Source organism: Vitis riparia, chromosome 18, assembly GCF_004353265.1.
Source record: "Vitis riparia cultivar Riparia Gloire de Montpellier isolate 1030 chromosome 18, EGFV_Vit.rip_1.0, whole genome shotgun sequence".
Classification (NCBI taxonomy): domain Eukaryota; kingdom Viridiplantae; phylum Streptophyta; class Magnoliopsida; order Vitales; family Vitaceae; genus Vitis; species Vitis riparia.
In genome coordinates, this window is record NC_048448.1 from 29,528,460 (window position 1) to 29,599,195 (window position 70,736).

The window sequence follows — 70,736 nt, forward strand, 5'->3', positions numbered from 1 at the left end:
CATATGCTAAAATGTAGTTAAATCCAGGAAAATCAAACCACTTCTTCAAGGAAAAGCAGGTCAACTAACATGCAGTAAAAATCAACAATTTCAATTCATTGCAATCGCCCATACCAATAACAATCACCTAAGCCCCAGGCCCTGCCTGTAGATGGCTCATGTGGCCACCTTGCAACACTTGAAGTCACTGTGCATACCTCATTTGGAGTTGGCAAAGTGATGTAGCTCTCTTGCTAATTTGTACCAGAAGAAGCTTTGGCATTAGCTCACCCTTAAGCCCGAATGGTTCATCACCTTGGGAATCTTTCTGTTTCTGGGCATGTTACGAAGCAAGAGGTTGCATTTGACCCACTTCTCAGCCACGTTGCTAGTTCCACCTATCCACCACCATACTACCCATGTGCATGTGGCACGTGCATGCATAGCCACCCAAAACTTTTCCAAAACTTTCCATCAAAATCTCATCCATCAAACTCATATCCCCATCCTTCATACTCACTACTTTTAGTTCCTTTCCTTCCACCTTCCACATGCATGAATTCCTATGTGTATGATAATCATTTTATCCATCTAGTCTATCCCAAAGGAGACCCAGTTATCAAATTTCGGTCCAAACCCATCCCCAATAGCCATCTTCTTGGAGAAATAATGACCATTTCTCCTATCCATCACAAGATGTTAAACAAGATCACCTGTAATTGATTTCTCTTGTATGAATTTTAATTTGGTTGAGAGTCTCCAATTTCCTTACTGGGAAAATCAATATTAAGCATTTTGGATTTCCCAAGCGTGAAAATATAGTTCATCCCATCTTAATCTACTTTTCAGCAGACATTTCTCTCAATATGAGAACAAGTAATTTATCCGGAGCGGGGCAACCGTGTGGCTCATTATTATTTGAAGAATACCTCGGGGATTTCAGTTCTTGTAGTTGTAGGAACTGAGAGGAATATAAGGCATATGTTCTATGTTGATGCATGATTACTACTCAAAAAGTGCTATTTCATAGCTTGTAATTAATCCTTTTAAACACTTTTGAGTAGTAGTTAGTGCCTTTTAACCCAATTAGCATGTTAAGGCCCCTTTCAATCAATTCTAATCAAAATGTGTAAGTTTTGGTGTTTTTGTTAGTATTTTGATCACCAAAGCATTAGGAGATTGAGGAGAGTTATATGGAATCCTTGGCAAGCAATGTGAAGCTTAGAGGAATGAAGAATCAAAGCCTTGAAGCACTTTTGCCATAAACGAGTCTGGAATGCAAAGGGGAAGCAAAGAGAATCCAGCCATGAAGCATTCTTGATGACAGTCACTGTAGCTACTTTTGGAGCACTTACTGATGTCCAAATTATGCATGCTATATGTCATTTGAAAGCTTAGGAAGTCAACAATCCAATGCTTTAAACCGTGTGCAATTTGGAGCTGAAATGAGGAAGTTACAACCTTTGGAAGATAACTGCTCCAAGCTGAAGGAAGGCTTCAGAAAAGTGCTGCGAAATCACCATTTTGTTGCGAAGTGATTTCGCAGCCCTTTTTCACAGTGCTATGGATTTCCCCTGAAGCTTCACGCCGCGATGGAAGCCAAGCACCACAAGATGGAAGTCAACTTTGTGAAGGTGTTGAATCAGCTGGTTGCTATGAAGAAATTTCGCAGCTCTTCTTGTTCACCTGCGAAGTGGTCCTTAGTGCTTCCCGATATTTGTAACCGACACTTTGAGATATTTTTCATTAGATTTTTGTTGCCTAAATGCCTAAATTCTCCTTGTAAGTCACCAATGATAGGATTTCTTAGTTTTTAAGCTAGGAATTTGGCAAAAATATCTAGGGAATAGCTGAAGTTGTAATTGTGGTATAAAGGGAGCCCGAGGAGCCTGTTCTGAGAGAGTTAGAGAGTGTTGAACTTTTTGTAAGTTTGAAAGAAAGTAAAATACAGAGCACTTGCTCTGTTTTTCATATATATATTTTTTTTTTCTCTTTCATTTTCATTTTCTTGATAGCCAAACATTCTCTGAGATGTTTTCTCAGAGAATGAGAGGCTAGGCTCTTCGTCTCTTGGAGTGAAGAAAGCCGGGTGAGTTTCCTCAAGCATAAATTGGAAGTTTTGTTGTTTTAGTTTTTAATGAAGAGAAAGTGTGACTCGTTGATGGTTTTTATCTTTTTAGTTAACTTAAAACACCTTTAAATCACCTGGGCCAACACTTGGTAAGGCAAGTGATCTCCGTCCATGGAGATTCACTAGTTTACCCCTTGCGAGCCTTTGGGAGGTGGCTTGAAGGTAGGATTTTCTAGAATTGCCAACACTTGGTAAGCTTTTGGACTCCAAGGAGACATCCATTAGTTATCTCTTGCGAGCTTTTGACGGGTAATCCAAGGTTAAAGATCACCTTGAATGGCAAGTGCTAGGTGAGAGGTATGAGCCATTGCAAGTTGCATCAGTGAGAGGGATTTAGTGTTTGAACCCATTAATGGGAAGCATCTATACAACACCGGTTGGAGAAGGAACTATATGTTAATTCTCTAATGCGAGGAAAAGAAACAAGTGACCGGAACTCCCTTTTTGTATGAAGAATCTGAGCCTAGTGATCTAAACTCCAAGAAACACTTTTCTTTGTAAAATCAGTTACTATTTTTGGTTAGTTTAAAACCAATCTTTGTTCAAACATCTTTTTGTTTTCTTTTAAAGCTAACCTTGAAATGAAAAGACACCAATTCAGCTTTGAATTAATATCATTTGTGAAGTGAAAACCCATCCCAATGAACGATCCTAGAGCCACTATGCTATAGTAGCTTTGTCTTTGCTACCCTAATATATGGTGTAATAGGTTATAAATTTTGTTGATTACTCCCTCAATTAAGGAGCACCAGCTGGACACGAATCAGCTGAGACACCAATTAGGCATGAATCAATGCACACATTGAATTGGTTAATGTGTACATCAAATGGCGAATCAAAAGAGAGGTTGCAGACTGATTTATATTAGTGATCTCTCGTCCACTAGATATTACAAATTTAGAGAAACATTTCAAAACAAGCTTTTGAATATCTTGAATTCTCAGTGGCTGGCTCTAGTGCTCGTCAAACCTTTCTTCCATATCAAATGATCAATGTTCCAAGGAAGTTGAAAGCTCAAAATTCAGATATTGTGCAGTCAAGTGATGTGTGGATTTGTACCAAATAGCTCCAACATTACCCAACCTTTTGACATGACGAAATTACCATTTTTGTACATTCATTTGTATTCATTATGGTTGGAGGTGAGAGCAACTATCTTGGTTACTTGGAAGACTTGTACAAAAATAGGAAGGGACAGAAAAAGATAAGGGTTTGTTGGTTTCATCACAAGCAGGAAGTCATGTGTAATTCTAGGGTCGGATCCACAACCAAGAGAAGTGGTCATCATGTCCCATGTTCAGGTGATTAGTGCGGAGTCTATTGATGGTCCTGCAATGGTTTTGACTCCTAAGCATTACGAGAAATGCTTAGTTGTTGTTACACATACACTATTATCTGAAATTCATTTGTGTTGTAGGCAATTTAAGAACAATAAGGTCAAACCCTTCATTCTAACTAAGTTGCATGGGTACCCAAAATTGAAGTCATTGCTTTACAATGGTGGAGTTGATATGCAGTCTTAGTTGGAAGTCTAAAGGATGTTTAGGAAGTTCGAGACCAACTCATCTTCTAATCAGATTCCACAAAGAGCATCGATTGGCAGTAAGTTGGTGCAACTCATTGGGAACCACCTCCTGAACTTGCACACGGGTGGAAAAACATGCGTCCAAATGTGCTGAAATCTTTGTACATATGCGAATATCATGCTGGAATTAGTGGATCAGAGTAAAAGACATTCTCTCTCAATGAATCTATTAATAAGAATACCAGTGCCGAGAAACAGTCGGGAAAAGAAAACTAGGTGAGATTTCCAAGGCAACTATGGAGTCCAGTGGGTACAAATTTCCATTCAACCAATCAAACACCGTTCTGTGTGGTTGTCAATTGAAGAAAATAGAATGAGTAATTGGCATAGTAACGCACGCCACCTACTTCTCCATCAAGGCCCCACTCATGCATGGCCACCCTCCAATGTACCACCCCGAAGTACACGTGCATGTTATCCTCTTAATTCTTCAGCTTTTAATGTCAAAATTTAATTTTCAAAACTTCAATTTTCAAAACTCTAATTTTTAAATTTAATTCTCAAAACTTCAATTTTCAAATAATTTTTAAAACTCCAATTTTCAAAACTTCAATTTTCAAAACTCCAATTCTCAAATTTAATTTTCAAAACTTCTATTTTCAAATAATTTTCAAAACTCCAATATTCAAATAATTTTCAAAACTCCAATTTTCAAATAATTTTCAAAACTCTAATTTTTAAATTTAGTTCTCAAAACTTCAATTTTCAAATAATTTTTTAAACTCCAATTTTCAAAACTTCAATTTTCAAAACTCAAGTTTTTCAAATAATTTTAATATCACTATGGTTTTCAAATAATTTTAAGTCTTTTTTTTTCCCTTCATTTCTTAGGGTTTACGGTCACTAAAAATCCTGTTTTTTTTTTTTTTCGATTTTCTTGATTTTTAATAAGCGTGAATGAATTTTTCATAATTTCAAAATAATGGGATTTGTGAGATTAATTAATGCAAAATAAATTGGGCTTTGGTTGAGGCCCAACATCCATGATATTTTCTTTAAAAATGATTTGAATGAAGTGCATAATTGTCATTAAGGATTTCTTACTCTGTTTTGTGACACATGCGATATATTTTGTATTCATTATTGTGCACTAATCTCGTTTCATGATAGCGCACTATGACTTGCTGCTAAGGTACGATCTCATTCCCACTTTGCTTATTCTCATGTACAATTTGTTTTATTATTTGATCATTTCATTGGTATCTATTGATTTCCTTATCAATTGTCACACTTATCTCACTTTATTTAGTAGAGACCGTATGTATATGAGCTTAGAGGGGTGTTACGGTCTTTTTCCGTATCTTCCCAATAGGTAACTTGACGCTCGGACCCGATTTTGATTTTTCACAGACCTGTTTTTCCTTCAGAAGTCATACTTAAGGTTTTTCTTTCTTATTTTGTTTTTCCCTTTAAAAAATAAAACAAAAATAAATGGCGACTCCAAGTCATTTCTAAAAATCATATTTTTCAATAAATAAAAAGCGAATCGCATCATCGAGTGGGAACACATAAAGCAAAACGCGAGTCCACAATAAGCAATTCAATGCAAATATTCTCTTTGTCAATAAATGCATAAGAACTCTCAATATATAGAAAACCAATCTCGAGCACTCCTTTTTATAGATGTTAGCCTCAATTAGTCGAGCATTAGTTTAACTAATTGAGTAGCCATTGGGTATTTAATGCACTGTAGGTGACTGTCGATCATTTCCAAGCTTCAACCGACCCTTGATTGAGAAAAGTTGAACCTCTACCAACAATATTGAGATTTTAAAAGAGAGAAAAAAACTTTTAGAGCCTTAACCATACCTCAATTGGGAGCACCTAATTGATTGAACTAGTTTTGGGAGGGGTTTGAGCGATTGAGCTAAAATTAGCCCAAAAGCTTCTCTTTTTCAATCTAAAGCTTCCCAAAACTTAGGCAACTCAATTAGAAACCTATGTAAGTCAATTTTGAGAGAATTTAGCCTAAGGTTTCAAATATTAACTCATATTCATTCAATTTATAAACGTTTAAGCTCATTTTTATGAAAACTAAGTAAGAATGAATGCATGAAAAACACTTTCATCCTAAGTGCACCTAAAGGATTCATCTTCCAAATATATCCTACACTTAACAAGTCTTTAGGCATCCAAGTTTTCATGTTCTTTGAACATTTTTTTTTCACAAACTCGAGCTTTTTATGTATTTTCTCAATAAAACCTGAAACTTTTACTCAATTAAACATGTTAATTCACTTAACGATGTTTTGTTATTATTAAAACATATTTAAGAGAACTTTTGGGCTAACATACCCAATGGGCACATTGTCTCAATCCCATGAGATATCATGGTTCCTCTATCAGAATACTTGTTGTCTCCAATGTCCATCAACAATAACTCAATCTATAAGGATATATGACCACATTAAGATCTCGTTCATAGGTCAAAGCCTCTTGTTGACTCCAAGACATGCTTAATATTTTCTCAAGATTTATTTTCCATGCAATATAGTGGCTTGGTGAATTATAATAATTAATATTCTTACATCATGACTTACCATAAGTAATATCCAATTTGTAACCCTACACACTAGTGCACTCACCATGGGAACCCCATACTCACAGCCAAGACAAGTCATTCCTCCAATTAGGATGTAAAACACTACAATCTTTATTGGATTGCCCAAATTCATGAACTGATTGTGAACGACTTTTCATCTTGTAAGGAAACCATGACTTAAATCTTCTGTACCACTTCTAATGCACCCAAGTTATATACAATGCAAGTGATATTGATATGAATGCTCAAATAATCAACTAATGCATAATGAATAATAAAAGGAACTAAAAACATAAGTAATAAATTTATCAATGAATTTAAAATCCATTACATCATGTCATGCTTTTTAGGACTCTATCCCAACAACACCACTATGCAAAAGGATTACCCAGGAGCCATCATAGTTGTAACCTAAAAAATGTTTGATCAAATAAGGCCCACATCCTTGTTGGGTAAGGCAAACTCACATAATGAACATGACACAACCAAATAAATCTCTTCTTCAATGTCTACTCCAACTTCTAGCTTGATGAAAATAGTTTTCCCTCTTTGAGACCTCTTATAAGTTTTATCAATAGAGTCAATAGGATTAAAGGTTTTTTAGAGTGCTTCTTTATTTTATTTAGTCATAGTGGCAGGCTTCTAATACTTGGCAGGTCCCTTAACCCAAAACTTCACCTAGTCCTCAATAGTAACTTGAACTTTGTCATCTATCTTGCGACTTTGTAAATGAAAGGCAAGGAGTATTCACAAGTATGAGGAAGGATGAATTTATTAGTCTTGTCTACAACAATTAACTCCTTATTAGAAGGGATGACTTCATCATAAAATAAGCCTTGAATATAAAGAACTCCTATTTAACATAGGTCCCATATAGAGATGGACAATTCTCCTATTAAGGAATCGTATAAACTAGAGTATGAATTATTTATTCAAGAAGATGGAAAAACTCCATTTTTACTTGTTTATAGACTTTGGTAATGGTTTATTCCCTTCCATTTATGGTGGTCGGTGAATTTTCATTCTCCAAAGTTTTATTTTATTTACCTTCTTATTTAGAATAAATACTAAAAAATTTAGTAAAAATAATATGTCTCTAATTTGCCAATTTTCCTTTTCATATAAATTGCCACTTATAATACCTAAAATATGCCACATCACCTTAAACAAGATGTAAAAATTTGAGAACGAAATAAATATGAGATTTTTATATTCAAATTTGGTTGAAGTTAAAAGGTTTGAAATTCTTATGAACTTTTATTTTAAAAGGTGTTTATTTATTTATTTTTTTTTAGTTTTTTGCTGAAATAATTTACTTTTAGATTTTAAGTTGTTTATTTTTCTATTTTAGTATGATTTATTATAAATTTTTAGTTAAATGAAAAAAGTCAAAATATTTGAATTTTTCTAAATAAAAAAAGTAATATGTTGATTTTTTTTAATGTTTAATAGAAATAAAATATTACAAAAACCAACAACTATTTACAATTAAGTAAAAAAAAACATACATAGTCTTAATCTTAAAACAAGTAATAGTTATAATTAAAAAAATTTAAAACAAATCATTTAAAATTTAATACTCTTATTTTAGTTAACATAATGTTTTAATAAAAAAAATGCTAGGAAAGATTTTTTTTTTTTTTTAATATTTTTTTATGGAAGGATTAGAAAGGGTAGGAATTGATAATGGTAAAATTTTTAAAATTAAAACAAATAGGAAAATAATAAGAAAGAAAATAAGGAATAAGAAAATGAGTGTCCTTGTATACATTGCATTTTACAAAAATAAAAAATAAATAAATTTACCTTAATTTTTAAAATTACTTTTAGAAATTTTGATACCTAAATTTTTTGAAACCATTTTTAAAATTATTAATTTTTAAAAATAAATCTCTATGAGTTTTTAAATCTTATATAAAAATTAATAATATTTTTAATATTGAAGACAACAAACCAAAAAATTGTATGTAAATATTAAGTCATTGAATAGAAAAAGATTCTTTTCATAAACAGCCAACATGAACCAAGAAATTACACGACTGAACCACCAATGCTTGATTTGTCAAGCCTGATGACAACACCATAAGATAAAAAAAGCCACGAAAACTACCAGCAAAATCATATGTCAAAATATCCATTTTGGAGATATTTTAATGAATTAAAATCACTTTTGAAATCCATGATCTGATTTAAAGCATCTCCAAGAACTGTTTTCAAAAATAATTTTCTGTTCTTCAAAATAAAAAAATAAAAAAATATGTTTAAAAATAAAAAAATTGTTTAAATTTTTTATGCTACATTTAAAGAATATTTTTTGAATTATTTTTATTTATTTTTTAAAAATAATTATATAAATATTAAGAATGTTTAAAAATAAAATATTAGATATAAAAATTATTTCTAAAATGGTTTTATGTTCTTTACAAAAAAAAGAAAAAAAGAAAGGAAAACATGTTTGAAAATAAATAATTGCTTTCTATTTTGTTTTGTTAAAATAAAAAATAGAGATATAAAATTAAAAACATTTTAAGTTTTCAAACAGACTTTTATTTTATAAAACGTTTTACAATAATTTTAAAAAATTACTTTTAAAAATTGTATTTTAAATATGTTTTCGAAAATAATTATCAAATATACCTTAAGTTTTTGAAACAAATTTTTGTTTTATAAAAGACCGTACAACAATTTCAAAAAATATTTTTGAAAATAGTTATCAAACATATCATATTATTATGTTTTTTTTTTAAACATTTTTTTAAAAAAGTTGTCATTTCTAAAAAAAAATTTTGATATCAATATTCCTACTTACATCTTAATTGCTATTATTGATGATCCTGATTTTGCTATACATAGATTGGATAACCATAAATTTTTATTATTTGAATATAATTTAAATTAATGCAACCAAATGTCAAAATCAAAGTATTAATCAATACATAAAGAGGAATTATAAACACCCGCATATTAAAATAATGGAAACGGATGAATGCTATTAAAGTATTAATCATTTCACCGACATATCATCTCCAATCATTGCGACGTTCAGAATTCTGTCATTAGGAATGGCTTAAACCCCCAGCTTTTAACTCAGCTTACAACGTTATTGCTTCAATTTGATTGCCTTCAAATTAGAAGAGCTTATTTTTAGTGAGCCATAAGCTTAAAAAGGGCCCTTTTGGGTGGGGGGCGGCACGGTGTCCGTGACTGAAGGGGAACGAGATCCGGTGTGTCCTCCCGTTTGGAGACCGCACTTCCTTAACCGTTTGCGGGGCCTGTGTTTCTTTACTTTGTGGGGGAGAGTCTGTCTGAGCGAGTGTTTTGCTTTCCACACTCTTCTTTTCACTGCATTAACTGCTTCCAACTCGGTTCCACAGTCTCATCTGAGTGGTACAAAATGCACCCCATTCTGGCTGTGGGTCTCCATCTCCGATCTCGCCGCTGCTTCTAGCGTTTCGCTCCTGTTTTTTCTCAGCCCTAATACAGTATGCACGGTTACAGCCGGCTTGGCATCAGCCGCTCCAATGGCGGAGTGTCGTCTCCGCCGTCATCGCCTCGGTTCCGCCATGGCCGGACCAAGACCGGCGGCGGTGGTGGGTTCGGTGCCGCCGGAGGAGGAGGAGGAGGCGGCGGCCGTGGTCAGAAGCTGCATAGTTTTGTGGAGCGGGTGATGTTTGTTTTTGTGTCGGCGGTTTTCCGGCGACGAGGCTTGCTGTTGTTTGCGCCGGTGTTGTACATTTCGGGAATGTTGTTGTATATGGGATCTTTGAGCTTCGATGGTGGCGGCGGGGGCGGCGGCGGTGGTGGAGCTGAGACTCAGCCGCCGGGATCGGTGTATAGGAGTCCTGAGGTTTTCGAGAAGTTATGGGCTTTTATGGAGGGTGAGAGCAATAGAAGCCACAATGCGGTACTGATTCTTCTCTTAACTAGATTCTATTCAGAGTGATAGAAAGCTCAGAAATTGAGGCTGTTTGGTTACCTGCAAAATTGCCCAGAGTTTAGATCATAAAGCAATTAAAGTAAATTAGCTGAACACTGTTAGCATTTTTAGAAACACTTTTCTTGCTTTAAAGGAGAAAGGGAAATAATTTCTATTGTTAACCAGACAGCATCTTTGAATTTTCAATGTCTTTATTATTATTATTATTTTTTTTTTGGTTTAATTTTAGCTTTTGGAAGCAAGCAAAACTTTCAAAATGCTACTTGAACAATGCTCTAGTTTTTGATTACTGGGTTTATATATTATATGAGATTTGGTTCAAAGATGATTAGTATTTTTGAAGTTAGAGTGATAGACAAGCTTCAATTAGGATGACAACAGAAAAGGGTTTAAGATTAATATGTGCGAGGCATTGATCTGAAAGTTACTACACCAGGATTTTTTTAAGAATTCGAGAGTGACAATTTCTGTATTCATGAATGTTTTTAAGATTGTACTAGGAATTGTGGAGAAAGCTTTTGATCACATTGAAGGATCAAGGGCTCTTCCAAAGATGTTGGGATGGAGGATAATTTCTTTTTTTCAATAATTTTTAACCAACAACTACCATAGCAATCAATGAAGAACTGATGGTTTTTCATCTCAAGCCCCTCTGCCATAACCATTTTCACATCAGATCCAGCATAGTAGACATGCCCATCTTCATTTAATGTAAAAAACCCCCTGCTAGTTGCCTCCACCCTACAAAATAACAATATCACCATGGCAGAAGACCATTTCCTCCATTTTGTAAGCTCACCCGGCAACTCTCCATTTTAGAGAATTAACATTAAAAGCATGAGGAAAACACTCCTTAAAAAATCTCCTTCTTGTTGTGTTTGAGTGGGAAGAGAGTGATTGTGGAGGAGGAGGATAGGGTGAGGTAGGTGGAATCAAAGGATGGCATTTTTTCGGTCAAGCCTCTTTACGAAGCCTTAGAGCCAGTCCCAACAGGGTGTTTCCCAATGAAGATAATATGGAACTCTAGCGTGCAACCAAAAGTAAGCTTCTTTGCTTGGGAAGCATCATGGGGAAAAGTTCTAACTTTGGACCAAGTTCAAAAGAGGGGTTGGGCTTTAGCAAATAGATGTTATTTGTGCCAAGCGCATGAAGAGTCCATTAACCATCTTCTTCTCCATTGTGAAAAGAAAAGGGAAGTGTGGAAGCTATTCTTTACTTTGTTTGGAGTGTATTGGGTGTTTCCTTCCTCGGTTAGGGAAACCCTCTTGGGGTGGAAATGGTCTTTTGTGGGTAAGAAATGGAGGGCAACTTGGAATGCGGGCTCTTTATGCTTGTTTTGGTCAGTTTGAAAGGCAATGAACAAAATTGCCTTTGAAGGAGGTGTGCCGTCCATGCAGAAACTGAAAGCCTTTTTTGTATATTTACTTTGGTTGGAGTCTAAATTGTTTATAAAAGATGGTCCTTCAACGCTAATTGATTTCATTGATTGGGTGGGTTCTCGTTGAGGGAAAGGTTGTTTTTTTGTATATCTTGTTGGGCAGTTTTTTGTTTCAGTTGTAAGGGGGTGAGTGTTTCTTTCTTGTACATCTTAAGCCCCTATTTTAACACCTTTTCATAATACAATTCTCTTACTTATCAAAAAAACATTAAAAACTCTCCATTTTGCAAAAAGAGAGATAGAGAGAGGGATTAACTCTGTCTCCTCCAGGTTCTTTTATTTTAACCGTCCCTTGTTTGAGTGTCAATTACACAAATGTCATTAAAACTTAAATTATGTGAAATTGAAAATGAGGATGCTGCTACCATCCTCAAATGATGGGTCCTTTGCATGATATATGTGTGTGCATGTATGCAGATATAGAGCTAACATCATATAATTATTCATTTTGCAAAGGGGAAGGAGAGACAGGGAGTGATTCATTTTAAAGGAAGGAATGTAGGGGGCAGGGGATTCATTTTGCAAAGGGAGGGAGAGATATATGAACTATGATTTATACTTAATATTTTGACCTTGTAACCCGATTCCAAATGGAGGGGACAAGGGGGAGGGAGTTTCTGTTAACTATTCTCCAAAATTTTTCTCTTTTCTTGTCCCTTGGTTGAGTCTCAAATTCACAAGTATCCTTAAGACTGACTTAAAATTGGTGCACTTGAGGAAATGAAAATGGGGATGCTGATTATGTAGGTCGAATGTTGGATTCTCTAGAGGATACATGTATTTTATATATCATTTTCCTATAGAACTTTTTGGTAGTCTACTTGAAATATGAGAATATTGGCATGCTAGAGGTCATTAAAATTTTAGTAATTTCTGATTAATGTTATATCTAGGATTTTAGTAACTACGGATATGAAAAGATTCTTTCTAGCAACTGGAGGTGGAATTCAAGTGTTTTCCTTTTTCTTTGCTTTTATTTTTTATTGTCAGCCTAAGCCTTAACTTTATAAATAGGTACCACTATTAAAGGCCCAGATTGTTATATATATGTGTGTGTGTGTGTGTGTACAGTTGTATATTTTATTAGTTCATTGATAATCTGTTCAGTCAAGAAACACAATTACTTTCTGTTGTAATGTTTCATTTGTAGCTTTGACATTGTTGTCACTCTTATAAGGAATCAGTCTAAAATAGCTATACATGCTTCTTTGTTAAGATTTTGCATTTTACGGGTTTCCTTTTTATGTTTATTACTGATGTTGTTGGGACTGATTTATGCAATGCTTGGATGGACTATGCAGCTGATGACTGTGTGGCATCCAAAACCACATCAAAGTTGGAAGCCTTGTGTCAACCAGAGAATTTCTGCAGCAGGTTTGATTTGCATTCTTACCATGATATTTTAATCTAACAAAGTTTTATTTAATGCAATGGCTATAAAAGTTTCAAACTTGCATACTTTATATGATTGTATTGTTGTTTTGAATTTTTTTTTTCCTTTGAACTCTAGTTTCTGAGACCATGCATTATTCTGTGTTCAGCTGTTGCTTCATCCATAATCAACCATGTAAATTTCAATTGCACTTCACACTTGTATTACCTTTCCAATGCCACCAGGTATAGGTCCAAAGGTGTCAGATTATCCTTCAGCTTCAAAATCATTATTTGTGCTCCTTCAAAGATACCTGTGCTATGCTCCTACCAAAGCCATGAAAACAAGCATAAGGGGCTCTCATTACTTTTTTTGCTTGTTATTTTTCATAAACTTTCCATTCCAAACTGGCAGTGACTTTCTTGACTGAATTAGGAAGCACCTATTGCACAATGAGTAGAGAAAAGAGTAGGGTCCAGAGATCCCTAGCTGGCCCAACAACGACTGGGAATGTGGTTGCCTTATTCATTTTGCACAAACAACAGCAGTTGGGCTAGAGGAAGCCCTATTGCTTCAACTGGTCAATGATGAGGATTTTCCACTAAAGTTGCATCCCATGCGAAAACCCCTCTTTGGAAGAGACATTGATTCCATATCCCAGGAACTGGGAATTTTTTGCTCTCCTTACCATACATCACCCAAAACAATGACTTAATACTGAACCTTTTGTACATGTTGACCTTCCATTTGATAGTGTCTTCTTTGATCCTGCCCACCACATCTCATAAAGTAATAACCTTCACCACTGCCTGTGATTCTGAATGCTGAAAGTTCTGAATAAAATCAGGAAGCTAAAGGATACCACTCACAGTCCTTGTCATCGAATCTCACTACCAGGCACCTTATCACTTATTACACTGAGAAGTTTGGGAAATGGTCCTTCAAGGGGCTATCCCTGCACAAAATGACAGAAATGGAGGTTTTCACACAACAATATTATGGAAGAAGAAAGAATCCATGGCAGTTAAAGTAGCTTCTACATTCTACTATAGCATTAGATATAGTAGGAAGATCTAGGGCAGCATTAGAAATATAACAGCGTTGCCAGCTCCTTCTCTAAGGAACCCATTACTTTTTGATGGACAATAAAAAATAATATTAATAGCACCTAGGGAAAAGGCATACCAAAATACATAAGGCATATATAAAGCATGCCAAAGTGCAATGATAAGAAGAGAGGAACAAAAAACCAACATCCTCCCCTTTACTGTTTATTTAGTATATGATAGACATTGGCATCTCATCCAGTGGTGGAGCAACCTTAGGTCTAGGGTGAGCAAATGTCCCATCTGAAAGTTTCAAAACTGACAAAACTTATTTCTTAAGAAGATATTTGAACTTGTTCCCACTCAATTTCAAAAGTTTTTCATAGTTACCACTAAGCTACACTAGGGAGATTTGTGGTTCTTTGCCCTACTTGAAATAAATTTTAAAATCTTGTTCCCAAACCCCCCCACCCCACACATACACATACACATACACAAGCAAAAAAAAAATTCTGGCTTCGCCACTGATCCATCTATGAATCTCTTACGTTAAAAAGTGCAGAGTGCAAAGTATCAAATATTTGAGTGTTCGATCCATTAGTTCCATGTTTGTCAAAAGCTCTCGGGTTTCTCTCTTTCTAAATAGTCCAAAAAACACAAAATGCTTTAGCTTTCCAAGCTTTCTCATGTTTTCCCTTATAAAAGACCCCTTCCAACCAAGGAGGGCCTCATGAATTGTAGAAGGCAGCACCCATGTAATGCCAAAGGATAAAACAAGGTGCCCTAAAACACTAGCCTTTGTGCAGTGAAAAAGAGTTGATTCCATTGCATCTTTGTATAAATAGCACCTATTCATCAAATTCCATTATCTCCTTTGCAGCTAGTTAGGAATCTAACTCCTTCTCCAAGTGGCCTCCCAAATAGAGAAGCCTACCCTCGTCGGTACCCAGGAATTCCAAACTACATCCATAGGAAAAGGCTCTTTCCCCTATGGCATCAAAGAAGAATAGAAGGCTTTGACTGTGAACTGTCCACTCTTTGGTCTCAACCTACCCTTTGCACCGCTGACCACTTTTTCAGCCTGCAACCTTGAAAGAAATGTCTTAACCCTTTACAACTTCAATAATCGGGCTTACCACGATCATCTTTCTGCTATTGCGATGAGAGAGAGTGAGCGAGAGGGCGATTGTGAAGAGAGAGAAAATAGAGCGGAGAACCGGAGTGGAATCAAAGGTGTTCGAGATTGAAGTAGAGGAGAGAAAGGGAAAACCTCAAGCCATTATTGTGGAAAGAAAGAGAGGGATCTCTTCCTGGGTACGGTTGGGACCGGTGAGCTTAGGGATTTTTCTGGAAAGTTTGAACCAGTACATCAAAGAAGAGAAAGCTGGAAAATAGGAAAGAGGATGGAAGGAAAATGGGAGATCTTACTCCCTGGTGCGAGATGTGAATAGAGCAGGGTGCTTTCTCCGGTTAAGGGTTGTGGATTTGGAGATGAAGAGGTACAGTATATTCATCCTGAAAGCCAGAGGAGAAAGGGGGGGTTGGTTCTCTATGGCGGAGATGCTATGAAATATGGGAGTAGCCACTGGTAGGAAGGAAAACAAGCAGGAAGAGATGGCCCCGGTGAAACCTACTCTGGAAAGGTCTTATGTGGAAGTGGTGAAAATGCCGAGGAGCAAAGGCAGAAATATAGTCAGGGTGGAGGTAAGAGGGGAGGAAATTAGCATAAACTTGAATAAATTGGAACATTGCCTTGTTGGATCTTGAAACCTTAGTTCAGCAAGAGGAGAGGACTTGGAGAAATTGGGGTTTTTAATGGAAAACTCTTGGGGGCTGAAAGGTAAACTAGGGTTGGCAAGGATGGAAAAGGGCAGGATACTGTTGGAATTTGAATCTTTGGGCGAAGCTAAACGAGTTCTCACTTCTGGGAAGAGATCGTTTGGAGGGATTCAGTTGCGGTTGGAGCAATGGAGCCCTAGGACTGGATGTTTGGTTGAAAGTGAGAAAAGAAGCGAGGCTTGGGTGAAAATTGTAGGGTTACCAATCTCGCTATGGGACTTGATCATTTTGAGAAGGGTGGGGGAGGAGTGTGGTGGCTTCTTAGCAATCGACCCCCAAACGGAGAAATTGGAGGAGCTTTAGTGGGCTCGAATTTTGGTGAAGACGAACGGCGAAGAATTACCTAATGTGCTGGAGATCGGGATCGAGGAGGTTTGTTACTTCCTTTCTCTCTGGTGGGAGATTAGGCCGTATTTGAGAAAGGTCTTGGGTGACAGTCGAGGGACGACTGGTCGACCAAGAGGAGAGGTTGGGGGTGAGGCTATTGCACGCGTTGGCCCGCGCGTGGTGGAACAGAAGAAAGACGCGAGGCTCGAGGTTCTGCATTAGTCAGCAGACGGGACGGGTGGGCAGGTGAGTGGGTCGGGGCATAAAAAGAACCCAAGTCGGAACCAAGTTGGGTCGGTGGCCCGGCATTCTATTGATCCTTTGGCGAACGGGCGTTCTCCTTTAGGCCCATCTGTGGGCTCAAAAGGCTCTAAGTTGGCTGGTGGGCTCTTTTTGCTAGGCCCATTAGCGGACTTAAAATTAAAAGGGGCTGCAGCAGACAAGGCTGGGCCATCGTCCTCCAAGGCTGCGTGGTGGGTTGATGAAGTGGAGAGTATTTCGACACTTGGGCTAGTTGGCTTGGAAGGGGACTCAAGCCCAGGCCCTTCCCAGAGCCATCTTCTGGACAGAGCCCAATTTGGTAAGGCTCGCCCCTCGGCGTGGCATGGTCTGAGAAGCTGGAGCAACCCAGAGGCAGAGTTTCTTCAACTCTGGGAGATGGAAGTCTTGAGGAAGTAGCAAATAGAAGATCAACAAACAGCGATAGACCATGCATTAGTTGAAGAAGCTATGAGGTTGTTCTGGCTTCTTGGGGAAAAAAGGATTCTGGGTCTTCTCCTTCTCCTTCTTTTTCTTTTGGTCGGACTCCAGTGGGGGAGTATTACGATCATTCTGGGGCATTAAGGGAGGAAATTCAGGGAGAGAGTCCGTTGCGTATGATCACCGCAGATGGGGCTACAGAGGATGCAACCACTGCCTACTAGGATCTGATAGAGGTAAATAGTGACCACAATAAGGAAAGGGGATTGGAGTGGAGCTTAGCTCAGTCTGAGCCTTAAGAAGTTAGGGGTTGGGTGGAGAATAGGTGGGAGGAAAGCAGTCTGGCAAGATTTAGCCATTTTTTGGGCTTCTCGACAAAGGGATTGGAAAAGGAGATTCTAGATTTCTTGGTCAAAATTAGAAAAAGACGGAAGAGGATTCATAGTAAAGGTTTATTGGAGAAATCAAAATTTGAAAGGGAGCTAAAGAGGCTAGAGTGCTCAATTAACTATGAGGGAGGGAAAAAGCAGAAATGCCCCTTGCAGGGCAGAGAGTGTCAGCTTTCAGAAGTCCAATGAAGCTCAAATTGTTGAGTTGGAATGTGCGAGGAGCAAATGGCAGCTCTAAAAGGAAAATAATAAAGGCCTTCATAAGAAAGCAGAAGGTAGATTTATTGTGTATTCAGGAAACAAAATTTCAATCAATGACTGAGGGTATGGTGAGGAGTTTAGGAATGGGGAGATTTTTAGATTGGAGGGCTTTGGATGCTTCTGGCTTTGCGGGAGGTATCTTGATCTATTGGGACAAAAGGTCTTTGGAAATTCTGGATTGGGAGGTGGGCCAACTTTCAATCTCTTGTAGATTTAGGAATGTGGAAGATGGCTTTGTCTGGGTGTTCACGGGAGTTTATGGTCCGATCACTAAAGAAGAAAGGGAATGCTTGTGGGAGGAGCTTGGGGCAATTAGAGGAATCTGGGAAGAACCCTGGTGTTTAGGGGGTGACTTCAATATCATTATATTTCAAAGGGAAAGGAGTAGACAAGGGAGGTTAACAACAACGATGAGGAGATTTGCTTAGATAATTGATGAATTAAGGCTAGTTGATCTTCCTTTGCAAGGGGGATTGTTCACTTGGAGCGGGGGTCATAATAACCAATCTTGGACTAGACTGGACAGATTTCTTGTGACTCCCAGTTGGCTTGTTCAGTTTAGCGGAGTCCTCCAGAGCAGGCTGCCTAGGCCTATCTCTGATCACTTTCCTATTTTGCTAGAGGGTGTTGGTTTAAGAAGAGGACCCTCCCCCTTCAGATTTGAAAACATGTGGTTTAAAGTAGAGGGTTTTAAAGATCTCCTACGGAGTTGGTGGCAAGGGATTGTGGTTAGAGGTAGTGCCAGCTTTAGGTTGGCTGCAAAGTTGAAGGAGCTTAAACAAAATATAAAGTCTTGGAATAGGGATGTTTTTGGGAGGCTGGAATGCAATAAAATTTCAGCTCTTCAACAAGTGGATTTTTGGGAAATGGTGGAAAGCGAGAGAAACCTATCAGAGGAGGAAACATAATTAAAAAAGGAAGCAAAGGAAAATTACAAAAAGTGGGTGTTATGGGAAGAAGTCCATTGGAGATAGCTTTCAAGGGAATTATGGTTAAGGGAAGGGGACAGAAATATGGGTTTTTTCCATCGTATGGTAAATGCACATCGTAGAAATAATTCCCTAGACAAAATTAAGATAAATAGGGTGTGGCTGTCAGAGGAGCAAGATGTGAGGGAAGGGGTAGCTAACGCCTATCAACAAATGCTATCAGAAAATTCAGATTGGAAGGCTGCAGTTAGATCACCTAAGCCTTCAAGAAGCTGAGAACTTGGAGATTCCCTTCTCTGAGGAAGAAGTCCACTCTGCTTTGATGGAAATGAATGACGACAAAGCCTCGGGCCCGGACGGATTCACAATGGCTTTTTGGCAAAACTATTGGGACTTTGTGAAGGAGGAAGTCATGGAAATGTTTAAGGAGCTCCATGATCAAAGCTCGTTTCTCAAGAGCCTCAATACCACGTTTCTGGTTCTAATACCAAAGAAAGGAGGGGCTGAGGACCTTGGGGATTTTAGACCTATAAGCTTGTTGAGGGGGCTGTATAAATTGATGGATAAGGTGTTAGCTAATAGGCTCAAGAAAGTGATAGGAAAAGTGGTCTCCCCTGATCAGAATGCTTTTGTGATGGGTAGACAGATTTTGGATGCCTCCCTAATAGCAATCGAGGTGATTGATTCATGACAGAAAAGAAAATAGAAAAGGCTTATATGTAAATTGGATATCGAAAAAGCTTATGACGGCATTAACTGACAGTTTTTAATGAAGGTCATGCAAAAGATGAGATTTGGGTCAAAGTGGTTGGGATGGATGTGGAGATGCATCTTTATAGCTAAATTTTCTGTTTTGGTTAATGGGGTGCCAGCAGGCTTCTTTTCGAGTACCAAGGGGGTTCGTCAAGGAAACCCTCTATCTCCTTACCTCTTTGTTATGGGAATGGAAGTGCTGGGTGCTCTCATTAGGAGGGCTGTTGAAGGGGGCTTTCTCTCAAGGTGCAGAATCCGGGGAAGAAGAAGGACGGAATTGAATATTTCTCACCTGTTTTTTGTTGATGATACAGTTGTTTTCTATGAGGCAAAGAAAGAGCACCTAACTCACTTGAGTTGGACACTATTTTGGTTTGAAGCCGCGTCAGGATTAAGGATCAATTTGGCCAAAAGTGAAATCATTCCAGTTGGTGAGGTGGAAGAGGTTGATGTTTGGCAATGGAGTTAGGGTGTAGGGTGGGTTCTTTGCCTTCGTCTTATCTGGGACTGCCTTTAGGGGCTCCTAACAAGGCTATCTCTGTGTGGGATGGGGTGGAAGAGAGAGTGAGGAGGAGACTTGCGCTTTGGAAACGACAATATATTTCCAAAGGCGGGAGAATCACCCTCATAAAGAGCACGATGACTAGTATGCCCATTTATCAAATGTCCCTCTTTCGAATGCCTAAGGTAGTAGCAAGAAGATTAGAAAAATTACAAAGAGACTTCCTTTGGGGAGGGGGAAACTTGGAGAGGAAAGCCCACTTAGTTAATTGGGAGGTGGTTTGTGCGGATAAGGAGAAGGGTGGGCTAGGCTTAAGGAAGCTAGCTCTTTTGAATAAGGCCTTGCTTGGAAAATGGGTATGGAGATTTGCATGTGACAAGGAAAATCTTTGGAAGAAGGTGATTTCGGTGAAATATGGGCAAGGGGGCCTTGGTTGGAGGACAAATAAGGCTAATGGGACGTTTGGAAGGAGATTCTGAAGGAATCAGATTAGTGTTGGGAAAATATAGTGTTCACAGTTGGAAATGGCACTAAAATCAGATTCTGGACTGACCATTGGTGCGGCCTTACAGCGCTGTTCCAAAGTTTTCCACAATTATTTGCCATGGCTGCCCATAGGAACGCTATGGTGAAGGAAGTTTGGGACCAGAATTTTGGTCAGGGAGGATGGAATCTAAGATTCTTTAGAGCTTTTAATGATTGGGAGTTGGATTTGGTAGGAAATTTGCTTAATGTCTTGAGGGGTTACAAGCTTACTTTGGAGGATGACTCAGTCTCTTGGAAGGGTGGAAGAAACGGGCAGTTTGGAGTTAAGGAAGCTTACAGCTTGCTGGTTAATCCCAATGACACCTCCTTCCCGAAGAATTGCATATGGGTGGATAGGGTTCCAACTAAAGTCGCTTTCTTTGCTTGGGAGGCTATGTGGGGGAAGGTTCTTACCTTAGATAGGCTCCAAAAAAGAGGGTGACAACTCCCTAATCGTTGTTTTTTGTGTGGTTGTGAAGAAGAAACTGTAAACCATATTCTTATACACTGTATAGTGGTCAGAGTTCTTTGGGAAATTGTCATAGTTTTGTTTGGTGTCCAGTGGGTTTTCCCAGAAACTGTAAAGGAGGTGTTAATTAGCTGGAGGGGCCCTTTTGTGGGAAAAAAAAGGAAAAAGATTTGGAAATCCATATCGTTATGCATTTTTTAGACGGTTTGGAAGGAGAGGAATAGGCTAGCCTTTAGGGGGGGGGGGGGGGGGGGGGGGGGGGGGGGGGGGGGGGGGGGGGGGGGGGGGGGGGGGGGGCGGGGGTCTTTAGCAATTCAGAAACTCACAAATTCTTTTGTTTGTAATTTATGGAGTTGGGCTAGACTGTATATTGGAGATGAGTCGTTTTCTCTTTTAGGCTTTTTGGAGTGGTTAGCATCCACTTAAGGGCTGGTGAGGTTTCTTGGTTTCTTAGCTTGTTTTTTAGGGTTTAGCTACCTTGTATACCCCCTGTATGCTATGTGGCTGTTTGCCTTTTGTTAATATATTCTTGGCTTATTTATAAAAAAAAACTTCAATAATGGAAATTGTCTAAAAATACATCAGTGTCCATTTTCATCTACTTGTTCCCAAATGTCTGTCATTGAGCATTCTTTGACAATGCAATGACGTGCAGGGAAAAAAAAAAATACTTAGAGGAGACTTACCATATCATATATCCTTCTAAAACCTTACTCTCCTTCCATCTTCTATAGCAAAATAGGTTCTACCTTTGAAGATGTCCCACCCTTTCGGGATTGCTTTCCAAATCCCTGCCCCAAACCCATCCCTTCATAAAAGTTCCAACATTCCTCTTTGACCCCAAACTTCCAATAATTACTTACCTCCATGAAGACTTATTCTCTTAAAAAAAATCTCTAATTCCATTTGCCAAGGAGCATTTTGTTAAGGATAAGGAGATCTCTAATGCTAAGAACCATTTGATGCTTTTTCGTGTAAGCAATTGACTAATTCTCCAAGTGATGCTTTTCACAAGAGCATCTACTCTCTATAAGGAATCTCTTTAAGATTTTCAAGCCTTAAGCTCATCTTCCTTGGGATGACAAACAATATTACAAAATAAATTGGCAAGCTAGAGAAGGTGTTTCTGATCCATGTTAAACCCCTGCCCTTTGATACATAGTCTTTTTCATAGAGCAAGCCTTTTTTGAAATTTTTCCTTATCACACCCCAAAATGATGTTGATTTATAAAGGGCATGGGTGCCTGAAGTTACAAATAAGTGGAAGGAAGAACTCCCACTTTATAGCCCAACACAATAGCGAAGTTCTCCACATTATCTATCTTCCAAACTAGAATTAGCTCTCTCTTCTCCATTTTTATTTTTGGTTTAAAATTAGCTTCAACTTAGATTGTATCAATTGACCTTGGAAACCCTCACAAAGATGGGAGTATCATTATCAAAGAGAAGATTTGACTCTTCCACGCCTTTGTCGGCCCTTCCTCCTATAAGAATACCCATATCTCTTTATTCCTTATGCCCAAATCAAGTTAGGTGCATGTAAAACTTTCCTAGACTTTTCTAAATCCTACGTGCGGTAGAAACAAATATAGTTTTAAATAAAACAAATTTAGATATATGTGCTAGAAAACATTACCTTCGACTTAGACTTTCCCAAATCGAATGCTTTTAATGAAGAGTATATTTGCAGTCGCAGGAAGTCTTGTAGACCCACGATCTTTCGCTCAATGACTTTTCTTGGATCTTGGCACTCAACTAGGGGTGGAAGGGAGGATAAAGGCTATGACTCTCTCATTCTTTGGAGGTGGAGGACAAAACTATGGAAACCCTAACCTTTAGGGGGTATTTGTAAGGTTCTTAACTGGATTTAAGTAACTTAAGCCTACTATAGGCTTGGGTCACTTATTCTAGCCCAAAATGGGTCCTAATTGATTAATTAATTTAATATGACCTACTAATTAATCAATTAGTCCAATCTAAAGAGTTTGTTCACCGACCCCAATGCAACCTTATATAATTACCAAAATGCCCTTATGCACAAAATTGAACCTAGAGCAAATCCAACCCTCATAGACCATGCCAACAAGGCACATGAGCTCGAATAGGGACCACTGGGATAGATAGGACAATATTGGCTCCCTCAGAATCCAATTCAAAAGTTGATTCAATATCTTACTATAGAGAATCGACTACACTCCGATACCTTATGTAAATAACAACGAGACACTATGTGCTTAGGTCCGTGACCTACTATTCATTGCATTTAGTCTCCCCATGAATTGGTATCCATAGTCTAATAAGGTGAAAATTATCAACCTTTCAAAATTACCTCTATTATCCTTGAGTTACATATCCTTCTATTGTATGTTCAACTGATCTTAACTCTCCAAGAGCCTATGTTAAGTTCTACTTGAAGAATTATTACGACCATATTTTACATGAACACACCTCTTTAGAATCACCCAAGGAGACACTCTATCCCAATCCTATGAGATATCATGGTGTCTCTATTAGAATAACTATTGCTACTGACTTCCATTAACAGTGACTCAATCCATAAGGAATATATGATTAATTTACAATCCCACTTGTAGGTTAAAACCACTGCTAACTTTAGCACAAACTCAATATTCTCTCAATGTTAAGAGACAACACAATGAAACAACTTGGTGAAGTTATGGTGACTTGATAGCCTTATGTCATGAGTCCTTGTAGGTCTTATCTAATGTATAACCATACACACTAGTGCATTTACCATGAAAAAACCATCCTGATGACTAAGACCAACCATCCTTCCAAGGAGGAGGTGGTACACTACAACCTCTAAAGAGTTGTCTAAGCCCACGAACCACTATGAACAAGTCATCTACTTACAAGGAACCTGGGACTTAGATCTTCTATATTACTCCTAATGCACTCAAGTTACATATAATGCAAAAGATGCAGGTCAAAATGCTTACAAGGTACAATACATGGAATTAGGATAGATGAAAGTGAATTGGAAATTTATTAATAAATAATAAAAGCCAAAAATTTATTACATCATGTTATGTTTTTTAGGGCTCTATCTTAACACCTTTGACATTGAATCGTAAAAGAAGTCCGGAAATATTGAGTGTGTGCATGTATCGCTAAGTTCGGAAAATATTATAGTTCTTATGAATGGAAGAAAATGAAGCAAGTTGTTGATTGTGATGGTCTAAAATGATTCAATCATGATATTTTTTGGTGTGAACATATATTGTAAGGAGGGACAAGTTGTATGGTCCATTGAGTGTGTGCGTGTATAGCTAAGTTCAGAAAAATTTCTTCTACTTTTTTTTCCCTGTTTTGTAGCATAGCTTACTGTAGCAATCTAGCAGTAGAATATTGATTGTAAAATCTCATGAACTATTGTCAGGAAATTTTATTCAGGGGTTGCTTTGGAATGTCTGATTACAATTCTTTAATACAATAATGTTAATAGTTGTATTTATGTTCTTTACTACAATGGTTTCGTTAATTTGAGGAGCTAATTTTTTTTCTTTTCTTTTCTTGGATGCTTCAACACTTCTCAGAGTTACCAAAGTCTAATGGTTACTTTATTATTGAAGCAAATGGTGGGTTGAACCAACAGCGCTTATCGGTAGGTTTAATTCCAATAAAATTGTTTCTCTAACTTTAAACATTAGGAAATAGATTGACTTTTTTCTTATTAGTGTGCATATATATGTGCGTGTTCTTATTTTTCATCTAATTTTTCTCAATTCTGTATCATATCCTTCATATATTTAATTTTTTATGGATTATCATACTGCTCTGACCAGATTGCATGAAATTATACTGATGACACATGGGCAGTTGCTACAAATTTGGAACTTTGAAATTTGACCAACCTATATTGAAATGCCGAAACTCTTGCATATATGATAAAATTGCAATTACTCACACTACTATTTGGCTGTAACAAGCTAAAGACATGCACATTCACTCATAAATGGTTCAATCTCATAGTATCGTAAGCATTGTTTAAGAAAATTTCTGTTAATTGTGTAAATTTGTTTCTGTTATATCATTCATCTTTCAGCATTTGCTAATCCATGCCCAATATGTAAGAGTTACTCATTGGACACCCTGGGGGAACAGTATTTAGGTCTTTCCTGGATAGGCTAGGATTGGGTTTGCTACTGAAGCTGAAATTCTTCTTGAAGACCTCAAAGGTTTTCATGCTTCTAGGAACCTGAAACCTCATAGTGGAAGGGGTTTTAGCAGCAGTTATTCCTGTGTGACTAGGAATATTAGAGGTTCCTGATATTAGGTCCATTTGAAGAGGAGGTTTGTTCACATTTGTGGACACATGACAGTATCTTGTTTCCCACATCACCAAATCCACCGCCCCCACCCAACAAGGAGTATAGATATTGGGTTTTTCATCTTAGTAGGAATAATTTGACCAGCAAAAAGAAACAATGACCTGTCATTGTGTGTGCTAATGCATTCAAATTTTGACAATTTGTTTACCTGTTGAATTGACATATTCACATATATTTCAAGCAAGCATTTTGGACACAACCAAATTTGTTGAGAGTTTTGTTGTTTCCATGTCTTTTCTCCTCTTTTGCTAATACTTTGACATGAAAGGTAGATATTCAATGGAATTATATTTTTTGGGATGATCTTCTTTAGGCACCATGTTTTGGTAACTTGTTTCCTTTGTGTATCTAGTGAGATCATCTGAGAATCTGAACCTAGCTGTGCTGGTCGACTGTAGAAAATATTTTGCATGTTCAGGAGGAGTGCTGATAGTTTGATTAGTAATTAAGTTTGTCTTCTTTCTTTATCGCTGCATTTATATGTATATATAGCAAAGGTTTATTGGATGTGTGCTGATCAACAGTCTAGCAACCCTCTTTTTCCTTTTCTTTTCATCTTTTTCATTCTTTTATCTTTAGCCAAACAATTTGCAGAACAGAATAGTGTGTGCTGTGCTTCATATGAATTTTTTTTAACAATTTATTCTCATTGACAGATATGTGATGCAGTGGCAGTGGCAGGATTATTGAATGCTACTCTTGTAATTCCAATGTTTCATTTAAATAGTGTTTGGAGAGACTCCAGGTGAAAGTTGTTTGATATTTATAGGTTCTCTTGTAAACACTTAGCATGTTTGTGATATTTCCCAATGTCATCATCAAGGGTGTGATTATTATTAAGCAATAAGTTTTCCTAATGATTCATGCTAATTCCATGTGATTCTACTTGTCATGCCAATAGCTAATTACTGTCAAGTTGTGACTGCTGTTGTACACAAATGTGGTTTGTTTGAGGTGGGGTTAAATAAAACGATGATTTTTGTTTCTTTTGAAGTGTCAAACAGATTTTGTTATACTATAGGGTGGTTTTGGAACTAGAGCACAGACTTAGCTGATGTCTCAGTATAAACCAGAAAGGCAAATGCCAAAATAGATGTTCATTTGGATTGTTTCCTGCATAGGCAGAAGTTGAATTTCAATCAACAAAGTTTGGTTAGACTTTGCAGACAACTTTGAATTTAGTTTAAAATATGCTCACGCTTTGCAATTTTTCTTCTTTCTGCTTTATTATTCTGGTAGTTTGATTCATTTAAAAAATAATTATTATCTAAATGATGTAGAATTGGCTACTGAATGTCAACATGTAATGAACTTTTGCTGAAATGGGCTCTGTACATAAGTATTGCATTGATAACAAGAGAATTTTTACTGATTGTGTTACAAGATTGGGCAAAATAACTCCTGATGTACAAGAAGTTTTCAGTGTGGCAAGTCAAAAGAGTGGCCGAAGTTGGAAGGATCCTCAATCTGCAGGTGTGGAACTCTAGATGGTTTTGGTCTTTGGTGGGTCAGGCATTAGTGCCCCCATGAGGACCTCTCCTCTGAGGCACAAGCTGTGCACTATGAGCCCAAGGAGATTGGGCTTCCTCTAGCCTTGTCTAAGGTCAGAATCATGGAAAATAGTTAAGCTTTTTGGAGGTTCATTGGCATTAGAGGTTGAGAGCCACTCCGTTAAAAGGAAAAAAAATACGAAATTTGTCCACAAATAGATAATGCTCATCAAGGACAAACTTCATCAAATTTGAAAATTGGGGAAGTTTGGATTGATAGTGAGGAAGATCTTGTTTCAGGAGCCACCAAGGAAGGGCATAGGAATGGGCTAGAAAAGATAAGACTCCTAGTTTGGATGATGGTGAAGAAGAGTTGAAAGATATTTAGGCCTATTATCTAGGTAGGAAGTGTGTGAAAATTGCTTGTCAAGGTTCTTCCTCATGGAACTGGGAAGGTTATTGGTAAAGTAACTTCAGAATCCAGAAGTGTGTTGTGGAAAGCAGAAAGTTTTGGATATGGCGTTAATGTCAGACTAGGTTGTTGGTTTATTGTTGAGAAGTGACTTTCTAGGACTAGTTTGCTAATTGCATCATAAAAAAAGGAGTATGATCATGTTAATTGAGATTTCCTTTTGGACCCATTTTCTTGTGTGTGTTTGGTGAAAGGTAAATTAGTTGGATCAAGGTCTATATCTCTTAGGCACAATACTTTAATATTCTGTATCTTTGGTAGCTCCAGGTCATTGTAGTGAAGATTAAAAATTCTGTGGAAGCAGTGTTGGTTCAAGGTTTTGTAATGGAGTTGAGGAGTTAGGAAGCGTGTTGCATTTCTCATCTTCCTTTTTATAATGACTCTTCTGTGGAGCAAATTAGAGTTAACTTAGGTGGTGTTTGATAAAATAAAAATTATGTGCTGAAAAATCTTAGTGTTGAATTATAAGTAATAAATTAATAGTAATGAAAATTTTTGGATATTATCCTAGATTTAAGTGCTGAATGTAATTTAACCATTTAATATTAAAAATAGCTGAAGTACTGATGGAAAAAAAAAAAAAAATTAGCTGAAGTCTAAATATGATTTCTTTTTACAAATTTAATCTTATACTTATCATATGACATTTTAGAAAATTTAAGCATTGTGAATAGTGCCTCGTGAAAGTAAAATATATTGTTTAAGTAAAATGATTAAATCTTTATTTAATAATTAATATAATTACACATGTTATGGTTAAGATTATAAAAAATATTGTAATATTTTATTCTACAAAAATTTAATGACTATTTTTTAACCATTATTTATTTTTGATAAATCTTTAAAAATTTTCTTGATAGTTACCTTTTGCCACTAAGGAAAAAAATTGATGTTAAACCTTTATTCAATTCTTTGTCTTAATTTAAAAATTTTAATTATAAGAATAAAATTAATTAAATTAAATTCTTATTTGTAATAATATTTTTATTTTATATAATAAAGACTTTATTTTTTAAAAAAATTAATTTTAATTTCAAAAAAAGATTTAGCATACTTCTCATAAATCAACCACTTTTGTTACTATGTTTTTATTTTTTATCTTAATTAAATTAATTATAAATAATATATGAATTATATATAGATTTATAATTAAGCATAATTTAATGATACTCTATAAATAGTAAATAATAATAAAAAAGGGTGAATCATTTAATTTGCTTTATTATAATATTTTTTATTTAATAAAAAGTATTTTGAGTACATTGAGATCTCAAGAAATACTAGGAAAAGGGAAAAAATATTAAGGAAAATCATTTTCCTAAAAGAAATGAGATAGAAAAAAATAAGAAAAAAAATACTATAGAAAATTTTAAAATATGTTCATAAAAACAATAAGGAAAGTTTAAGAAAGTGCATTTGTTAACAATTTAAATTTATTTCTTAAAATTTTTATGGATAACAAAATAACACAAGTTTATTCATCATTTTCTTTGCTTCTATTTTTTCTTTCTATTTATTGTTTCAATTTTTTGGTAACTAAATATAGAATTTTTGAAGTAATATATAATAAGATTATGAATAAAAATAAATTTTAGAGTAAAAATTGAAATAAAAACAGTGAATTATTTAATTTGCTTTATCATAATATATATATATATATGTTAACAAAAACCATTTAGAGTATGTTGGGATCTCAAGAAATGGTAGGAAAAGGGAATTCAATATACTTCTCATAAATCAACCACTTTTGTTACTATGTCTTTTTTATCTTAATTAATTTAATTATAAATAGTAAATGAATTATATGTAGATTAATAATTAAGCATAATTTAACTATGCTCTAAAAATAACTCATAAATAGGAAATATTAATAAAAAACAGTGAACTATTTAATTTGCTTCTTTATTATAATATTTTTTCTCTTTTTTTTTTTTTTCTATTTTTTTGATAAATAAATATAGTATTTTTAAAATAATATATAATAAGAAAATCAATAAAAATAAATTGTAGAGTAATAATTGCAACAAAATAGAAAAATATCTTGTATGGATTTGTGATTTTCAGTTTTTCAGTAATCCTTTAATGAAAAATCAGTTCTTATAAATAAATTAAGTAGAGTTTATTTCAAATTCTTATTTTATTATATTAAATAACTAAAAACAAAAAATTTTATTTTAAAAGAAATTCTATTTTAATATAAATTAGTTAAAAATAGAATTTGATTTAATATAATTCCCAAACATCAACTAAAATAGGTTTTTTTTTTTTTTTTAGAATTTTATTCTATTTTTTACATGAAGGAACTAATAATAATGATAAAAAGATTTAAAATAAGATATATTTAAGTATAAAATTATTTGATAATAAAATTTTTATTTTATAAAAGGATAAATATGGAATAAAAAAGTTATATAATTCAAAATTTATGTGTTTTGCCAAAGTGATTGGCTAAGTCTCATTTGGTAAACAAATTCAGTGGTTTTTGTGTGGTGTTTGGTTTTAAGTGGTTTAAAATTTATGTTATAAAATATGCTTAAAAAGTGGGACCCATCGTCTTTTTTTTTTTTCCACTTATAATTGGTTAACTCTTTATCAAACACCCCCTTAGATTGTTTTGATATTATATATGCTCCATTTTAAAAGCTGTTTCTGGTTTGAAGGTCTACTTAGATAAGAGTACCTATATTCTCAAGGGAGTGTGACTGATATTTCTTCTTTGCCCCCGCCCTTCCTTTTTGTATGTGTGTGTGTGTGTTTCAAAGTAGGAAGGTTAGCTGAGCCTATCTGTCTTCCTAATGGTTCTTATTTCAAGCCAAAGGCAGGTTAGGATCTTATAGAGGTATGAGCTGAGATTAGCCACATTGGAAAAGTCAATGCCTCTCTAGAGTTGGTAGAGTTTCCTTAACCAAGAACACTTTATTGAGTTACCTAGTTAACTTAATGTTAATTCTTCTTTCATTGGCTTCTATGTGCAAAAGGTTGAAAAGACTTCATGAAAGACTTTTGTTATGTTTGTTTCTTAGGGAGAGTCTAATCTTAGAATTGAGATGTGTTGTGCCTTCTCCATGGGGGAAGGGGGATAAGGTGCCTTGCAGCTAGGTTTTGGTGGTTAGAAAGCTAAGCATTTGAAACAAGCTTTCACTGGTCAAATGGTTATGGAAGTATGTTGTTCTATGGGATTGCCTTGAAGGGTGGTAAGGAGTGAGCATGGGATTCAAAGAGAAGGATGGTGTTCTGCCTTGATGAGGGGTTCTCATGAAAAAGGCTTGTTGAGGGGCATTGGGGAGATGACTTTGTTGGCTTATATTCTTCATTCTAGGTAATAGCAAAGTGTAAGGTTCTAGCATCATGTATGGTAGTAGAAATCGCCCACTTAAAAGAATTTTCCTTATCCATTTTGCATTCCTACGGATAGAAAGGAATTGATAACTTTGTAGCTAGCTATTCCAGTTAATCGGAGGTAGGTGGGTATTGCAAGTACTATTTTATGCGAGAGTTTCATGTAGGAAACTGTAGATATTGGAAGACTACTGAGCAACAATTAATGATGTTTAGGCTAGATGGATTGCAGAAGATAGTATGAGATTGAGGGATTCAAACATGGGGGCATTTTCGATAAAGAACCTTTATTTCATTTGTTATGATTTTAATGGCTAAGCCAACTAACTAGCTACGAATTGTTGGAAATTGGCAACACTTTCTAAATTGTTATTTAGTTTTATTTTATCTGGATGGCCGTTTAGAAGAGAATTCTAACCTTGGACCATCTTAAGGTGACAAGGTGGATGTGATGTCCTACATTAGATAGGGGAGAAAGTTTTTGGCGCTATATATGTATAGGTTCTTTTTAACTTTGTAGACGCGTTTTAAAGTTGTGAGGGCCCCTTTAGACCCAGAGCAAACATATCTACATAGTTGGGCGCGAGTTGTTACAAATGGTATTGCAAGTACTATTTTATGCGAGAGTTTCATGTAGGAAACTGTAGATATTGGAAGACTACTGAGCAACAATTAATGATGTTTAGGCTAGATGGATTGCAGAAGATAGTATGAGATTGAGGGATTCAAACATGGGGGCATTTTCGATAAAGAACCTTTATTTCATTTGTTATGATTTTAATGGCCAAGCCAACTAACTAGCTACGAATTGTTGGAAATTGGCAACACTTTCTAAATTGTTATTTAGTTTTATTTTATCTGGATGGCCGTTTAGAAGAGAATTCTAACCTTGGACCATCTTAAGGTGACAAGGTGGATGTGATGTCCTACATTAGATAGGGGAGAAAGTTTTTGGCGCTATATATGTATAGGTTCTTTTTAACTTTGTAGACGCGTTTTAAAGTTGTGAGGGTCCCTTTAGACCCAGAGCAAACATATCTACATAGTTGGGCGCGAGTTGTTACAAATGGTATCAAAGTTGATCCCCGATCCTGATGTGAGAGTTTGTTTGGTCTCATGAGGGGTATTTGTCTATTTGGCTCCATAATCTTATGGGACACAACAAGGATGTTGTGTTTGCATGAGAAAGTGTTTGTGATGTCTCACATTAGATAAGGGAGAAAGTTCATGATGCTATATATGTATGGGCTCCTTTTAACTTTGTAGATGCGTTTTATAGCTATGAGGGTCCCTTTGGGCCTGGAGCAGACGATATTTACATGATTAGGTGCAGGTCATTACAGGTTGTGCTTGTGCAAGAGGAATGAGGAATTAGTGAACCATTTTTTCCACCGACCAGTTGCTTGGGAGTTATGGTCTATAGTCTTCTCTAGATTCCAAATTTCTTAGCTGCTCTCGTCTTTGTATTCTAGATTTCTTGTATTCTTTCTAAGTCTCTAATGATAGGCATTCAAGATCTATCAAGAATAGGTGACAGATGTATAGGACTATCCCTCTTGTACTTTGGCTTAGTGCATTTGGACGGATAGAATCATGAACTTGTAACTTGATTTTAAGTGATGGAGACAAGTTACAACCACCTAGAAAAGTATACCAAAGGTGTAGTCATAATTGTTAAAATCTTACAATAAACGATATGGCAATTCTTATCTTAAGTGTATTTTACAATACACACACAATACAATGATACAATAGTACACACCTTCAACTATTTCATAATTTTTAAGAAAATACAAATTTTTATTTTTATTTTTGTTAAAAGAATTATTATATTTATTCCCAAGCTTTATTGTTACTGTGAGTAGTTCCAAGGAGTCTTAATGTTATGTGTAAAGCTGGTAAGTCTTTTCTAAGGAAAACATGAAAAATTTTCCAACACTCAATGTTTTCTTGTTTTTGTGATGCCATTAGAACTTAGGTGTGAAGTCTATGGTATTGTGATATATGTCATCCATCTATCATTCCTCTTTCATTTTCCTGTTCTGCATCACCAAAAACTGTATTATCAATTTTAGAAAATATATTTTCTTCACACCTATCAAAAAGAAAAAAAAAATGGAAAATATATTTCTTCACAATATACCAATTATTCAGTTATTCAGGGTATCCTTTTTGGTTGACTATCTTTATTCTCTTAGTGGTTTATCTTCATAAGAAAATCATGCTTTAATGAGTAAAAAATATATTCTGGTTTCTTTCATTATTAAGCTGCAATATACTGGAAACAGTCGGTCATTTTTCTTTTCTTTTCAATGTATTGCAGCAAATTTGGGGACATATTTGATGAAGAATTCTTCATATACGCTCTCCGAAACAATGTGAATGTGATCAGAGAGCTCCCAGGAGATGTCCTTCAGCGTTTTGACAATAATATAAGCAACATTGTAAATTTGAGACTAAAAGCTTGGTCAAGTCCAACATACTATATTCAAAAGGTCCTTCCGAAGCTCCTGCAGAAGGGGTATGTGTTTATGCTTTAAATTATTGATATGGTTATGACTGAATAAGTGAAGACAGTGCAAAACCTTTCTTTGATCACTGTAATCTTTTTTTTGATCAGAAACGAAGAAGATTATATTAATTTAAGAACAAATACAAGGAGAGATAAAAGAGACTTTGATCACTGTAATCTCATCTCCTAATTTGAAGAGAGGGAGAGAGAGAGAGAGAGAGAGAGAGAGAGAGAGAGCAGATGGGATGTGTGTTTATTCTTTAAGTTATTGATATGGTTGTTATTGAGCCAGTTAATTTGAGATGTGATTTTCTTGCCATTGGTTTACTTCAACTTGCAGTTTGTTGAACCAAAATCTTGCAGATAATAAACCAATGTAAGTTTCACCTTTCTATGTTGACAATGAAAATTTCTTTTAGCCATCCTGAGCTTAGCATTTAGGCTTTGGATGCAGTACCAGATATAACTTGAAGATAGGCATCTCTATTTGCTTCTAATTTATGAACTAAAGCTTAGTGGCTGTAATTCCTTTTGGATGGAGCATGCAGTGAATTAGTATTTTATCAAACTCATGTTTAGCCCTCACATCCCCAAACGTGAACCTTCACCCAACACTCAAAATGAGATCTTTAAACTTCAAGTCATAGGTAAAGCTTTTTAGCGTCAAGAATACCTTTTGCTGAATCTGAAAAATGGTTTAAAGGGGTGAACTACATAGCCCAGCAGAGAATGTTCTATTTTGAAATTTAAACTATAAAATGAATATCAATTTAAGCTATAAAATGATAGACATTCACAGGGAATGCAGATGGAAACACTTGAGGGTGGGTGTGGTTTTTTCAAACTTCCAATTTGATTGGAATTTACGTTTATTTTGTGGTGTGACGCTGCATGTGAAAAGATGGTTGGGGAATGAAAGGAGGAAATAAATTATCAGAGTGGTGGCTCCAAGCAGTTAGCAGTGATGATAATCAGCAAACCATCTGAGGACATGGATGGTTTGTAGGGAAGACAGTTTGGCTGATATGTGGGAGAATCTGGATGCATGCCCAACATTCTTCTCATCGTAGAGGTTGGTTTTGGACATCTAGCATTCCAAGAAAATGTAAAGGGACAATTTTTTGTGGGCTCGTCCATGATGTTCAACTTTCAAATAGCTCTCTCTTCTTGATCAGATGATCAGAAATCTCATGCAGTTTTGATGTAGCATGGGATGTCAGGAAGAGATTGGGTAGGGTTCATGAGAAGATAAGTGGCACTGACCAGAGGAGAGGTAAGAGCTGTTGATCAAGTTTAGGAGAATGCCCTGAACTATTTTTGAGGTGGTAAGGGGCTCTGGTCTCCCGTTAGGTCTCAATAAGTTAGATGCAGGACTGATCCCAGTTCTAGAAGCCTTGGAGTCTCCTTTGATGGTTCTCGTAGTCCTTTTATTGTGGAGATGGATTGGCTTTAATAGGAGAAAAGGCCCATTAATTTTGCCAGGGGGGTTCCTGACCTTGACCGACAAGGCCTAATTTATTTTGGACAGGATTCGGATATCTTCCAAGTATTGGACCTTTAAACTCTATTGATACTGAGCTCGGGTTGCTGCTGCCCTTCTCCAAATTAGGTTTTTCCTGGTTTGTGTTTTAGATTTTGGTGGTGTGTGAAAAAATTTTGAAATCGTATAGCTTCTACCAAAAGTGCCTTGTTTTTCTCACTTATTTGGCTATGAAGGATAAATTTTGTTATGAGTTGTCAGTTTGTGGCAGACATTTGATTGGTAGGAGTTGTTAATCCCTAGTAGATGCTTCATATGCAAGGAGCCTACTGAGTTGGTGGTTCAACAGGTGCTTCTCTGGTTGGTGTTTAATTTGGACTGGACATGGGGATTTAGAGCTGAGCTGCCTCATGCCTTGTTTTGGTGTATTTAGAATGGAAAAAATTGGGGAGCTGTTGATTTTGGACTTGCAATGAAAGTTGAACCATGTTCTATTAAGGAAGCTTTTTCTTTGGGGAACTCTGGTAGCATGTTTAGAATGGTATCTTTTTTTGCTGATTTTCTAAATGTTCTTTTAGGTTTTGATTTTCACTTTCTTTTGATTTCTTGGGTATGCCTGGTGTGTACATGGCTCAGCTTTCTTTCCTTTTTTTGTTCAATAGAAGTTCTTTCTTTTCATTCAGGAATGTCATACATAGAATCAGAAGGCTTGCTTTTGTTATCTTTGTCCTGGATCTTTATGAAGGGTTTTATTTTTTGAATGTGATAAAATATTTAATGGTTTTCTCAGGAAAATATTGTGAAATATGTGCAGCTGATATCATATAACAAATAACAGTTCTCTGATCTTCATATTCCCTGGTGTAGGGCTGTACGTGTTGCACCTTTCTCCAACAGATTGGCTCATGCAGTTCCTTCTGATAGCCAGAGCCTGAGATGCTTGGCCAACTTTGAAGCACTGAGATTTTCAGATCCTATACGAATGCTTGCAGAGAACATGGTTGATCGGATGATTAAGAATAGCTCAGAAAGTGGGGGAAATATATTTCAGTGCATCTTCGGTTTGAAGAGGTAGCAGAGTCTGTTTCTTTGCTTCTTCAAGGCACAGTTCTTGAGTTCTATGTCCTTCCTCTTTGTTTATTTTAGTTTTATTTTATCTGTCTTACATTGTCTCTGCATGCTATTTCCTTTACAGGATATGGTTGCATTTTCCTGCTGTATGTATGATGGCGGTGAGGAAGAGAAACATGAAATGGATGTTGCTCGTGAAAGAGGTTGGAGAGGAAAATTCAATAAAAGAGGTAGAATAATAAGGCCAGGTGCAATTCGGATGGATGGAAAATGCCCATTAACTCCATTAGAGGTACATAGCTTTTTTAAATATTAGCTTCATTGAACACTGTTTTTTCTTTCCTCTTTGTATCTTTTTTCAGGTGCTTCATAGAACTCTCATCACAACCTTTAGTTCCTTCATTAGCAACCTTAGGCACATTGCTTCACAAATTCCCTGTGCCATAGAGCTGAACATTGCTTCATCACTTTGATCTAGCTATAACCGGTTGCTTTTTCAATTCTTTACACTGCTAAATTGCCTCCAAGGCTCCAACAAAGGTATATTACCGGGAAGTAGACCTGCTATCACTTGTAGAATTTGCCCAATCAGCACCAATATAAGCTTTCTACTTCCAAATGAATTTTCTTAAGGAATAACAGTCCTTTTCCAAGGGTTCCCATTAAGTATCTCAATATTTAAGAAATGGCATTCATATGATCCTCATTTGGAACATGATTAACTCGCTAACAACACTCATAGTAAAAGCAATATTAGGTCTAGTATGGGACAAATAGATTAGTTTGCCAACTTACCTTTGATAGATTCGTATACTCACACACTCTTTCATACCACTCCACATCTGTGATTTGCACCTATTGGAGTGTATCTCAGTTTGTGCCACAACATGTCTCCTTTAGTAGGTCTAGGGTATACTTTTGTTGTGATAGAAAAATTCCTTTTCTTATCTAGCAAATTGCTAAGATCACCCAAATTCCTCTTTAGGCAGAATCCCTTTAAACTTTTCATTTCAATAACATTATTATTTGTTAAGATAATGTCATTAACATAAACAACAAGAATAATGATTTTACCTCCATTAACATGTCTATAGAACATAGTATGATCACCTTAGCTTTGCACATATCCTAACTTGTGGACTGATTTCATGAACTTTTCTTTCCTAGCTCTTAGGGATTGTTTCAAACCATGAAGTGATTTTTTCAACTTAAAACATCCTTCCTTCCAAGCTTTTCTCTCTCTCTCTCTAAAACTTGAAGGTAATTCCATGTAGACCTCTTCCTCTAGATCACCATGAAGGAACACATTCTTTACATCTAATTTATGTAGAGACAACTCTAAATTTGCAGCAAGTGACAAAAGACCCTGCACTGTGTTCATCTTGGCACTGATATGTTGTAAGTTTGAGTGAACCCTTTCGCCACAAGTCTGATAATTTTTCTATTGATTGTCCCTCAGCTTTAACTGTAAATATTCATTTACAACCCATTACCCTCTTTCCAGGTGGTAGTTCCACAAGTTCCAATGTATCATTCATGTATAACTCTCTCATTTCCTCCTGACAGCTTCTTTGCACTTGAGATTTACTAGACTTTCTGTATAGTTCTAGGAGTGTTCACACAATAAAGATTAGTAGCAAATGTCTTGAAAGACGAATTAAGTCTGTGCTATGAAACAAAATTGGAGATAGGATGTTGAGTGCAAGGCAGAACACTTTTTCTGAGAGCTATTGACACATCAAGATCAGATTGTGACTCATAAATGAAAGAATTAGATTTAAGCTCAGCTATATTTTTTAGATCCACCATGTCTGGTTTAAAGAACTGATAATGAAGACGACTTTTAATATCTTGATTCCTCCTAAAGTACACCTGTATTTCTTTATCTTTTTCTTTCCTTTTTATTTTTAAAATTTTTTCTGACACTTACCCACAAGTTTGAGTGAGAATTGTCACTCTTTCTTACTTGTGGTTACAGATCTGAACACAGTTTTCAGAATATTTTCTGTGTTTTCAAGGCTTTCAAAGGTATAAGTAGACGAAGAAGATGGCAGTGGAATGGGTAAAACTGCCTAAAAACTAATCTTTCACCTTACTACTCTCCCCTTGAATAGAAGTTTGGGTAATATAGGATTTGTTTTCAAAAAAATAAAAAAATAAAAAAAAATCCATTGCCACAAAAACTTTTTGGGAAGGAGGATGAAAACATTTGTATTCCTTTTGTGTTGGAGAATACCCAAGGAAAAGACATTTAAGAGATTTAGGATCCAACTGGCTCCAATTTTGATTATGAACATGAATAAAGGCAAGACATCCAGACACTGTAGCTGGAAGAGAAGAGAATACGAAGGTGAACAAGTTTGAGACATGTAAAACAAAATTTGGAGTTAGGTCTTTGAAATAGATACAAAAATGTTTCCAACAATAGATGATTGCTAGACAACCAATTTTCCTAAAAGTTTAAACTTATTGAATTTGGGTATATTGTGGTCTTTTAACACTCTCTCTCATGCATAGTCACATACCCGTATGTGGAGAGACACATAGCATGTGGGCTCAATAAATTAGGAAAATAAATATGCGATGGGACTTGAACATATGATCTCCACCAAACTATATTCTAATACCATGTTGGATAATTAATTTTCCTAAAAACTTAAGTGTATTGGATTTGGTCCATAATGTATATCATGCTCTTTAACAATGATAAAGAAATACTAGCTATTTTTACTTTTTGATGACTTGAACATGGAACATAGGAAGATGACAAATTTAATAAATCTATCATATGATTTGGGGCCTGAATCAATTATTCAAGAGTTGCTTTTATTTTTTGAAGTATGCAAAGCAGTGAAAAAATTATCTGTTTCTGCCAACTTACAAAAAGAATAAAATAATATAAAAAATAAAAACGAAAGAAAGGAAGAAGTGGTTTGTGTTTGACTCAAACTCATACAGGTGCTGAAGTTGTTTCTTGGTGAAAAGAGGAAATTCTAGATTCCCTTAGTGCCTGGTGATCTTATTCTTTGTAATTCAACAGTGGTTTGATATCCTGGGTCATTGTTTCAAGTAAACTTCTTTCCTTTGCTTCAACCTTGAGGTTTTCTATCCAACTTCCAACATTTCTTTCCTATGGTATTATTTGTGACAGTGGTCACACCATAACTTGTCTTTGTCATTATTTTTCCTTTACCCACTTAATATGGCAACCTTGGGTTTGGTGATGACTAGGGCAGAATTCTCTATGTTAAGAGTTTCCCATCATGACTAACCGCCTACTCTCCTCCCTTCTGATGTAGGCATAGACTTCCCTTACTGAGGGAACACGATCTTTTGCTGGGATTTGACCATGGTCCTGATCTAGTTCTGCATTTGGGCTTGCCAACAAATCAACTACCAGTTCTTTTTCTAGCACTTATTTCCACTTGCCATTATCTACTATGCACTCCACCTCATAGTATCGGTAAAGATCCATCTCTTGCCGTAGTCAGTTTGTGACATTGTAATAGGCAGTCACTGTCATGTTCCCTTAGTTGGTCTCATGAACTCGGCACTTCAGATCATAAAGTTCATTCCAAGTATTAGAGCAAGTATCTCAGCTTCCCATAAATCACTAGTAGTAAGGAAAATAAGTAACCTTTACCAACATGTGGTTCCATGGAGTTGATGAGACAAGACATGACTAAAGAATTTTCTGCATCCCTAGCCAAAAGAACTCAAATCTTTTGGATCTAGTACCTTCCTTGAGGCATCTAGTAGCCGCATATTCCCTTTACCCTTTGTTAAAAAGCTTCATAGACTAGGACCATTGTAGGAAGTTCTGGCACCATTTAGCTTATGTATAGTAATATGAAGGATTCTCATTAGGGCTAGATGATTGTCCTACTAATGTAACCAAATGTTCAGGTATTACCAAAGATATTTTGATAGATTTAAGAGGAAACACACCACCAATGAAGGCTAGTTGAAACTGTTGACAATGAAGGCCGACCAAAAGGGGTATATATATATATATTTATCATCTTAGTTTAGAACCCTAAATTACTGTCATACCATGAGAAAAATTGGAATTTATTTTCATTAATTTGTTGAGAAAATAAATTATTTTACAACATATTTAGGCAATGTTTTTACAAGAAAAAGAAACTATAATAAGATACAAATGAAACCTCAAGAAAGTTAATGCTAGGAGATAGACAAGATTCACAAAATCTGCCTATAATAAAAGCAGAAGATATTTTACTTTTTAAACGAGAACCATGGAATCCCTAGAATTCTTCTTGTGAAATGGAAAAAACTTTTCTTTCTCAATAGTGAGTGAATCCTTCACTAGTAAATGCCAACTCAACTAGGGTAACCCAAAAATTTGAAAGAACAAGGGAGAGGAGGATGAACATACTTCATAGGAAAATCAAAGAGGAAATTCAAATGAGAGATTGGTTAAATGAGAGAAGGGGCTTGTTTATAAATTTAGAGGTCTAACTGGCTGTTAGAGGTCAAAAGACACCTTTGGAAACAGTTTAAGGGAACCTCTGATGGTTTTGCCCATATTTTCGTAAAATATCGCCTAAATATCAGTGATATCAGCAAATACTAGTGACCTCTTATTGAAATTTTGCAATTTGTTTCCTCCCTCTTTCTATGTCGGTACCCCCAAATTATTGATATTCCAAAATATAGGCAAAACTGTCGATTGTTTTCATGATAGGGAGGAATTGGTACAATTTGAATTCCTAACTATGCTTGAGTATTTGATACTGTTGTGAAAATGTTGTAGACTATTGCAAGCATTGATAAATCATTGACAATATGGACTTAGTTGATTAATTGAACAAGTGATATTGTTTTGATGCATTTATCTAATAATATAATACCTATCCTTTGATCTTTGTTTTACCTACACAAGGATTACATTTTTGGGCCTCTTTTTTCTCTTTTTTTTTTGTTTTTCATTTATGAAGTATATCAAATCTTCCAACCTGTCTTCAACTTGTTGTCTTTTTCAGTACCAGAACTAAAACTACACAATGCATGGAACTAAATATTGGATAATCCCTTGAGGTCTAATTTTTATGTTTGATGGTTTTAAAATAAGTTAGTTGGTCTGCAGGTAGGGATGATGCTTAGGGGCATGGGTTTTGATAATACTACCTCAGTTTATGTTGCAGCTGGAAAAATTTATAAAGCAGAAAGGTATATGGCCCCACTTAGACAGATGTTTCCACGATTAGAAACGAAGGATACACTGGCTTCTCCTGAGGAACTTGCTCCATTTAAGGTATCAGGATGATCCTGATATATGTGTTTGAAATTATTGTTTGTTATTTCAATTGGAACCAAGTAAATGGTTAGAATAACATGTGTTTCTGATGCAGGGCCACTCCTCTAGGTTGGCTGCTCTTGATTATACAGTTTGCCTTCACAGTGAAGTATTTGTAACTACTCAAGGTGGAAATTTCCCCCACTTCTTGATGGGTCATAGGCGCTACCTATATGGAGGCCATGCAAAGACAATAAAACCTGATAAAAGGAAATTAGCATTATTATTTGATAGCCCTGATATCAGGTGGGATACAGCTTCACTCTTTTTCTCTCTCCTAGTTGTCTCTGAATTTTAATTTTGGGTTAATTTCATTAACCTCCCCTGAGGTTTTGGCTAAATACATCTAGCTCCCATAAGTTTGAAAATTCATCATATACCTCCCTTATTTTGAGTGAGAGGAGAGGTAAGTCAAAATAAGAAATGAAAAGGATAAAGGAGATATTTGATAAAATTTCAGACCTATGGGAATTAGATGTATTTAGTCGAAACTTCAGGAGAGGTGAATGAAATTAACCCTTTTAATTTTTTATCCTCAAGCTTGTAGGACATATGAAGATCATATGCCTTTTGTTTTCTTTTTCATTCTGGGTTTGATCTATTATTATTCGGTCCATTTCTGAGCAGGTCCTTGAATTAGAGTATTAGTCACATAGTTAATTTATCAAAATTAATTTATATTAACCTTGGGTATGAATCTCTTTGGTACTTCTTTTAATTCTTTCCCATCATTAAGGGCCTTTCTCAATTGTAACCACCATTTGCTAGAAATCTTCCTTGGTGTATATTTATTTAGTTACTGATATGTTTTGTAGTTGGGACAACTTTAAGAGCCAGATGCAAGACATGCTACGCCATAGTGATTCGAAGGGAAGCGAATTGCGAAAGCCCAGCAGCTCGCTTTATACCTTTCCAATGCCAGATTGCATGTGTAAACAAGCAGAAACAGGAATTGATAATGGTAACACAACAAAACTTGATTGAAACTCGTAACACAAACAGTCCTTAGGTGGATGAAATTTTCCTATACCTGTAATTTATGTTGTATAATTTAATTGAATTCTGAAGGTAATTATCTCCCTTTGAATTGAGGGGAGAATTTTTGAGATTTGATTCTTTCAACTTCATTGACTCAGCTATAGTTGCTAGTTGATAATCAAAATCCATTGTATATGACACAGTAACAGCCCATATAAGATGAAAATTTTATTTTGAATGAGTTTCACCCATTATCTTGCCATTCTTCTCTTTATTTTCTTTGTTGAGTGTCAGAGATATCATATGGGTAGATGATATGCCTGGACTGTTCTTCTTGGCTGTGAAGCTGGGTATGTAGGTAGGTGGTATCAGAACTGTGCTCAATAATGATAAAATCCAAGCATATTCTAAAATCATTTCTTGCCCTTGAGGCTTCGCTCAAGTGGTAAGTTGATGGGTTTGTGGGAGGTTCTAGGCTCTGGTCTTAATAGGTACCAAAAAAAAAAAAAAAGGTTTATCTATCAATATATATATATATATATATATATATATATATAAAGAAAGCAAAAATAGAAAATATATATATATATTAGATTAAAAGCATATTAAATTTCAATGTTTGATGTTGGTTTAAAATAAAAATTATACTGCGTCACTATATTTACTATTAAAAAGGTATGAAATCTTTGAATTCAATTCAACATGAATTCTAACTTAAAATACTCAACCCAAACCCATTCAAATATCATTTTTCTAAACTTGGATTGGTTCGACTTACATTTTTAACTTGGGCGAGTTGGTCATGTTGGTTGGGTTGATGGTTAACTCGAGTCCAACTTGAATTAAGAAGTAATTAACCTAAGTTCAACTTAACTTAACCTTTGACCCAAGATATTTAAACACAATCTTATTTTTTAAAACTTAGGTTGAATATGGGTTGATCAAGCTGATTGAGTTAAACTTGGGTTGATTGGGTTATATGATTCAAAATTCAATCATATGGTTTTTTAAAAAAACTTTTTTTTTTTTTATATATTTATACCAAAATTTAAATAAATAAGACAAAACTTTAAGACAATAATAAAAAGGTAAAATAAACTTATGTATCATTCTAAAAAAATGAAAAAAAAATATATAATATAATTATAATTTTATTTTTTCTTTAAAATTTAAAAAGAAAATGAATATTATTGTATAACATAACAAGCATTATAAATATTATAAAAATATTGAATCCAAGCCCAATTCGAGTATTGAAAATATTTAACTAAACTTGTTCAAACATCAAGTTAAGTTAGGATTGGATTTGGCTAACTTGCCCAACTTACACACATGGTTAGATTAGATTTGGGTGTATTAGGTTGTAAGATTTAAAATTTAATTTATATATATATTCTAAAATTTAAATTGTAAATAATACAAAAGTTTAATATAATAACAAAAAAAATCAAAATAACTTTGCTTATCTTTATATAATTATACTCCATAAAAATTCAAAAATAAATAAATAAATGAATGGTATTACATAACATAATATAAATTATAAATATTATAAAAAATATTAATTATGATTTAGATTATATTTTAATTATCCAAATGTTGTCTCAAACCAAACCTAAATTAAATTGGGATTGAAAAAATTTAACTTAATTTCAATTTAATATTGAAAACAATTACTCAATCCCATCCAAAGGCGAGGTTGGACAAAACCAACCAATTCTAGTTGTCTCCCTAATTTAAAATGCAATAGAAGGATCTTAATCATAATTGGATTCTAATACCATGTGGCATGCCCAATACTAAGAGCTCGTTTGTCAGTCATTCTAGAAAACACTTTTAATCTTTCTAATGTTTGAAATTTTTTATCATTCAAGTGTTAAAAATATCATAAATATTTTCTAGAATCACTCCTAAATGTACTCTTAGAGTATGTTTGACAGTGATTCTAAAAAGTATTTTTAATAATATATTCATATTTGAATCAATTTGGCAAAACATTTGTTAAGAAGACTTTCATTAATTCATTTGTTAAGAATACTTCCATCAATTTGAATAAATAAAATTTATTCTCAAAAATTAAAATTAAATTTTATTAAAATTTTAAGTTTTCTTTTTCATATGATATTAAAATTCTTCTTTGACTCTTATTTCCATCTCGTATGATTAAGAAAACGTAGAAGTTGACTGTCACTTCGTTACCATGCACTATTACGAAAATATTTAAATGAGAGAAACGTTGGTCTAGTAATGTAACAACCCGTCTGGTGATGATTTGCTGGCATAAAAATTTTGGTTGATGACCATTTTTCTCCGTATCTCTTGGATGTCCCATCACTACTTTTTCGGCTGTTTGGCTGGGGAGAAAATTGCGGCCTATTGGGCCCAAGTGGAGATATCAAAAGATTGGTGGGTATGTCACAATCCAATGATTGTACTGAACTTTCCTTGGAAAATTATAGACTTTGGAAGGGAATTGAAGCATGTGTTTCAGAAAATAATTTTAAAATGGAGAGAGAGAGAGGGAGAGAGAGGGAGAGAGAGAGAGGAGTTGGTTGGGAACATTTGGAAAGGTGGTTAATGGGAGAGTGGGAGAGAGAAACAGTTGGTCAGTTAAAGCCATAAAAGGTAGGTATGGCCGATGGGATGGTGGGATGTGGAGATTCCGACGTATGGGAATGAGATTCCTCTAGTTATTTAATTAACGAGAATGGGAATGTGAAATTCCCTCTAGCTTTTATACTCGGGAATTTTTAATTTTAATAAAAATGATTTTTTTTTTCTGTTAATCCTTATTGGCATTCCTAATAAATATTTCAATTATAACAATTAATAGGAAATAAATTGAATTTTTAATTCCCCTTTCATATTTCCGCAATCCAAACATGTTCTAATTTTTTTTTTAAATGTCTCTTAAAGGGATCATACCAATGAAACTTAAACAAAATCCTAATTCCCGAATATTGAATCACTAATTTGTAGTTATTTAATCAAATTCTCAAACACTCAATATTTCATAACTATCTTTCATGTACATATTGTTGGATTATAAAACTTGAATCAATATTGTTATACTTTGTAGAGGATGTTAGAAATCAAAGTTTGCTCCTATGGTATTTTAACACTCATTATTTAGGATTTTGTTTTCTTTTCAAAGGAAAAAAAATTCAAAATATGATCCTAATTGAGAAGAGGGTGAGACCCGTTAAGGTAATCCAATTGGTTAGGGTGAACACTGGAAAATGTGGTTCTAATAAGTAATATATGATCTTGAGTTTGAATCATACCACTTATATATCCTAAATTTACCTGCTGGTTGTTACAAGACAGTCACTTGTGTATGGTCTATTTAATACAAATTACTCATTTGTGCATGGTCACTTGTAAATTGGAACATCACAATAAAACAAATTTTCTTTATTTCATCGTATGACTTGAAAGTCTAGTCCTTCTCAAATCCCTTTCAACACATTGAAATCCAAAGTAGACACACAAACCATGGAAGACATGAGAGGCCGGGGAAGAAGCATAATTCTCTTTGTATATAATGAAGTAGAGAAATTTTTTTATTGGAGGCAAGAAAAAGAGCATGATCATTTCAATATAAAGGGAATCCAAGACATGGAAATGGCTTGAATACATGATCTTTGATATGAGCAACAGCTAGTTTGCAAGTCCATAATTGAACATAGATTTCTTGGGATGAAATATGGTTGGATGAGATTTGAGCACAAATACAGTGAGGCAAGCATAGACACAAAATTTCAGTTGTAATTGTGTAATACTTTCTTTGATTTTGCCAAAAAATCTGAAGATTGAATTGAAGTTTTGGTTGTGCTAGATATATTTGTAAATAACAACATTTAAAAAGAAAAAAGAGAAAAAGAAGAAGAAATAGTTAAGTCATAAATAAAAAAAGACTTTATGTTCCGTCATCTCTTTTTTTTTTTTTTTTGTAAAGGTTAAATCTTTTTTAGTATTCCACATCATGTCATTTCTTTTATGGTGTTCAACATCACATCATGTTCGTTTTAAGAGTCATCATTTGGATGATCTATCCTTAGAAAACTCATAACCTTGATTCTGATACCAATTGTTAGATCGGGTTTTAACTATCTCAACTTAAAATCAATTGATGTTTAATACGGGTAGATTAAATCTTCTATAATATTCAACACCATGTCATATAGACATGTTTTAAGAGTCATCATTTGAATGACTCATCCTGGTTTTAGAGAGCAATATGTTGTAACTCAACAGTAACTAAACACATATTTGCCTTCAATACAAGATTTTAATACGTAAACAAGGCTTCTTTACATTTTGAAAAAGAAAGTTTGAAATCCCAAATATATGAACTTGTCCCTGATTTCAGTCATAGTTTCCCTCACTGGCTGCAGGAAATTTGCAGCCACTGATAAACAGAAGCCCTACCTACCAAACACGGCCGTTTTCGAAACCACTTGTCGTTCCTACCAATTCAGTCAACCCTCATCCCACCAACACGTGGGCCCCACTCACTCCCTTCCCGCTCCCCACCTTCCTCCTTCACCCACCTACCCTTCCCCCCGCATTTAAATCCCTCGCTGCCTCGCTCAACTCCACTCCGCTTCAATTTTCAAAGCACCCCGTGCGGCAATCATGGGTAGAAAGCCTTGCTGCGACAAAGCCCACACCAACAGAGGTTCCTGGAGCAAAGAGGAAGACGACCGCCTCATCCACTACATCCGTCTTAATGGCCACGGATCCTGGCGATCTCTTCCCAAAGCCGCTGGTGCATATGCTCAGAATTTCTCTCTTTTTTTTCTTCTTCTTTTCTTTTGTTCTCTCGGCTACCAAACGGTGGATTTTGATTTAGGGTTTGGTTTTTTTGATCTGATAGGATTACTCCGATGCGGCAAGAGTTGTCGGCTTCGGTGGATAAACTACCTTCGGCCTGATATCAAGCGCGGAAACTTCGCCATAGATGAAGACGAACTCATCATCAAACTTCACAAATTACTAGGAAACAGGTAAGAATTTCTCAGGATTCACCTTTTCTCGATAGCCAAACAGCTTTTAGACTGAAACTGAAAATCGAAATGTTTGAATCCGACGTCAGGTGGTCGCTGATAGCGGGGCGATTGCCCGGAAGAACAGACAACGAGATCAAAAACCACTGGAACACTCACATCAGGCGGAAGCTCATCAGGGGCGGAATCAATCCAAAGACTCATCAGCCAACCAAACCAATCACCACCGAAGAAACAAATTGCAGCAGCGCTTTGACCACCACCAGAACCGACAACACTGAGAAGCCACAACAGCCTCCACCGAAGCAGCAACCAAATCAATTCCCCGGGGAAGAGGAAGAGCACATCAACCTCGAGCTCACCCTCGCGCTTTTTCCGACTCCATCGGAGTCTACTGCGGAATCGAAGCTGCGGCGGACTACTACGCCAGATGGCCCCGATGAAGGTACACGTGTTTGCGTGGGTAGCTGCCAACTGAGAAGTGAAGATTCTAATAATGGCCAAAAATGCTACACTCAATTCGTTAATTTGACTTTGTAAACCAAACTCTGATGCTGAGGTGATAAGACAGGTAGGAAGGATTTAGAGTGTTTGGTAGGTGGGAAATTTTGCATGCATTTTGAATCCCGTATTTTAATAAATTTGACTCCTGACTTGGGGACTTTTGGGGATAATGTTGTAAAGTAATGCTTGACTCTTGTTGACCGAAGGTTGACTTCTCAAAAGGCACTAATGTAAATAAATTAAAGGCGAATATGTCTCCCGAATTGTTCGTACATACGCCGTACACCTACTGGCCAGCCCACTCATCACTTTCAATACTCTACCCAAGTCTTTTATTTTTTATTTTATTTTTGTTTATATTGGATTATAGATAAGGATAAATTAATTTATAAGTTCAAATAATTATTTGAATTTAAAATTTAAGTTTTTTTTTAAAAAAATTAAAATATTTGGTAAAATTTAATACTTATTATTTAATAACTTAAGTTGATTTTAAATTAAATTATATTTAAATTATTGACTTAAAATATTAAAATTGTTTATTAAAACTAATTTAAAACTCATTCTAAATCATCAAATTAACATATTTATATCCATAAATTATAATTAAGGTAAAAAATGTCAAACAATAATAGAGGTCAAGGAAATCATTGAGACAACAACTAAAGTAAAACGAGGATAAAAAGGTAAAATGAAAATATAGATTTAAGAATAAATTAATTATTTTTACTTATCACTTAAAGTTATTTTTTAACGTTAAATTATACTATTAAGTTATTTTACCAAATGTACTTAATTTACTTAATAACTTAAATTAAGTTATTAAATCACTTTTTAAGTTATTAAGTTGGTTTATCAAACACCCACTTAGTTATTTTCTAATTATAATAGGTGTCATAAAATTAGAATCTACCCTTTTTTTTTTTTTTTTAAGAAGATTTTTTTTAACTTTTTTTTGAAGTATATATATATATATATAAATTTGACAAAAGTTAGAAATCTAGGATTATTATTTTAGTTTTCTAAAATTTGAGGAAATAATGGATCTAAGATTTCCTATCTAAACAAAATTTTTATTTTACTTTTATTTTTTGAAATTTTTGGAAAAAATCTTGTCAAACAAATTCTATCTAATTAAATTACATTGACCACCCCAAGCTCCTAAATAATAAAAATAATCAATTTTTCATTTGATATCTAGATTTTTATTATACAATGGTAATATTGGAGCATATTGATAGAGTTGTCGTAATGCTACAATATATTTTTAAACACAAACTTTTTAAAGTTTTAAAGTTTTATTTTATTTTATTTTTTATTACATTATTCTTTGATAATATTTATTAAATAAATAAAAAATTATGTAATATAATTAACTTTATTATCTAACTATCCACATGTCTTGCATGTGGAGCAAAACTAGTATTATATACAAATGTCATATTTAAAATAAATAAATAAATAAATAATCAATCTCAATAGGTACAATTATTTCTCATTTTAACTTAAAAATAATTTAAATTAAATAAAAGTGAAGAATTAAACCAAGGATGTAAATGGATTATGCAAGTTTAGGTGTAAATGTGCTCGAGGAATTATATAAAAACTCTTTTCCAAAGGATGTAAATGGTTTTCAATAATTGGTAACATAATAAATGAATTGCAAGAGCTTCAAATAAGTAGTTTAAGTTGAAACCAAAAGTAAGACATAAGAATTTGTTTTGTAATGATTTTAGAAAACACTTCTAATATTTTTAATACTTAAAAAATAAAAAAAAATTTAAATAGTAAAAATACTATAAACGCTTTTAAGAATTACTGTCAAACACACTCTAAGTAAAAATTTCATCAATGATTGACCACTTTAATTTTCATCAATCCATATTTGATCCAATTTTTAAAAATTTAAGGCAATTTAAAGATTGAAAATTGAATAAGGATTTTCTAAAAGTTTTAAGACAATGTGTATGTAAAAGGGAGTAAGACACACCAATTTTTTTATTAGTGTTATTATGTATACTATGAAAAAAAAGTTATTCGACATGTATTACATTGTATTTCCTATCAAAATAGCTAATGGACTATACATATATGTATATGACAATATTTTATCGACTCACAATTTTTCAAAGAAACACCTTACAAGTAGAATTAAGAGATCACCATTTGATGTATTAATATTTTTTTTCTAAGACTAGACCTTTACCCTTTATTTAACTTGATAATATTCACGTAGCTATTAAAGAGATCACTAATATTCGATGTATCAATTTTTTTTTTTTAAAAAAAAAGAAAAAAGTAATTAGACCTCTACCTTAAACCTCAAACCTCATTTTATATCTTGATCATGTTCTTCACTATAGTAGTATTTCAAACCTCCCCTACTTAAAGCTACAATATTAATGGATTGATTATAATGCAATACAAACACAACTTAAAAAATGTTAAATAAATAAAAAATAAATAAATACCTCATATTAGGAATTGTGACCTTGTATTGAATATAAGGTTAAGGCTTCACCAACCCTAAACTCTACAAATATGATATTATCTTATCAACTCAAAATTTTTCGGGGAAACCCATATAAATACTTAAGAGATCATCATTTTATGTGTTAATTTTTTATTTTTTTTTTTACTTTTATGAATCCATACCTTTACGGGTTATACTTGAAATATATAACTTACTATCATTGAAGTATATACTAAGTGGGTGTTTGGTAAAACTTAATACTTATTATTTAATGTTTTAAGTTGATTTTAAGTTCAATTGTTATTGAATTATATATTAACTTAAAACTTATTATTTATTTTGTTACTATAAGTATTAAGGTTGTTTGATAAAGTTAACTTGAAATTTATTCTAAATTATTAAATTGATACATTTACTTTGATTAATTTTAAACAATATGCAAGTTTTAGTTAACTTAACACTTATTACTTATTATTTATTATTTTTTTTTTTTAATTTAAGTATTAAGGATGTATGCTAAGCTAACTTAAAATTTATTTTAAATTATCATATTAACATGTTTACTCTGCTAATTCTAATTGACATTTACTCTCATTAATATAAAGTAATAAATTTATTTCTAAACATTCATATTTAAAGTATAAAAACACCTAATATTTCATAAAATAATTAAAAAATATTTAGTATAAAAGATAAAATAATATTTTACTACCAAATAAATACACAACAATTATATTAAAATTAATACTAAAAAGTCGAATGTTATTTATAATGCAACTTACAAAAAATCATTTAAATTTATAATTTACTTGCATTTACTAAAATATAAAAATGTCTTGTTCATACACGGCAAAATTAAAACTAAAAGTTAATACACTTGATTGATTCCAATTGCATTTTGGTATGATAAACTTAAATAATTGATCAAATGAACCCAAATAAATCATCATTTTCCTACTATCGTTGATCATTACATATATCTTCCAACTCAACATTTTTATTATTAAACCAAATAAATAATTCATTCCTAATTACATTTAATTGAAGAAAATTATATAATGCAACACAAGCAAGTACAATGTAAGTTTGAGTACAAAATTGGTATGGTGTCTAGGGATGGCAATGGGGCGAGTTTGGGACGAGCTCCCCCTATCCCATTCCCGTCCTAAAATATATAATTATTTTCCATCCCTGTTCCAAACCTAGCGCGGGGCGGGGTTCGTGGTCTCATTCCCGTTTTCAAATAACCATTAAAATCCCATCCCCGGCCCATCATGACTTGTGTATTTCTTTTCCCACACTTTCTCTAAAATCAAACAGAACATAGAGGAAAAATGAAAAAAAAAAATGATTACGGATTATGGAGTTGTTAAATTCTAAATAGCACATAAACGAAATCTGTGTGAAATGAAAATTTTGAAAATAAATACGAAAATAAAAATTATCAGAAAAATGATTACGAATTTCAAACTGGGATTAAAGCAAATAATTTTTTTTTACAATTAATGAGTTGATAAAAGGGAGATAAAAATCATAAAATCATTCATTGTTTTCATGCATGTGAAGCCACTAAATCAAATCGATTTGCCTTTGACAATAACAAATTACATGGAGATTTCAAGTAAGAACAAGAAAGAGGAATTCGAGCAAATAAAACCTAGAAATTTAGGGTTTTTTTTACCTGAAAAGAAGTCCAAACAAAACTAAAGCCTTTAGACCTCGGATTTTGCTACTCTAGGTGAACTTCGACTTCATTTTTTTCGTGTTTCAAGAAGGCAAAAAATGAAGCTAGAGTGATTGTCTTCTCCACAAGTTGTGAACGGCTCAAAATCTGATATAGAAATTTTTTGAGTTGGGAAAATCAATCCGAGAGCTAGGCGTCTGAGAATAGTGAGAAGGGGAGATTTTTGTTTTGAAGGGGAGCTAGGCGTTTGAGAACAGTGAGAATGGGAGATTTTTGTGTTGAAGGGGAGTAACTATAAGGAAGAGATAGGAAACAAATATTTATAAGTGGATTTTTTTGGTATTTTGTAAGATATAAAGGGTAAACTTGAAATTTATATTCGGGGCGGGGTGGGGCGGGGTGGGGCGGATTATCACAAAACCCAAACCCGCCTCGAACCCAATTTAGGTTTTAAAAATTAAGCTCAAACCCGTCATATCCCCGATTACTATGCTCTCATACCTGTCCTAATCGAGGCGGACCGGAGTGGGTGACCCGACAAACCCGTGAAATTTCCATCTCTAATGGTGTCATCCTCTTTGATATTGGAAACCGTGTTTCTAAGACATCAAATGCTTGCTCAATAACATATCATAGTCTAGTGTGAATATGATTGAATTTTTCTGTTTTTCTCTTGGCACAACTAGCATTTGAAAAATCTGACAACCAATATCTAATTTATGTGAATGGTACCGTAAATCCTTTAGTATGTGAATAAGCTACATCTGCCAAATAATATTTATCTAACAAAAACGTAAAATCATAAATTAGATTTTATTTTTTTTTAACAAAGAAATTGATAAATAAAAAAACAATAAAAATATATGAATTTATTTGGCCCCATTATTTTCAATATCCCTTCTCATTAAAATGAAATAACTACACTGTGTATGAAGCTTAAGAGATGGTATTAGGACAAGTAGCCCAATTTGAGTATGTAAAACCTTTTTACTCAATTGAGGACTTAGATGATAAGAAAAGTCCCTAACCTACAATGTTCTTTATGTATTATAAAACATGTTAAGCACCTTGAAAATTATGAATTCTCGATTTAGCAAGAAACTGACTTAACTAATTCACATAGTAAGATAAATCAAATCTAGTTATGGTAAGATACAGCAAGTTACCAACTAACTATTTGTATTGAAAGAGGTCATCAAATCCATCACCTTCTTCTTGAGATAACTTGATATTAGGATTAAAAGGAATTTTTCTTATCTTGCATCTAAGGAAACCTGCTTAAGACAAAAGTTGTAAGGCATAATGTTTTTGGCTCAATGAAATTCCACTTAAGGATCTAGCTACTTCAACTCCAAGGAAATATTTCAAGGTTCCCAAATCCTTTAGTTTGAATCAGTTGTCAAAGGCCTTCTTTAGGCCATCAATATCACATGGATTATTACTAGCTATTACCATGTCATCAACATAAACTAATAATGTCATGAATGAACTTCCATTTCCTTTAATAAATAAAGAGTTGTCTGTAGCAAATTATGTAAAGTCTTCTTCTAGAAAAGTATTAGAGAAGTTGGAAAACCATTGTTTAGAGGTTTGTTTCGACCTATAGTAAGACTTGTGAAGCTTACACATGTCATTAACAAGAAATGACTCCCCCTCATAGTGAAGACCTGACAACAATGACATGTACACTTCTTTAGATAAATCATCATGAAGAACAGTGTTGTTAACATCAAGCTAAGTAAGACTTTCCATCCTTGAATAGCTGCAAAAGTAAGAAGAACTTTCATAATAAGTTTAACAATAGGGGAAAAAGTCTCAAAATAATCAATGCCCTCTTGTTGAGTATAACCCTCGGCAAGAAAATAAGATTTATATCACTCTATACTTTCATCAGCTTGATATTTAATGTGATGGACCTATTTGTAGACAACACGTTTACAAGGTGGTAAGGAAGTCAAAGACCATGTTCCATTGCTATCAAGGGCCTTAAATTCCACAGTCATAGCTTCCTGCCATTCTAGAATGGTAACAACCTCAAAATAAGAAGTAGGCTCATGGTGAGAGGAAATAGAATGGATAAAGGTTCTGTGACTAGGAAATAGTGTCATATCCTAGGACTTGAGATAATGAATGAGAAGTAAAGCTGCAAATATTAGTTGCAGAGTAACAATGATAGTCTTGTAAATAAAAGGGGTGGTGCAAAACTTGAGAGAACCAAGTAATGATGTTAGGATTGGAATCATTTAAGAGGAAATGTGAGGTGGTTAAAGATTCTATAGAGAACTTTGTTCAAGAGAAGGTGAAATAGAAAAAGACAAAACTCTATTGGAAAAGAAATTATAAGTGAAAGTATGAGAGAGAATGTTCTTAAAAGGAAAAATTGACTCATGAAACTCCACATCCCAAGAAATAAAAATGGCATTAGTAGTAAGATTAAGATGTTTGTATTCTTTATATCCAAGAGGATAACTAAGAAAGACAACTTGTGTGACATGTGGTGAAAATTTGAAACGATGATGCATTAGTGTGGATGCATAACAAAGGTAACTAAAAGCACAAAAATAAAAATAACATGGTTGTTTGTTCCAAGTTAGTTCAGTGGGGATTTTGTTAGATAAAAGTGTTGAAGGACTTTTGTTGATAAGGTATAAGGCGATCAAAACACAATCACCGTAATAGGCTAAAGGAATGTGAGATTTGAAAATGTAAAGCTCATACCACGTTGAGAATATGTTGGTGTTTTTGTTTTACAACAGAATTTTGTTGTGGAGTATCAACACAAGAATGAAAAGAAAGGATTCCCTAATCATGAAAGAATTTAGAGAATGACAATTTAGAGGTATTATCAAAATGTACAGATTTTATTTTCACACCAAATTGATTTTGAATTAAATTGAAAAACTTAAGAAAAACATGAACAATATCATATTTAGCATATGATAGGTAAACTAAGGTAAAATGAGTGCAATCATTCACAATGGTAAGAAAATAGCAATAACCTTTTGTTGTGAGAATGTAAAATGGACTCCATATATCATAGTGTATTAAATGGAAAGGTGCAATAGACAAATTATTAGAAGAAATAAAAAGCAATCTATGTTGCTTTGCCAAATGACACATGAAATAGCATGAAAGTATGTCTATAATTTGACTGATATGCAATGTATTTCTTAGAGTTTGGATTTTTACATAAAATGGATGTCCTAATCTAGAATGTCAAAGTTCAATTTGAGACTAAAACAACTTCATTACATTTGGCTAAAACATTAACAAATTGACGATTATAACTTGGAAAATCCAAAACATAAAGGTTGTCCTACCTTCTACATATCCTAATCATTGTGGCTTATGAATGGTCCTTAATAACTCAAGAATAAAAAAGAAAAATAATTGAGGAATGATGACTTCGTGTGATGGCACTAATAGAAAGGAGGTTGAAGTTAAAATTTGGAACAAACAAACCATAAATGAAGATAAGATTATTAGAAAGCTTCATTGACCTTATGTGACTAATAGGGATGGGGTGACCATCAGGCAAAGTGACAAATAAATTATTAATGGGGTTAGAATGAAAGAAAAATTTCAAAGAACAAGAAGCATGGTGTGTGGCACCAATGTCCAAAATCCAGGATGATGAGATAATTAAATGGTTAACTAACATAGAGGATAAAGAAAGTATAACATTGAAATTAACCATAGAAGGCCTAGTCCATTGTGATTCTGGAAGAATTTGAGAGCTACTATGGAGTTGAGAACCTAGAAAAGCAATAAGTTGCTAGCATTGACTTGCAGTGAGAGATCGAATAAGGTTATCAAAGGAACTCGTATCATCTTTCATAGTGGAAGCTACTTGATTAACTTATGTCTTTGATTGAGAGACTTTTGATCTGGACTTGTAACCAAGAGAACATCCATGGAACTTATAACATTTGTCAATGGTGTGCTCCTGAATACCACAATGCGAGCAAATAGGTCTTTCACATTTGGATTATAGGGTGAAATTTCTTGATATAACAATTAGGAAATTTGGGTCTCCAAACAACATCGAATAAAGAGAAGATGAAGATTTATTGTTAAAGGTGCATGGTGTTCTTCCTAAACAACCAAACCAAAAACTTTAGTGATAGAAGGTAAATGATCCATCAAAAGAATCTGAGTGCGGGTTTGTGTATAAGAATTGTTCAAGCCTATGAAAAATTGCATTACATATTCTCGTTCTTGGTAATATATCCAACTTCATGTAGCTATGCATTCGCAAATTAGAAGCATTTGAAAATCCTTAAGTTCATCCCAAAGAATTTTGAGTCGAGTGTAGTAGGTATTTACATCTAAGACACCTTGATACAATTCAATTAGATGCTTCTTGATTTGGAAAATTCGTAAACCATTATTCTAATGAAATCGTTCACGTAAATCATTCCAAATTTCAGTGGTGATGGAGATATGTAATAGGCTATCGATGATGTCTCGAGCTACAACATTGAGAAGCTAAGAAATAACCATACTATTGTAGTGAGTCCAAACACCAATGAGAAGATTACTCGAATGAGGCCGATGAATGCTTCCATCTACAAATCCAACCTTGTTCTTAGTAGTAAGAGTTGTGGTCATGGTATGACTCCAAGAATTATAGTTCGAAATTGTGAGTTGATTGAAAATGAGGGCAAGCTTGGGTGATCTGAGTTGTGCAGGAAATAAAGACTAGATAAATCCTCAATGGAAAGCAAATTTGCAATGCTGACAATTTGTCAATTTTTTACACTACCTCAAGCCATAAAAGAAGGAAAAAAAACAAAGGGGTAGTAAATGCTTAAAGCTCTAATACCATATTATGAAACAGAAAGAGATAGATAGAGAGAGAGAAAGAGAGAGAAAGAAAGAGAGAGAGCAAAACATTCTTCAATTCTATTCTAAAAATGACCAAAACAGATAGAATAAAATAAAGGAGTTGGACAACAAATTCTATAATACGAACAATTCAATTTGCGATGAAATAGGTGTGTTAAAAATTTGTGATAGCTTAAATCTATCGCAAAAATAACTATAAGTGGGTCGATAATACTTAATTTTTTTGGCAATGCAACTTCCAACTCACCCAAAAAAACTAATATAAGGAACAAAAGTTACAATAGAAACATTAACTAAACTTAATAGATTAGTTCATAAAACTCAATATATATATATACTGATCGCTCAAATTTTTGTCGTTTATTGGATCAAAACAAAATTTATAACCTAATTCACTATTCTATAGTAATTTGCACCTGATCAAAAAGTGGTTTTAGTACAAATTACTGTAGTATAGTAGTTTTTAGGTATCGTCCACAAGGATGGATTATTCTTGGTAATTAAGGCTTGAAGGAGATGATAAGAAATGATTGTGATCAAGTGAAATTGACTTGAAATTGCATGATAAAATTCCAAAATAACAATGTATTCAATTTGAGAGGAAAATGAAGTGTAAAAGAGAAGAAAATTAATAAAAAGTGAGATTCTCGGAGTTAGGATTTTCTAGAAAGCAATTTCCATGGTGAATAAGTGTTGAAATCTAATTTTCATCAAGTTAGATTGAAAATCTAAATTTTCATCTAAACCGATTTTTGATTTAGCTTTACATCTAGATCTAATTTCTCTTCAAATTAGGTAATCTAATCCAAGAGATCAATTCGAATTATATATTCAATTCATCTTAAATTATCTTTCGATGATTCACACAATGCAACTATTCAATCTCATCAAATCTAGCATTAAGAATTTGATGAATCTACCTAGCTTGCATTGTAGTAATCATCCAAGATAATTTGAAGAGAAAAATCCCCAAATTTCAATTAATCAATCAATTGGATCAAATTACCTTTGCAAATCAAGCTCAATTCTCTAATTCACCATAGATCTTGCCTCTAGATCTTCCTTCTTCCAAGAAAAACGAGATTTAGCCACTCATGCTTGGAGATTTGATCTCACAAGACATGTTTGGCTACCAAGAAAATGAGAGAAAATGAAAGAAAGTAGAAAGTTATATAGAAAAAAGAAATCTAAAAAGTTCTACAATTAGAAAATGTATCAAAAGTCCCTAAATGAGTCAATCACGTTTCTATTTATAGGCCAAGGTCAAGAGGACACTTGGCATCATCTAAGAGGTCTTACGGATGCTTCTTCATCAAGGAATCAGGAGAAAATACATTTTCGCACGAGCCTCAGCAATTTCGCATGTTGATGCGAAGTAGAAAATCCATCAGCTACATTTTCATCTTGCTGGAGTGTTTCGCATGACTGTGCGAAAATTTCGCATAGTCATGCGAAATCACTTTTCACATTTCCTTTATGTGCTGCAGCCAAGCCTACTCTATTTCATTTCGCATGACTATGCGAAAATTTCGCATGGTCATGCGAAATTGAAAAACATGCTTTTTCGACTCCTCTTTGCAATTTCTCTCATTTCTTTCTCTTGATTCCACTTCAACTACCTCCAAATCAATTTAGCTCCAAATCCCAATCCAAACCGATTGCATTGCTTCTTTCATTATGCATTTGGATCATCATCAACTTTATTTGTTTTCTTCAATTTGATTCATTTCTTTTGTCACCAATTTATCAAAAACATACCTTAAAATGACTCCAAAACTTCATAAAACTTGTTAGTAACTCTTGCAAAGGCAACAACATGTTAATTAAGTGTTTTAGGCATAATTACTACTCAAAAGACGTGAAACTCTTGAGAATTATTATCTAAAATATGCTCTTTTTTAGTAGTAATCTTATACACACACATATAAACTCATAATATCCATTCCAAAAAATTTTGGAAAAAAAGTAAAATAAGTGGGTAGAATATTGTTCTTTGTATTGAAACTCACAACGGACTCATCTCTTCCTTTATCATTAACTTCTAAAGCTATATTAGAAAATAGTTGTTCCAACAAATTGCATCTTTGCAATTGAGAAGAATTGCCTACAAAAATGTCCAACACAAATGAATCTCTATGGACAAATTCAATTAACAACTAAACAAGGAAATAACATTTTGAATCTAATATATATCTTTTGTTCTTTCAATTTTCTAATAAGTATCTTAGTTTGTAAGGAAATGTACGAAAATGAAAAAAATTAAAAACCATTGCATCTCCAAATTAATGGTTTCAATCCATTAGATAGAAAAAAAAAATGTCCACTCGACTAAGCAAAATAACATCCCATTATGATGATTGAGATCTTCCATTTAAGAAATAAACCAACATAAATTAAAGTCGAATTTATATTTTGTTTTCTTTCCCTTTCCGTTTGTTTCCTTAACAACTAAATGTGAGGAAATTAAAAAAATTGAGAAGAGAGAGAAGAGAAAGAGAGGATGAAGAAATAGGGAAAAATAACGATCAACTAAACCGCATAGCTTCATTAAACTATCAATTGATGGAAGGTTTATATTTCCTAGATCCTAAATAGGACAAGTTAAAGAATCAATTATTTAATTTCTTTTTAGCTTCCAACATTTTCTTAACTCTCAAACAAATTGCTAAAATCATCTCATTCAAAATTTTAAAAAAAAAAAACCCTCATTTCAAAAAATTTTAACATTAGTCAATTAAAAATTAAAAATAAAAAATGAACCCTAAAAACACATATTACAATTCTTAAGTTTTTCATCTTTCTCAAGCGACCAAACATGATTTTTTTCTTTTCTTTTTTTTTCTATAGCTTTCTTGGTCACCAAACACAACCTCAAATTTAATCCCAAAAAGAGGGGGAAAAAACAATCAACACTATCTAGAAACATAAGAAGCAATTTCACATCTAGGGCTTCAATTGAAAAATGAGAAATAGAGTGTAACTTGTTCATCAACCAAGGAGATTTGAAGTAGCAATGGAGGTAGAGCGGCAATTAAGGTCGAGTAATAATGAAGGTCGTAGAGTAGCAAAGTAGACCGTGGATGTGGAAGAAGTAACTAGGGCAAATGTAAGCAAAAAAGTAAAATGAAGATGTGGAATTAAAAATAAGTTAATTGTTTTTACTTAGTACATAAAGTTATTTTTAACTTTAAATAATACTATTAAGTTATTTTACCAAACATGTTTAATTTACTTAATGACGTAAATTAAATTATTAAAATATATTAAGTCATTAAATAAATTAAACATGTTTGATAAAACAACTTAATATCATAACTCAAAGTAAAAAATAACATTAAATATTAAGTTAAAATAGTTAACTTATTATTAATCTTAATATCTTTTACCTCATTTATCCATATTTAGTGAAAATATATTTTATAAATATGATTTTACATTCACAACTCATCTTTTATAATAAATATTTTTGTAGTTATCTTATACTTCTACAATACTTTAAACATGAATGTTTAATAAATAATATTTTTAATTAACATTAGTGAAAATTTAAATCTTTGTTAAAATTAATGAGGGTAAATATATCAATTTGCTGATTTGAATAAAATTTAAGTCAACTTTACCAAACAACCTTAATACTTAAAGTAAAAAAAATAAGTAATAAATTTTAAGTTAATAACTTAAAAATAATTTAACTTAAAGTCAATTTAAGTTATTAAGTAATAAGTATTAAGTTTTATCAAACACCCCTTAAGATAACTATTTTAACTTAATACTTAAAGTTAAAATTAACGTTAAGTTGTACTATTAAGGCATTTTACTAAAAATGATAAATTATTTAATGATTTAAATTAAGTTATTAAGTCACATTAAGTTATTAAATTAATTTATTGAAGACCCTTTAAGTATTCTTTCAATTTTTTTTTATTGAAACTTGCAATACACACATTAATCTCAGCACCTTTGGAATAACTCATTAAATAAATAAATAAATAAAATAAAATAAAATGAAAATCTTACCAAAAAAATGAAAGAAAGAAAGAAAAAACCTTTGTTTGAGAAATCTAATCTTTGCATTAAATTTAGGTTGAGATTTCACTAACCCCTCAACACGACAAACAAACGACCAACCACAAATATGACATTATCTCGTTAGCTTATAACTTTTCGAAAATAAAAAACAAACAAACAAACAAACCATTATAATTGGATTTAAGAAATCATTATTTAATGCATTAAACTTTTTTTTTCTAAAATTAGACCTTTACCGGTAAAGTGTTGTTTATAAAACTTAATCTTGTTTAAAACCGTTATTAGTAATATTTCATATCTCTTACTTGAAAGGTTGGAATTACATGGATCGATCCCAACATTATTCGAACAAACCTTAAAAAAATCTTTAACAAAAACTTGAATTAGGAAATTTAAACCTTTCATTAAATTTGAGTCAAGGCTTTACCAACCCTAACCGATAAAAACCCAACCAATTTGCTCAAATTGCAATAAAAATTTATTTCCAAACTCCTCTTTACTCTTCTTCTAAAAGGGAATTTGAATCCCTTGAGATCTCCTTCTAGTAACAACAACATTTCAATCGGAATCCCCCTTAAGTATTCTCTCAAATCTTTTTTATTGAAACTTGCAATATACACATTAATCTCAGCACCTGTGGAACAACTCATAAAAAAAGATCTTACAAAAAAAAAACCTCTATTGAGAAATCTAATCCTTGCGTTAGATTTGTAGGTCAAGGTTTCACCGACCCCTCAACACGACAAACAAACAATCAACTACAAATATGACATTATCTCATTAGTTTATAACTTTTCGATAAATAAATCATTATAATTAGATTTAAGAGATCATCATATAATACGTTGACTTTTTTTTCTAAAATTAGACTTTTATCGATAAAAGTGTTGTTTATAAAATTTAGAACCGTTACTAGTAATATTTCATTTCTCTCCAACTTGAAAGGTTTGAATTACATGGATCAATCTCGACATTATTTAAGCAAACCTCAAAAAAATCTTTAACAAAAAGTCGAATTAGAAAATTCAAACCTTTCATTAAATTTGAGTCAAGGTTTCACCAATCCAATAAAATCACTACCAATTCCCTCAAATTGATAAAAATTTCTTTCCAAACTCCACTTTACTCTCCTTCTAAAAGGGAACAGGAATCCCTCGAGATCTCCTTCTAGTAACAACAACCTTTCAACACTCTATAGATGGAAAGAGAGACAAAAATAAATAAAACATGACATATGTGTGTGGGAAATGAGAAACTACAAGAAAATCAAATGGTTTGCAATAGCAAAACAGAGGGTGGAGGAGCCGCAAACACGTAAAAAGAGGCCTTACCAACCAAACAGGGCCGTATTCGAAACCGCTTGTCGTTCCCACCAACTCAGTCAAACCTCATCCCACCAACTCATGGGCCCCACTCACTCCCTTTGCCCTCCCCCACCTTCCCCCTTCCCCCACCTTCCCTTCTTTCCATATAAATAAATCCCTCACTTCCTCACTCAACTCCACGCCGCTTCGATTTCCAAAGCAACCCGTGCGGCAATCATGGGTAGAAAGCCTTGCTGCGACAAAGCCCACACCAACCGAGGTGCTTGGACCAAAGAAGAAGACGACCGCCTCATCGAATACATCCGTATGAATGGCCATGGATCCTGGCGATCTCTTCCCAAAGCCGCTGGTGTGTATGTTCAGAATTTCGTTTTTTTTTTCTTCTTCTTCATTTTTAGTGTTTTCTCGGCTACCAAACGGAGGATTCAGATTTAGGGTTTGGTTTATTGTTGGTCTGATAGGATTGCTCCGATGCGGCAAGAGTTGTCGGCTTCGGTGGATAAACTACCTCCGGCCTGATGTCAAGCGCGGAAACTTCACCATAGATGAAGACGAACTCATCATCAAACTTCACAAATTGCTAGGAAACAAGTAAGAATTTCTCAGGATCTCACATTTTCTAGATAGCCAAACAGCTTTAGACTGAAACTGAAAATCGAAGTGTTTGAAATCCAATGGCAGGTGGTCGCTGATCGCGGGGCGATTGCCCGGAAGAACAGACAACGAGATCAAGAACCACTGGAACACTCACATCAGACGGAGGCTCCTCAGGGGCGGAATCGATCCAAAGACTCATCAGCCAACCAAACCAACCACCACCGAAGAAGGCAATTGCAGCAGCGCTTTGACAGCCGCCACAACCGACGGCGCTGAGAAGCCACCACAGCCGCCACCAGAGCAGCAACCAAATCAATTCCCGGACGGAGAGGAAGAGCACGTCAACCTCGAGCTCACCCTCGCGCTTTTTCCGACTCCATCGGAGTCTACTGCGGAATCGAAGCTGCGGCGGACTACTGCGCCAGATGGTCCCGATGAGGATGCAGGTGCTTGCGTGGGTTGCTGCCAGCTGAGCAATGAAGATTCCCATCAATGCCAAAAATGCTATAATCAAGACTTTAATTTGACTTTGTAAAAGGAAATTTGATGCTGAGATGATAAGATATGTAGTAAGGATTCAGAGTGTTTGGTGGGTGGGAAATTTTCCATAGAGGAATAAAGTATTTGAATCCGGTATTTTAATAAATTTGACCCCTGACTTGGAGACTTTTTGTGAATGATGTCGTAAAGTGATGTTTCAACTCTTCATCTTGACTAAAGGATTGACTTCTTATGAATTCATTCATGCTGTGAGCCCATCACAACCTCAATTTTCTATTTCCTTAAATGATTACATTAATGATTAGATTTTTTTTTTAATTTATGTTTTAAGATTGCTATTATTAGAAGTGAACTCTTACAAAAATCTATAAAATTTTTAAAGTGTTAAAAATATTAAAATTTATTCTGAACGGATATTTTATAAATATAAATTTATAATCTGATAATCGAAAATAATTAAAAAAGAACATCACATATTGTTAGTGATTTTCTTATATTTGAATTCTACCAAAGAAGAAGTTAGAAAATAGAAATATTAAAATAGAAAAACTATATTCTTCAACACTTAAATTTTTTTAACTTTTCATAAAAGGAAGCCATGTGAACTTTTCTATTTTATAAGATGTTTTGGGGATGGCGCAATTAATTTTAAAGTGAAAAAATTAAGTGTCTTATGGATATATTTTTTATATTTATTTTAAAAAATATAAAATAATACGATAATAGTAACTTTTATATAAAGTATTGAAATTCTTTAAAAAAATAATAATTTAAAAAAAACTGAGGTATAAAAAAAATCTACTATTTCAAATTTTAAAGTTTTTAAAGTAATTTTGAAGAAAAATAAATTTATATATTTTAAAAAAAAATTATTATTTTTACATATAAGTTTCTAACTTTAAAAATAAAAATAATTTACATATATATTCAAATAGCCACTTAATACTTAACTATTCTCATTTTATAAAGATAACATTCAAAATTACAAAAATCTAATAATCACTTTCTTTTATATAAAAAAAAATTATTTTAAAAACCATAAAAAAATAAAAAAATAAAACAATCTTTGATAGGTAAAATAATTTCTCATTTTAACTTAAAAATACTTTAAATTACACAAAAATATATATATAATTAAAAAAAAATTGAATAGCTTTTGGTTCATGTAGACTAGGCAAAAGAGATAAGGGTTAATTAATAGGTCTCTAAAGTTTAATAAACTTTCTTGTTTTGTAATATTAAAAATAGAAAATAATAATAACCTTATCTAAAATATAATAACTCTTCTATAAAAATATGGACTTAACCTATATCTCTAAAAATTATTTTCAAAATTTTAAATTAAAAAAAAAACAATATTTAAAAATGATTATCTTTAAAACTAATTTTTCTTATATGTTACGTTCAATTTTTTTCTTTTTTAAGAAAATGAAAATAGGAAATGTATCCAAACAGAACCCTAAGTTAAGAGTTTTTAAATTTATAATTTATTAAAAAGCAATGAAGATAGTTTGTTAAAATTAGTGATTTTTTAAATAAAAAAAATAAAAGATAAAAATTTATGGGTCTGAATTATTATGAAATCATTTTAGATTTCCAACCCTCAAAACAATTAAAATTCTCCTCAAAATGTCTTTGTGAAAGATGATTAATTATATTAGTGAAAGATGATTATTTGGTGTTGTTTGACTAGGTTTTATTTTTTTTAAAAAAAGTAAATAAATAATAATAATAATAATTTCTATATAAGATACAAATTTTTTGCCTTAAAATGAATATGTTTTTAAATCTTATTTTTTAAATATTGACATCTAAAAAGCTTTTTTTGATCTCAATTTTAAATATTTTTTAAAAAATAAGTTAAATTCATATTTAAGAGGATGCTTTTTTTTTTAATTTTTTGTTTAAATTTATTTATTTTTCTATTTTTTTCATGATTTATTATAATTTTTTAGTGAATAAAAAATAAAATATTTGACTTTTTTAAATAAAAAAAATAAAATATTGATTTTTTTTTTCTTTTTAATTCTTATTAAAAATAAAATGTTATAAATATAAACAAACTTAACACTATAAACAAATTTTTAAAACAAAAATGTAGTGGGTCACACTTCTCTTTAGCGTGCATTAATCATTGTTCACCATGAGAATATTTAAATTATTTAATTATATAGAAATAACAAGTAAATTAATTATGATATGAAGTAATTTAATATTATTACTCAAAATAGAAAGTAATTGATTATATTTTGACATATTTGGAAAGGGAAAATTTTCATTTATTATTGTATTTGAATACTTATGAAAAGTAGATTGAAACCGAGGTGGATTGGTGGTTAACCCGAGCTCAACCCAATTTAACCTTTAATATGGTATGTGCAACCTAAGCTAATCAAACACCCTTTTTTTAAACTTGGATGAGTTGGATTAGATTTAATTTTATTAATTTATTATTCACAATCCATCAACAATGTTTGCTAAAAATTTCTTTTATATTAAAATTAAATTATAAATGAACCAAAATTATTTAGAGTAATATAAATTATAAATATTATAAAATCATTAATTCAAATTAGGGTTAAATTTGTTCGAGACCTAATCTAAATTGAATTCAGATTAAAAAAATTTAAACATCATTCCAATTGAATGTTAAAAATAATTATTCAAAGTCAATTGGGTTGGGTGGGACCAACCCACCCAAGTTGTCCCTCTAATTTTAAAATATGATAAAAGGGTCTTGATCGTCATTAGGATTCTAAGATTACGAGACATGCCCAATACTAAAATATTTATCAACTAGAGGTTTGTAAAATTACTATTTACTACGATGTTTTGGATATCAAAATAATAATTAACACAATTAAAGATATTTGCATTCTAGTCAAAATTTTGAACAACATGAAATCACTTGTGAATGATATTTTCATTAATTGAATAAAAAAAAATTTTAAAAATTAATATCATATAAATCAAAATTAATTTTTATAAAGATTTTAATTTTAATTTTTTTATACATATATTAAAATTCGTCACCACTCTTATCTCCACCTAAAAATCATTGCTAGACACTTGGGAGCAAAGATGGTTGTTGAGAGGAGGGACTAAGAAAATGTAGAAGCTGACAGCTACTTTATTCCCATTTACTATTACAAAAATATTTATATAGAAGGGATGTTTGTCTGGTCATGCAACAATCCGTCCAGTGATGGAATTGCTGGTACAAAAAAATTTGGTTGGTAACTATTTTTCTTCATGTCTCTTGGACATCTTCCTTTGTTTGGTTGGGCAGAAAATTGCGGCCAAGTAGGCCCATGTGGGGATATCAAAAGAGTGGTGGGTATGTCATAAGCCATAACCCAATGATTTTCTTGAACTGAGCTTGGAAAATGTGAGATTTGGGAAGGGAATTGTAGCATGTGTTTCAGATTTCAGAGAAGGAGAGCATTATTTTTATTATATACTTTAAAAATGGAGAGAGAAAGAGAAGAGAGTTGGTTGGGGGAAAAGGTGGGTGATGGCATGGGAGAGCGGGAGGAGAGAGAATAGTTTAAAGAAGAAAAGACAGATGGTTAGTTAAAGGCTTAAAGGTGGGTATGTGATGGGGCTATCAGAAAGAGAGTGGGCATGTGGAAATTCTAAGAATGGGGATGGAACTCTTTTAATAAATAATTTTTTATATGAACACCATATATTTATTATATGAATACTAGAAGATGTCGCACATTTTGGGGGTGCTTTAGCATGGCCTAAGGCCCATTAAGACATGGGAGAGAGTGGATCATTAAGTAATAACTATTAATAAAAGCCTTCTTTAATATACAAAATTATGAGTAAAGTCGTAACTATATCCAAATGATTCGATGAATTAAACATGGCAAAATGGGTCATATACAAACCTCTCATTTTAAACCCATTAATTTCATGTCATTTGGGATTCATATAAAAAAATCACCATTGATATTTAACCCACTCCATCTCTAATACAACAAGTTTAAAAGAGGTATAATGAGTTCAAAGAAAGTTTGAAAATTTCATTTGACTCATGTTTGATTCTCATAAAATACTAAGAAACGTGTTAGATAATTGATAGTTAATTAACAGTTGGTTGTTACTAGACTATTTATACAAGTTGCTATTTAGTTATAGCCACTCAACCAGCATGTCGGCTTGTTATAGAATTGGTTGTTACTCATGTATAAATAGCTCCTTTGTTCATAGCTTAAACATCAATGAGAGATCAATTACAAACGTCCTTTCTTCTAATTCAATTGTTGTTATAATCATGATATCAAAGCATCTCTAGGAACTTCTAATTGTTCACATGTTTCCGCCATGGCTAATTAAGCTTCAAGTTCTAACCAAGTATCTCCAATAGTTTTCAATCATACATTCTCTGTCAAATTAGATAGCTCATACTTTCTCTTATGGTGAAAAAAGTTTTAGCAGTTGTCCGAGGTCATAATTTACACCATTTTCTTTATTCCTCTCTCTCACCTCTATTAATGTGCCTAAATCTAAAGAAGTCTAAGATGGGATTACATGCACCCTAATGATCTAAGGCCTAGGAATGGAGGAATTCAGGGTTTCCTAATATTTATCTCTCATAGAATCTGCTTCATCCTCATAATCACCTCAATGTGTTCCTTCTTCATATGATCCTACTCCTATTGATAGTAGTCTCTAACTACTTTCAATATCTTCCATTTCTCGAGTTCATACTTCTTCCATGTTTGGTATTTACAAACCTAAAGTTTACATTACCCAAAAAGAGCCTTCAACAATTGAAGAAGCTTTTCAATATGAGCATTGGAAGGCAACAATGAATAAGGAGTACATGGCTCTCTCAAGGAATGAAACTTGATCCTTAGAATCACTTCCAACTAATAGAAAAGCTATTGGGTGTCAACGATGTTTAGAATTAAAGAAAATTCAAACTGGACCATTCAAAAATACAAAGCACAATTAGTAGTTAAAGGTTTCTATCAGCTTGTTGGTTTTGATTTTTTAGAAACCTTCAACTCTATTGTAAAGTCTACCACCATCAAAGTAGTTCTTACTCTAGCCTTGTCTAAGGGCTAGAATGTTAGACAATTGGACATCAATAATGCCTTTCTGAATGGCATCTTTCAAGAAGAGATTTACATGGTTCAACCCTCAAGATTTGAAGATCCTAAATGCCTAGAAAAGGTGTATAAACTACATAACCCCTTATATGGTTTGAAGCAAGCTCCTAGAGCCTGGTTTGATAAGCTTCAATTTGCATTGGCACTTTTTTGCTTTCAATCTTCTAAATCTAATCAAACTCTCTTTGTTAGGATTACAATAGCTCACTCTACCTTTATTTTAGTCTGTGTAGAAAGTATTTTAGTCACTAGTAGTGACTCTCAAGTCATCATTAATCTTGTTACAAATCCGTATAAAGAGTCTGCCTTAAAAGATCTTGGTCTAGTCAATTATTTCTTAGGTCTTCAAGTCACTCATACTTTAGATGGATTACATTTGTCACAAATGAAATATATTAAAGATATTTTGGCTGAGCTAAAATGCGATTTGCCAAAGGATTTACCTTTCTAATGAACAGTCAAACTTTGATAGCTTTTGGAAGCGATGTTATAGTTTATCCTCAACTTTACATAAGCATTGTTAGAGCCCTATAATATGTGACCACTACTAGACTTGAAATTAGCTTCTCCATTAATCGAGTATGCCAATATATGCAAAACCCCTTAGAATCTCATCGAAAGGTGGTTAGAAGAATTGTTTGATACTTGGCTAGTACAATTGACTATAGGCTTCATTTAAGGAAAGGATATGAGCTTTTGGATCTGGTAGTGTTTCATTATGCAAATGAGGTAGCTAATCTTGATGATCAATGATCAATCATAGGTTATTGTGTATACCTAGGCCCAAATCTCATATCCTGACATTTAAAGAAATAGTCAATAGTCTCAAAGCCTACCATTGAAGTTAAGCATTGTAGTCTTGCTAATCTCACCATAGAAATCGCTTGGCTTCAATCCTTGCTCACTGAACTTCAAATTCCTCTACACAAAATGCCAACATTGTGTTGTGACAATCTAAGTACTATGATGTTCTCTACTAATCCAATACAACGTGCTCGAACAAATCATATTGAGTTACATTTATATTTTGTCATAGAGAAAGTCATTCAAAAGCTCATAGAAGTAAAACATATACCTTCCATTAATCAAGTTGCTAAAATATTTATCAAAGCCATTTCAAGTTCCAAGTTTGCTAATCTCATAACAACTCATAGTAGAATCATTAGCTACCCTGAGTTTGAGAGGGGGGTTATCAGATAATTAATAAATAGTTAACTAACAGCTAGTTGTTACCAAACTATTATGCAAACTGCTATTCATCAGTTATAACCACTCAACCAACATGTTAGCTTGTTATAGAATTAGTCGCGTATAAGTAGCTCCTCTATTCATAGCTTAAACATCAATGAAAGACTAATTACAAACCTTTTTTTTTCAAATTCAATTTTTGTTATTATCAAAAAGAAAATTAATATAAAGGAAAATAATTTTCTTATGTTGGGTTGTATTACGAAAATACCAAGAAAAATTAAATATAATTAAAATTAGTTAAAAACTCATACATTTTAAAATTATTTAATCTTTATATAAAAAGTTAAAACAAGTGAAATAAGTTTGAATAGAATTCAAATTGAAAAAAATTAAACCTAATTCCAATTGAATATTAAAAACAATTGTTCAAGTCAATCAAAGGTCAGGTTAGGTGGGGCCAACCCACCCTAATTTAAAATATGATAAAAGAATCTTGGGTGTCATTAGGATTCTAAGATCAAGCATCATGTCCAAGACTAAGTTACCTCTCAACTAGGGGTGGGTTTTTTATTATGAAGTTTTGGACATTAAAATACTAATTAACTCAATTAAAGATATACATATTCTAATCCAATTGTTGAACGATCTAAAATCATTTGTTAAGGATATTTTCATTAATTGAATAAAAATTTAAAAAACTTAAGTCTTATACAAATTAAAATTAATTTTTATAAAAATATTTAATTCTTTTCTTATCATATTAAACGTCACCCCTCTTATTTCCACCTTAAAATTATGGTTGGACACTTTGGAGCAAGATAGTAGTTGAGAGGAGGGATCAAGAAAATGTAGAAGTTGACAGCTACTTTATTCCCATTTACTACTACGAAAATATTTATATAAAAGGGATGTTTGTCTGGTATGCAACAATCCATCTAGTGATGGACTTGCTGGTATAAAAAATTTTGGTTGTCTCCATATCTCATGGACGTCCCATCACTTATTTTTTTCCTTTGTTTGGTTGGGGAGAAAATTGCGGCCTAGTAGGCCCATGTGGGGATATCAACAGAAGCGGAGGGTATGTGATCATAACCGAATGATTTTTTTAAACTTTCCCTGGAAACTTCTAGACTCGGGAAGGGAATTGAAGCATGTGGTCGGAATCCATACAAGGAGAGCTTTGTTTTTATTAAATGGAGAGAGAAAGAGAAGGAAGGTGGGTGGCGATGGGAGAGTGGGAGACGCAATAATTTAAAAAAGAAAGAAAGAAAGAAAAGACGATTAGTTAAAAGCTCAAAGGTGGGTAGCAGTCAGAAAGTGAGTGGGCGTGTGGAAATTCCTAAGTATGGGTATGTTATTATATGAATAGCGCCATTAAGTTGGTGGGCCATCGAGTCAAATACAAACCTCTCATATTAAACCCACTAATTTCATATCATTTGGGAGTCCCATAAAAAATTACCATCAATACTCAGACCACTCCACTTCTAATAGAACAAGTTTAAAACGGTTATTACGAGTTCACAGAAAGCTTCGAAATTTCATTTAGACCATGGTTCTTAAAAAAATTGATGAAAAATGTAAGGGAAAGAAAATAACAAAGAAAAATAAAAAGAAAAAAAATAAAAATAAATTTAAAATCAATAAATTATTTTTGTATGTTTTTTTAAACTTATTTGACTTATTTTCTTTAATTAAATAAGGATTAAATATTT

General features: G+C 33.5%; 3 protein-coding genes across 3 annotated transcripts; all 3 read left to right on the forward strand.

The window, feature by feature from the left end:
• The first annotated feature begins 9,371 nt into the window (after nucleotides 1–9,371).
• Nucleotides 9,372–41,985, forward strand: LOC117907129 (O-fucosyltransferase 9). The gene is given in 11 exon segments (XM_034820522.1): nucleotides 9,372–10,141; nucleotides 12,914–12,986; nucleotides 24,281–24,348; nucleotides 25,732–25,820; nucleotides 32,700–32,897; nucleotides 35,236–35,405; nucleotides 35,408–35,439; nucleotides 35,564–35,731; nucleotides 40,550–40,717; nucleotides 40,815–41,005; nucleotides 41,575–41,985. Coding segments are annotated over 11 exon segments (1,746 nt in total). The 5' UTR covers nucleotides 9,372–9,721; the 3' UTR covers nucleotides 41,744–41,985.
• A 4,352-nt stretch (nucleotides 41,986–46,337) lies between these two features.
• On the forward strand, nucleotides 46,338–47,438 carry LOC117907130 (myb-related protein 308-like). The gene is made up of 3 exons (XM_034820523.1): nucleotides 46,338–46,508; nucleotides 46,617–46,746; nucleotides 46,836–47,438. Exons 1-3 carry the CDS (start codon nucleotides 46,376–46,378, stop codon nucleotides 47,284–47,286), a joined length of 714 nt encoding a protein of 237 aa, XP_034676414.1. The 5' UTR covers nucleotides 46,338–46,375; the 3' UTR covers nucleotides 47,287–47,438.
• A 14,366-nt stretch (nucleotides 47,439–61,804) lies between these two features.
• Nucleotides 61,805–62,882, forward strand: LOC117907343 (transcription factor MYB8-like). The gene is made up of 3 exons (XM_034820849.1): nucleotides 61,805–61,958; nucleotides 62,071–62,200; nucleotides 62,291–62,882. Exons 1-3 carry the CDS (start codon nucleotides 61,826–61,828, stop codon nucleotides 62,739–62,741), a joined length of 714 nt encoding a protein of 237 aa, XP_034676740.1. The 5' UTR covers nucleotides 61,805–61,825; the 3' UTR covers nucleotides 62,742–62,882.
• The last annotated feature ends 7,854 nt before the right edge of the window (nucleotides 62,883–70,736 follow it).

Bases quoted from the DNA above. Each gene is read 5' to 3' on its own strand.
- LOC117907130 (XM_034820523.1), top strand. From the start codon at position 46,376: ATGGGTAGAAAGCCTTGCTGCGACAAAGCCCACACCAACAGAGGTTCC. The intron at 46,509-46,616 runs GTGCATATGCTC...TTGATCTGATAG, and splicing joins ATCTCTTCCCAAAGCCGCTG to GATTACTCCGATGCGGCAAG. The intron at 46,747-46,835 runs GTAAGAATTTCT...ATCCGACGTCAG, and splicing joins CACAAATTACTAGGAAACAG to GTGGTCGCTGATAGCGGGGC.
- LOC117907343 (XM_034820849.1), top strand. From the start codon at position 61,826: ATGGGTAGAAAGCCTTGCTGCGACAAAGCCCACACCAACCGAGGTGCT. The intron at 61,959-62,070 runs GTGTGTATGTTC...TTGGTCTGATAG, and splicing joins ATCTCTTCCCAAAGCCGCTG to GATTGCTCCGATGCGGCAAG. The intron at 62,201-62,290 runs GTAAGAATTTCT...ATCCAATGGCAG, and splicing joins CACAAATTGCTAGGAAACAA to GTGGTCGCTGATCGCGGGGC.